This window comes from Solanum lycopersicum, chromosome 3 (genome assembly GCF_036512215.1).
Source record: "Solanum lycopersicum chromosome 3, SLM_r2.1".
In the NCBI taxonomy this organism is placed as follows: Eukaryota; Viridiplantae; Streptophyta; class Magnoliopsida; order Solanales; family Solanaceae; genus Solanum; species Solanum lycopersicum.
This window is the reverse complement of record NC_090802.1, coordinates 55965277-56017203: the sequence shown is the minus strand read 5'-3', so window position 1 is coordinate 56017203 and position 51927 is coordinate 55965277. Positions and strand designations below refer to the sequence as shown.

Here is a 51927-nt window from a genome sequence, read left to right as displayed (position 1 = left end):
GCACTTCTTTCTCAGAAAGTCACTCAACTTTGAATTTTAACTCAATAATCACTCAAATATTCACTCTTTCCTCAAAAAGTCACTCAATCTATTAAATTATTTTTTAATTAAAATTTATTGCTATTAATTATTTGTATAACAAACCAAAAATTTTAAAAAATAAAAATACCATTTAAACCATTTAATGATCCACACCTAACCCGACCCATTAAAAAATATGATATGACCAATTTTATTTTGAAAACTATAGATAAACTATGTGAACATGAATTTTGTGAAATTATTATTTGTTTGAATGGCGTGTAATTGCTCGCAATCGAAAAAATCATTTGAATTTTTAATCTCAATTTAAATAGTTTGATGATAATTTAAAGTTATTTTTAATTAAAATTTCAAATTAAAATTCAAAGAGAAAGACATAAATAAATTAAGGGAAAAAGGCTCACATGTGCCATTAAACTTTTAGAAAAGGATCATTCATGTCATCAGTTAAAAGTTTGGCTTATTTATATCATTAATGTTAAAGAAAAGACTCATTTATGCTATTATTTTTTAACAGCAATTTTACAAAATCATTTTTGATACGTAACCAATTATAATTCGGACATGTCATCAATTTTATCAATAAAAAAATCTAAAAAAAAAATAATTTAACTTTTATTCAAAATTTTGACTTTTTTTTATTTAAAAAATTGATGACGTGGCCAATATTTAGTTCGGCCACGTCATCAATTTATTTAATAAAAAATAAAAAAATCAATTCAATTTTTTTTCAAAATTATGATTTTTTAATTAAAAAATTAATAACGTGGCCAAATTATAATTGCCACGTGTCAAAAATGATTTTACAAAATCACTATTAAAAAGTAATAAAATGAATGAGCCTTTTTTAAAAGTTCGATATCATATTTGAGCCTTTTCACATAAATAAATTGTAAACTCACACAGAAAACTCATAAATCTAGTTAAAATGGATCAGCATTATTCTATCTTTACACCTATTAAAGAAAATACAGAAAGATCTTTACATGAGCAACTCAAGCATAGTACTGGTCTAAACAAAAATTAAATGGGGCCTAAAATTTAAATTGTTAATAACTTTTATGTAATTAATTTCTTCTAATTTTCAATTGATAATATAACTATTTTTATTTTAAATTATTTTTCATTAGATATAGTACCCCAAATATGTCAGTTTTCTTTTAATAATTCCTTCATTTTTTATGAAAATTTTACTTTTTCTACAAATATTATTCACTATATGTTAAAAAATAAAAACTTATTATTATTAAAAATGAGACCTCTTAAATTTGAGAGTCTAAGCCACTTGCCTTTTTTTTTAACACTATGGATCACTCCTGGATCCTTATTAACACATGGATTCCAACTTAATAGTAGTAATGGAGCAACATCTAACTCCCAAATCAATTTTTCTTTTCACCATTTGACTAATATATATATATATATATATATGCTTAACCTTCAACATAATTTAATTATATATATATATATATATATGCTTAACCTTCAACATAATTTAATTATGGAGTAGATTATGACGTGTATTCTAATGTTTTAAGTCTTAAACCAAAATTATAGACTCATTTATTTTCCAAGTGCTGGTAAAAATTAGATATCTCACCATATATGTTAGGTAATACTTTAATATCTAGAAGATATTTTTATTATTTTGTTAAGATTATGTATATCGATAATTTGTAGGCGTGACTCCATATCTAATCAGCAATATTCTGTTCGATCATTTAAGGAAGCAGATAAAATTAATACAGAAGAAGAATTAAATAATATTGTTAGAATTTAGAAAAAGACTAATGAGTCCCAATATTTTTGTGATAGGTTCAAAATGAACACTTAAATATATTTCTTTATAAATTTGTTATTTTAAATTTTCCAAAAGAGAGCATTATCATGCACATAAAAAAAATAGAAAAACTAAGAGTTCATTCTTAAAAACCTATGTTAAATTCTAGAAAATAAACAAATATAGCATGCAGTTTCAAATGTGAGTTTTCACAATTTATTTATGTTTTTGGAGGAGGGTTAGAAATATTCTTTAACTTTCATTTATTAGTTAATTTGATTTTTTGTCATACTAGCTATTTGTAGCCTTATAGTCTCATAACTTATCATTCATACCTCTTGTTAATTGAAAATCATTATCAAAATTGAATTATTTAAAAATTAAAAAAATTCATCACCTCTAATTTAACCTGCACTCGATCCAACTAACTATAAAACTATTAGTTTTTTTTCATCCAACTAGGGGTGTACAAATGATAGGTTTTATGATGATAGATCTATAATAAGTTAGATAATACACAGTGACGAAATTAATATTTTCATTCTGGGATTTTGAAAAATAAAAATATAAACGTGTAATTATTAATAAATTTTTTTCAAGGAATGGTTCCCTTAACTAATAAATGAAAGTTAAATGGATATTTTTTATTCTTTTTTTTATATGGTTTCCATCAAATATAACAGACAAAATACCTAGAATACCTATAGAAACCAAATGTCTTCATATTGGCAAACTTAGTTGATCAAACTACTCAATAACATACTTAAATGACTATTTTGTACTTACCATAAACTTAAGGGACTATTTTGATTTTCTGTAAAACTTGTTTGACAATTTTATCTTCGCCCACACACTAAAAAACCGCGTGTTAATTCTAGATAATGTTAACACTTGGCAATAAGAGTACTGGGACCATACAAGGGCAAGATAGTCATTTAACAATATACCATCTCCTTTATGCGACAATGATAACTTAACGTCGAAACGGAGGTAACGGTGTCCTTGTCGTACACCAAGATTACCAAAACGACTTCCCCTTACGTTTTGTTTTGAATCGTTGTTATTCGTTATTTCATATTATAACGTATTATACTCTATTTTATTATATTGTATTATAAATATAATGTATATTATGTCTGGTTAGATTGTATTGTTTATTATTATTTAATAATATTTTAATTGTTTGATTTGATTGTATTGTATTGTATTGCAATTTAAAAATTTACTGAAATATCTTTAATTATTTTACAGTAGGAGATTTGACTAAATTTAAATAATTAAAGTAAAGGGTAAAATAATATTTTGAAATATTATGTAAAAATATTATTGAAAAAAAATTAAGTAACAATGGAAACACACCGAATTGGTTGTTTCATAAAATAGATATTTTCATTGTTCCGTAACAATGTAATAATACAATACAATACAATATATTTTAAATAACAAACAAACATTGTAGAAATAATAACGATACAATATAATATAATAGATAACAATAATCTAAATATAGTATTAATTAATCACATAATTTAATCTCTCCGTTTACTTTTATTTATCCAGACTATACATGTACTTTGAGAAATAATATGTCCAAATTCATCAATGTTTATTATTAAGTCTTAAAAGAGATTTTGAAATATAAATTATTAATATTTATTAGCTTTGATATGTTAAAAGTAAAAAGATATTTTTAAAATAGTGAAAGATTGAAAGTAAACGGGGATAGTATAATTAAAGATAACCAGAATCATTTTTAAGATCCATAATTTCATTAAGTGACAGAATTAAAAAGGAATTAAGAATGGGATATTCTGTTAAACGTACTGATTGCCGTTAAATGAAACGGAAGTTGTACGCCGTTGTACTGGGGTAGGTGCGAAGAGAAATGCAGCTCAGTTTTTTCACTATAAAAAAAGGGGAAATAGGCAAAGAGTGTGATCATCATCACATAGGGGATTTGCTCTTTATCTCTGTGAATTTTCAGATACTCTTCAGAAACTCCATTTTTTTTTCTTCTTCTTCTTTAGTGTGTATTGTATGGCCGCCAATTTGCAGAGCCGTGGACTCGTGAGCTTGGGAAAGCGAGTTGTTAACCAGATCAGCTGCGCAAGTGCTCGAACTACTGCTAATTCACCTTCCCTCTCTGGAAGGTATGGTTCTAAATTTGATCTCTGTAAATGTTGTTTTTGTTCTTTTGCCGTTTTGCGCTAGCAGTTTTGGTGTACTTATTCAATGTACAGTGTTTGTTTTCTACTGCATTTATTCGTATAGATGAGCTTAATGTTCGAAAATTTGTTTACTACAAGTAGTATTTTGCGATTTTTGCTTAATTTCTGAGAAAATTATGCGTTCCTTTTGTGCTAAGTTCTGTAATGGATGAATTTGTTGGTCAAACAATGCTCGGAGTTTACGATGCTCCTTTCTCTCTCTGGTTTTGATCCTCAAATTTAGTTATTCCATTGAGCAAGAGTAAGCATGAAGGATCTTAAGTTTATGATTTCCAGTATTTGGTATTATCGATCAAATACGAGATCATTTCAACTAGATTTACAACTGCTAGAAGCTAAACTTTGCATTTCACCAGTTTTAGTTTGGTTTTTCCAGATCTAGCTACTATACTCGTCTTCCAGCTAGTTAGATGAGATTTTTGGTCCGATTTGACATGGCATATTCTTTTTTTCCCGGAAAGTTATAAGTGTATTTGTCTCTCTGCTCTGGCGATTTTCTATTCTGATTTATTTCCTGTTTAATGTATTTCCAGAAACACTGATGCTTAAATCAGGTTATTTTCACCAAAGCATTATTTTAGGCATACTTCTGTCAGTCACGTTTTTTTCTTCCTTGTTTATCAAACCATTAACAATAATGCGTGCTGAAGTGGAGTGCTTATCGGATAAGGACGTCTCACCCACCACTAATAAGAATAATTTTCTGGCAAAGATAATGTTCCCTGAGCCTAACACACTCATGTTACAATTGATCTGAACCGTTAATCTTTTCCAAAATCACGAAATTTATCACTCCAATTGCATGTATTTCATGGTTAGTTGACGATTTACATTTATTGTTACTAAAAAAATTAGAATAGATAAAAGAAAAAAGTTAAATGTAAAGCTGTAACCGTCTATAACCCGATCTCATAGAAGCTTGGAAAGTTAAGAAAAAGAAAAGCCGTAGGTGAGTAGGTGTAGGTCTATAGGTGAAACTTTAGGGACCCATATAAAACCAAAGATGAAGATAAAAAGATTAGATAGAAGCACTTGATTAGACATGTAGGGCTGGAGCTATTTTGCCTTTTTTGAAGCAACAATATTGCTGATGATTAATGGTTGACACTGTTCCTTCTTGGTGGGGGTTGGGGAATGGGACCTGTATCCACCACCATCATCAATAATTTTCCTGTGCCCCCCACAAACAGTAGTTAAGCTATTATTAAATTTGTAAATATATAATTAAACGGGAGCTAAGTGACTGGTTATAGATACCCATATCAGATTTCCAACTTTGCCGTACATATAATTAAAGTTAATTGGTTAGTTTTAAGTTTTTTATTAGGATGAAATCAGAGATAATCACGTGAGTAGACCCGACATTTGGGAACTAAATTAATCAAATTTTGGACTGAGATATTATATAATTCGAAGGCCTAATACATATCTTGTACCTATACATTGTTGATTGAATTAATTAAGTAGTTAGTTGTTGGTTGTACATAGGAGGGGTGTGCAGACGTCAGTGTACGACAAGAACCCGGAGGATCATGTGCGTGATTCGGTTGTGCCTGATGAAGTGATAGAGGCACAATCAGACAAATACTGGGCTCCTCACCCACAAACTGGGGTGTTTGGGCCAGCAGATACTGCTGGCGCGGAACGTGGCTTTCACTCTTCACAAGCCACTGCTGCTACTGCTGAATCCATTTTGGAGCAGAAGGCGTTCTTCCGCCCTCTTGAGGACTTGGAGAAGCCCATGCTTAATTAATTTCACGTACTCGAGTAAAATTGCTTTATGAACTATATATATATATATTGAGTACTAGTAAAGCTGTTTGCTTGTGTTTGTGTTTATGCGAGTCAATAGTGTAGATTTAAGGTGCAGTATAGACTAATAAGGTATTAAAGCTGCACTGCTTTTGAAGGTTCGTTCATATGGTAATGTAATATGGGTGTCTTTTACCTGAGGATGAACTTTTTGCTTTCAGAATATTACGTTACTTTCAAAGTCTTTATCATTTGGAATTGGGAAAGTGATTAGTTACGTATATAGCTGTGCCAATGGCATCAACTCAAGTAAAGATAAGATTAATCCAAGATAACGAAATGCACTTTAGCAATTGGGCCTCCAAAATATCAATTCATAACTTTTTTTTTATTTTTATTTTTTCCCAATAATAATAAATGATAGTCATATCCACATCACTCATCTATCCTGTAGAATCCCGTACCACTACGGCAAGCCCATCATCTGTCCCTACTCTTCAATAGTTTGTCCCTATTCTGCTTTTTCATGTATCTTATTGCACTTTTGTTCCCTCTGGAACCAAAGAAGATAATGAATCTAGGATAGGAAAGATAGAATCATGATTTTAAATTTATGTAAAATACATATATATAAAAGCCTAGACATATAAACTAATTAAATATGTCATATAGGCGCAGGATGTATTATTTGTCTATCTTATTTGTTCCTTGCACGAAATTCATACAACAGGGACGTGACAATTGATAACAACCAAATGGCATCTAATAGCACTGTTAAATACATTGTTATTAATACTATAAGATTGTACTTGTCAAATACTCCTAATATAACATAAGTTGCATACATAATAAAGCAAGATGTTACATTGGTCTAGTTATCAATGGCCCTTCTGGCCAGTTCCAGTTGAAATGGTTATATATTTAATAGTGTTATAACAAAACAATTATCATTTTAAATTTTGAAGATTATTTAGAGGTTCACTATTATTGGGGTATATATATTTTTATCCCTAAGGGATTATTCGCTTCTCAAATTTTTCGATTTGCGAGGGGCCTTAGACTCTATTTAGTTGGCATACTAATAATTATAAAGGCTAAAGCTTGAGAAACTAAGTAGATATTAAAAAAAAAAAAAATCACATAACTAATCAACCAAAAGTCGATAGTATTTTGACAATGGCAAACTACGAGCCATCCTATCAGGGGACAAAGTAGCAAAGCTACCTACATTATCATTTCATATATTTGATTTTCTACCGTCTATATTTTAAAGCTCGACTAATTTGATAATTCATATAAAAGTTCAATATTAACAGTGTGATAAATATTTTTCAGTTTATTATGTAAATGCTTGCTTTTTCATTTTTATTTTTAGAACCAAAATAATACAGTACCTAGGAATTTTTATTTTTGTTGTATGCAATTGAAACAGTGAGTATATCTAGAGAAAAAAGGTGGATTAAAAAGGAAAATAAGGAATGGAAAGATGATATCTTTAAAACACGATTCACTAGAGCAGATAAAAAAAATTAATACGAAACCACAAGACACATATAATCCACAGTTACCTAAGCTTTCTTGATATTAAAAAGGCGAATTTAGAATTTTATTTTATGAAAAATATTCAAATATGCTAATATATTATATCAAGTTTGCAATTGTCTCAAATTTATTTTTTTTCGTAAACAAAAATTCAGCATAAAATGGATGACTCCATACATCGACTTTGTTTTTTTTTTAAAAAAAGAAAGAAATTACCATTCAACTTTGACTATAATTTAAAGTTAATTTGGAGTTAAAAGGACAAATATTTGGCCTTGTTTTTTTTCCTTCTAATAGTGGGTATTGGGGTAATACTAAATCAAAATTTTAATAGAAAACTAAGTTGCTCAGTTTTGAATAGTATAAGAGCAAATTTGACTATTTTACGAGTTTTTATATATTTAAATAGGTCTCAAAATTATTTATTGTAAATATATATAAATATAATAATTATGCAATTTTATTATTAGTATTAATTGAAATTTTCTAAATAGTTTATTGTCAAACCTTTATCAATCATCACAAACATATTTTTAAGATTTTATTATTTTCTTAAAAACAATTGATATAATTATCATTAAAATTCGTAGCTAATTAAATTTGTAGTTACTTTTCACTTCTTAGTTTATCTAATTCATTTCAATTTTAATCAATCATCTTTTAACATTGGCGTTATAAGATTCTCTTTGATTCTTTTGAGTAGAGCCGTTAATATGGGCTAGGCCCGTTAGATCGACGTAGCCTAACCCGAGATTTAATAGGGTTGAACTAAGATTTTTAGAGCCCATTTAAGAAAATGGCTTTTTAGCCCGGCCTGAATAAGTCTGACGATTTGAGGGGCTTGAGAAATATTGGTAAGACCAGCCCGTGGGCCAATAAAATTTAAGTAAAAAAATAATATAATATTAAAATTCAAAATTAAAGAGAGTCCAAACTCAAAACAATTAGGTTAATACTTTTACTTCAAATAAAAACTTAATAAATTTCTTTTGTTTTTTGAAAATGGTAACTTAATAAATATTTTAGCCAAAACGGTCTGATGGATCCTTGTACTTGAACCAGTTTGTATTATGGAACCTTCTACTTACGTTTTTGTCATCTAGACTCTTACACTAAATAAAACACAGTATATCAAACCCCTCTAACCATTGACCATACTTATGTGACATTAAGATGGTTGAGTTGGCAAAAGAGTGAGGTTAAACGCCTATTAAGGCAAGTGAGCAAGAGAACACCATATTTTAATTTAAAAAATATTTAAATTATAAGACAATAAAATAATAAACTTAAAAAGAAAAAAAATCATTCTTTTTAAACCAAACCATATGCTTTTTCACCCATCCATCTTTGCCAAAATCTTTTTTTTTTCTTCCAACAATGATCTGCTACACCAGACTCCAGAGGCGGCGAGGAGCTCTGTACATCGGAGGCAATAAGTTTCTTGGCCTTCTGGTACGCCGGAGAGGAAGGAGAGCATAGGGGGTCTCTAGTGATTCGCATCGGTCCGCAATGGCGAGGAGCTGGTGCGGCCATTTTTCTAGAGGTGAAAGAAGGAGGAAAGAAAAATAGTGAGTATGTGTGATGAAGATGTAGACTGGTGAGAGTGATCGTATTTGTAGTTTCGCCGACAAGAGGAGCGACAACAACAACGATTTTCTTCGGCAGTTGGGTCAGTCCACTGTGAAAATGGATGATAATGTTAGGAAACCCAAACATTTAATTTAAAATAATAAATTAAAATTCAATTTGTCAAAATTGCATCAAATTTTATGATTTTTCTTTTGTCAACAAAGATATTATTATAAAAAGGATAAAAAGATGAAGTGGCAAATTTTATCTGATATGCAGTGTGACATCAGCGCAATTGAGAGTTACGATGTGTTGAAATGGTTCAACTGGTTGAGTTTAGATGGATTCAAGGGTCCAGATGACAAAGAAGTAAGTAGAAGGGTTCAAAATACAAATGCATACAAGTACAAGGGTCCATCAGACCATTTTGCCAAGATTTTATAAAGACAATTTTATTTGTGAATTTAATTAACAAGTAGTAACATTAACATCATGTAATATTGTTTTGTCGATATTTATGATAATACTTTTAAATTATAATTTATAATTTAAATTAATAATTAAAAATATATATTTTTAAAAAATAGACTGACCCGGCAAGCCTAAGCCCACGTACTTGTGGGTTGGACCGACCATTTTCTGGCCCACACAAAAAATGAACTAGCCCGGTCTGACCCTTAAAATGTCAAAGCCTGTATGGATTAGCCCGAATGGAATGGGCTAGCCCATATTGACAGCTCTACTTTTGAGGCGTCTTCTTAGACATTTCAAGCTCATACTAGTTACATTATCAAATAATTAAATTTAAAAAGACATTGTCTTGAACTTTAATCTTTATGCATAAAAATCACTACATTATTGTTGATTTAGAGTTATTTTTGTAATTAAAAGTATTACGTAATATTAGTCAATCAAAAATAATACTTTAATTGACATATTCAATTAAGTGGAGTCTTAATTCTACTTCTAAATACTTTTAGTACTTCTACAAAAATTTTGATAGTGTGTGTAACCATCGAAAAAGTTTTTAAAATTATAATCAATAAAAACTTAATATAAGATACAAACATTTTTTGTATTATGTAACATATAACAATTTATATATATATATATATATATATTCATTTATGTATTACGGATTATGACAAGAACCATTTTACTATCAATTGAAAAAATATTACAATAAAGATAACTTCTCTTTTGATATGATTATGCTACCTTATATGATTTTAATAAAATGTACGAAAGTCTTTTTTATATTTTCAATCTTATAAATTTAAATTAAATAGTTTGGTAAAAATATTTTTATTATTCATTATTCAGGATAGAAGAAGAGGTCATGGGTCATCAAATTTATCTTCAAATAAAAATATTTATTATTCATTATTCAAGAAAATACCTTATAAAGTTGAAAATATGTGGAAAGTATTTATGGAGAAAAAATAGAGACAGAGTACCAAAAAATAATAATGTGACTTTATTATAAATTTTTGGTAGATATAGTCAATCAAAAAAATAGTAAAAATAAGGTTGATATTGTAATGTAGAATTTAAGAAATTCCAGTTAAATTAACCTGAATAAATTATTTGACTAATTTTTATAAGTATATCTTAGTTAGACTTTTAAGTTGGTAATTTTTATTTAATATATTTTTTCGTTAAAGGGAGTGTTGCAATATTATCTTATGAATGTCATTTTACATGTTTTTAATTAATATATGACAATGTAAATTTTTTTATTATTATCTTGCTTGTTTTAGCATATTACTAATTTTAATTTGTACAGTGTATGACGTTCATTATTAAAAAAAAAACTACTCCATGTCATTAAATTTAATATATTTGTATAATTTAATAATTAAATTTTTTAAATAATTTTTAATTAAATTTACAGAAACCTAACTTAACATGAACTGTAAATAGCATTACTATAAGTTTAAATATCATTAGTGACAAAATATTTTATCTTCAAGAGCTCAATATTTAGTGACGAGTACATTATTTTTTTAAGACGATAACATTTTCGTCATTAAAGTATGTCATTTCGTGACGAAAATATTTTTTGTCTCAAAATTGCCTACTTATTTATGATATTTTATAGTGATAATTTTATTTTGTCGGTAAAAGAATTATTTTTACTGACGACGTGATTGTTTCAACTACAAAATTATTTAAGTATAAAGTTTGTCAGTAATTTTTACTTTTAGAGACAACGAAAAAATTGTATGTAAAAAGTAATGTTTAGTGACGACATGATTGTTTCAACTACAAAATTATTTAAATATAAAATTGTCACTAATTTTTACTTTTAGGGAAAACAAAAAAATTGTATGTAAAAGTATTTTTTTAGTGATAAACTACTTTTGCTTGACTACGAAATACACAAAATATTAGAGACAAATTACATCGTCACTAATTACACTAAATAGTTAGAGACACATCATTTTCGTCGGCTATAGTAACATATTTAGTGACGAAAATATATCTTTACCTACAAATTTTAATAATTTTTATGAGGATTTGTCACAAATACGAAGCATTTAGGGACAAAAAATATTTTTTTAGGTATTACATTTCTATTTAGTGACGAAATACTAAATTGTCTTTGCATATATTTAGTGACCCATGCTTTAGAGACAAATGACTGACGAATTTAATTTTGTGACGAAATGTGAGTTTCTAATGACAAATTAATTGTCGTTAATAATCAAATTTGTTATAGTGGTCCTAACTACTAACCCTATTTCCAGTCAACTTACTTACTAGGTTCTTGATCATAGCACAACCATTTTAACACATAGATGATTCTCAAATATAACTACAACACGTATACTAACCAAACTCTTTACCAATTAGACATACGGCGCCCTCCTGTCTAAGCTAAGGTCATGTTATTATTAAGTTAGAGTTGTTTCATGTCATGTCTAATCACATCTTCTCAATATTTCTTTGATCTATTAATACCTCTTATAAATTTATCCATAACCAATAAGATGCTCTTCATATATTCGAACTGTCTCATTTCACTTTTCGTAGCTTGTCCTCCATCGAAGTTACTCCAAAATTATCTTGATATCTTCATACCAAATTTCATCTCTCCTAATATGCCCGCAAACCTATTAGAACAAACTCATCTTGCAACTTTCAACTTTTGAAAATAAGAATTTTGATTAGTTGATAATTTGTCATGTACAACACAGTTAGTTTAACTATCGATCTATAAAATTTGTCTTTTAAATTTTGATTTCACCTTCCTATCACATATGACCTCCAATGCAACGCATTCGCCCTACACCATTGTCGTTAGTGATCTTTCTAGTCTATTTCTCTTTTTTTTTTTGTTTTAATAACAAATTCAAGATATTTGAAACTTTCTGAATAACTTTCAATAAAGCTTAGCTAAATCAAAAAAATTTAAATAAATAATTTTTTTTTCCTGATAATAACTATTAACCAAGTAATTGAATTTCAACTTCCCTTCTCTTTGCCTAATGACCAAATCCATATCATATATTATTATTAGATGGAACAAAAAAAGTTAAAAGTTGAATTACGATTTTACCCTTATTATAAATTAAAATATTATAAAAATATTTAACTATTTAATTTAAATATTAAGTTACATTATTTTAATGGAAATGTTAATGACTTTTGCACTTCTTTAGAATAATTCTTAATTAAAATATAAAATTTAATTTATTTTCTTGAAATATTTACCCTTTAAATAGATACATGTATATGATTTATCTTCTAAATTAATTTATGTTCTTAATTAATATTTGTCTTTAATTTTTGTAACACTTGACCTTTCAACTTTATAAGTGAATCTTCATATTCCAAAGCTATATTTTTTCCTATAAATACAATCTTTTAACATTATTTTTATAGAAAGATTTATATGTGAAGCTTTAATCAATTGAAGAAAATTTCAAGGCAAGAAAATTTATGTCAAGATTACAAGGCATAATGTGATTCTACTAAAGTATCGAAGCTTGATGTATTTTTTTGTTTTACTTATTTGTCAAGATCGGAACTATGGTAAGACCCCTCCATTTATGTAGTTAAATATCACTTTCATTAACTTGTCTTCCAAATATTTTAATTTTTTATGGTCAAAATTAATGTTGAATGTTTATTACTAAAACTTTGTTTCAATTTGCATTATCAAGAAAAAACAGGAAAAAGATTGTCTTAGAATTTTTCTATTTTTCATTGGTTGCGTTATGCTAAACTTGCTCCTATATATGATATTTTTTCTTTGTATTTGTAATTTTGTTTTAAGAATATATTTGATTGAAGGGTGTGTTTTTTGCTTTAGAAAATGAGACAAATACAATCATAAAAATAGTGTATAAGACATGCAAAACAATTGATGCCTACAAAATTTTCTAATTTCAAATTATTAATAATTACATTTATGCATTTTAAATTTTAAATATTTGTAAAGAATCATTCTTACATGTGCTTGTGGATAAAATCTATAGTTTTTCAACAATTTTCATTAAAATTATCATAAAATCCAAATCCCAAAGTCAAAAAAATGATACACCAAAATGCTTAAGAAGTTAGAAGATCTTTTATCCTTTGACCAAATATTGCTCCTATTAATTTTTTAACAAAAAAATGTAAAATATATTTTAACAAACTTTTAATTGTAAGAATACTAATATTGTCATTTTGACTCTCCATTAAATTAAAATTTGATGTGAATGACTGTCAACGAAGCCATTCAAATATATATATATATATATATATATATATACACATATATATATATATATATATTATCTTTATTCTTAAAATATTTATGCCTTCTTTTCTGTTTGTCTTATTTATTATTATTATTATATGATGATAGTTTTTTATACATATGATATGTTTCGTCTAGAGTAAGTCATGTTTTGTCTAAAGTAAGTCTACTTTTAACAAAATGTAATTCAATTAGTATGAAAATATTTTTGTCTATATATTTTAATGTGATGTCTTTTATTATGGATGTCATGTCTTTATTTACTTCCTTTTTTTTCGTTTGAAACTGTAATTTTTTTCTATAAATTTGATGGTATACCACCCAAACATTTTGTAATATTTTCCTTTATACGTATCTTTTTTTATAGACAATTTTTTTTTGATTATTAAAACTTATGTGTTTAGTTATTAAAATATACTGTGATAAAATAAAATATTTATTTTTCATGAAGTATTTAATATATCAAACCTCCAACATCTAACACAATATTTTCATGTTATATTTTGTACAGAGTTATATTCTTATGTTAAACTTACATGTGAAAGGACTTAGATTTTAACTTAGCTATATAAATTAAAGTTTTATAAAATCAATTAGGGGACAAACGTGCGATACACGTTTCGAGAACTAGTATTATTATAAGTGGGAAGCTCCTAACCTCAAAGTTGAATTACCATTTTACCCTTCACTTAAATTTTTTCTATTTTTAAAAATGTAAAAGTATTTTTAATAAATAATTAGATAATAAACTTTAAAGTAATAAAGATATAATGAAAGATAAATAGTCATTCAAACAAATGAAGTTCAAACATTCAAAATATCCCTTATTTAATTTTAAGTTAAAGAATTTGAAGAGTTCCATTGATAAAATTATATACATGATTTTTTCAACAAAATACATTATTTTGATGTCTTCTCATGACAATAGCATGTGAATTGATTTATCTCACAAAATTCTTCTTCAAATTTTTCATGTTTATTTTGATCAATAAATTTTAGGCGTATATGTATATAGATAGAACTAATATTACATGTTTTGTTTTATTCTTTTCATCGAGAATTTATGTTTTTGACGCAACAGGTGATAAATAATTCTAGAGAGTTTTTCATTTGGACAAAAAGTTTGCTCAACATTCATGAAGTAAAACAAACCTACTTGTGTGAGAAAAAATATGTATGTTGTTTTGTTAATTTATTGACGGTAAATCTTGGAGAATATAGTATCTGAATTAGAATTTAATCATTTCAGTGCATTCGATGCATTCTTCAAGAAGGTTAAAGGCGTCTTGGACATTTATTTGTTGTTTGGTAAGTATTATTTTTCATTTCAATGTTGCATATTTTTACTTAGTTCATTATTTGTTACATTTAATTTTTCGGTTGAAGGAAGGTAAATTGACTACTTTTTCTTGAATAATGGCAATGAAAAAGAAAATAAAATTTTTCATTTACATGTCTGATGTACAAATCTTCTTTTAAAGATTATGTTTGTTATAACAAGTTGATTATCATGTAGTGAACACTCTAGGTTATTGAATAAGAGAATTGAATAATTGATGTAATTAGTTTTTTCTCATAATTAAATCTACAAAAAATTAGCATGCATTATATTTAATGTGTTTTTTTAGAATTTATAAATGATTTACTACTTGTATGAAAATAAAATCATGGTGTAATTTAATGTTTGTAAATAAATACCCTTAATAACGAAAGACGAGGTAGCGTTGAAGAAGAAAAACAGTATTGCTAAATATTTTTATATTCTACAACTTTATGTTTTTATTGATTAAATTTAGAACTTATTATTTTATTTATTCTATCTAGAAAAAAAAGTATTTGAATAAAAAATCTCATAGATTCTTTTTACTCATTTAAGGAGTATATACTCCTTTTAATTAAGGAGTATATACTCCTTTTAATTTTTAAACATAAAACAATATTATTAATAATATTTATACTTTTTTTTAAAAAAAATGTATTGACTAATATAGGTAAACAAGCAGAGGGCGAGTCCAGAAATTATTTTTATTTTTATTATAAGTAAGAAGATCTTAACTTTAAAATAGGATTATGATTCTACCCTTTTACTAATTTAAATATTATTAAAGAAATAATTAATAAAATATTACTTAAATAATACTTATATGGTATTAATCCATTATGTTTCTAGGTAGGAATAATTAAAGAAATGTTTAATTTGTCTTTTATTTTAAAATAGAGTTCGGTAGATGAAGTATTTCTTAACAACAAAAGACAGTAAATTATATTCAAAATATCCTTTAACATTAAAGAACACAAATGTCCTTTGAATTACCATACATCTTAATATGACACACATTTAGATTTTAGTAAGAAACTTTACATATGCTTAACTTTAAACAATCTAATTTTCATAAACGTAATGTATATCATTAATTTTTAAATGACTTTTACAATTCCAAACTTGTAACTATAAATACCAAAAAATTATCTTCAAAATCACTTTATATTAATGCATACACTTAGTTATTCCGATGTATAATTGTTTATGAATAATTATTGGTGGATGTAATTACACTTGACACATTGTTCAACACAATTACTTTTTGTTAATGCATATGCTTTGTTATTCTAATGTATAATTATTGATGGATAATTGTTGATGAATGTAATTGTTCATCACATATACAATAAAAAAGATATAGATCTGTTTATGTTTTTTGTTAGTTATTGAGGAAGTTCCACTATTTTTATAAACTAGAACTATTTCTTTCTTTAATTTTTTTATTTAAAAGTTTTAGAATTCATTAGCTATTTTATTATTTTTAGTCTACTCTATTTCATTTTATTTTTGAATTCATTAGCTAATTTGGTGTTACACTCTTTCTCTTTTGATTACTTAACTTTATGAATAATTATTAATACATATTATAACTGTATTTAAATAATTTACGAATATTTATACTTAGTAGCGTGCAATACAAATATATTTTCTATTCTGAAATTCAATTTTTTAAGTATGCATATATTTTGTAGTATAAACACGTTTTCAAAATCTATTATTAAGTATAAGTGTGAGATATCTGATAAACAACCCGCCAAAAAACAAGAAGAAATATCTTGTCAATTTCTATAACAGCAAATACAAACAATAGAAGCTCTCTACTCGCTTCAATTCTTCCCCAAGGCAATTTCTTAGGGGCATGGCGGCATCCACGGCGCTGCTGAGTATTGCTCCGCCGCAGTTCAGCTCAACAGCAAAATCAAAGGTAACCCGAAAACCCCCTTTTTGTTCTTGCTCTCTAGATTCCTCAAATTCTGCTACTACTAGTTCTACTGTTAGTGAAGAGCGAGATATTACTCCCAAGAAATTTACATATACCAGAGCTTCTCCATCTACTAGATGGCCCCACCTGAAATTCACGGAAACCCATCAAAATTCACAGCCCTCCCCGTTATCTGTTGCCGCCCCATCTGTAAAAGATAAAGAATTTGATTCGGGAAGTGATGGGAATGTGGGTTCTTATGAGGGGAGAAGAATGGAGAAGAATGGTGAAGAGTCTTTGGACCCAAATGGGTTTCAATCTAATGATGAAACCCAAGAGGTTTTGGGTAGACCTAGTAGGACTAGGGCGAAGAAAATGACGAAACTTGCGCTCAAGAGGGCGAAAGATTGGCGTCAGAGGGTACAATTTTTAACTGATAAGATTTTGGGGCTGAAATCTGAGGAGTTTGTTGCTGATGTGCTGGATGAAAAGATGGTGCAAATGACCCCTACTGATTTTTGCTTTGTGGTGAAATGGGTAGGTCAATCTAGTTGGCAAAGGGCATTGGAGGTTTATGAATGGTTGAATCTTCGAAATTGGTATTCTCCGAATGCCAGAATGCTTGCAACAATACTTGCTGTGCTGGGCAAGGCTAACCAGGAAGCATTGGCTGTGGAGATTTTTATGCGAGCAGAGCAAAGTATTGGAAACACGGTTCAAGTATATAATTCAATGATGGGTGTTTATGCTAGAAATGGGAGGTTTTCCCAGGTTCAGCAGTTACTTGAATTAATGCATGAGCGTGGGCTTGAGCCAGATCTTGTGAGTTTTAATACTTTGATTAATGCGCGTCTCAAATCAGGCCCTATGACACCAAACCTGGCAATTGAACTTCTTGATGAAGTAAGGAGTTCGGGAATTCAGCCTGACATAATAACTTATAACACTCTGATTAGTGCTTGTTCACGCGAATCAAATGTTGAGGAAGCTGTAAAAGTTTTTAATGATATGGAAAGTCATAGATGCCAACCTGATTTGTGGACGTATAATGCTATGATTTCAGTTTTTGGGAGATGTGGAATGGATGGTGAGGCTGCAAGGCTGTTCAATGAACTGGAGGCAAATGGATTTTATCCAGATGCAGTGACATATAATTCACTGCTCCATGCATTTGCTAGGCAGGGGAATATTGAGAAGGTTAAAGAAATCTGCGAAGAGATGGTGAACATGGGTTTTGGGAAGGACGAAATGACTTATAATACCATTATTGACATGTATGGGAAACAGGGTCGGCATGACCTTGCATTACAAGTCTACAATGACATGACGTCTTCTGGTCGAAGCCCTGATGTAATTACATATACTATTCTTATTGACTCACTAGGGAAAGACAATAAAATGGCAGAGGCTTCAAAAGTGATGTCTGAGATGCTGAATGCAGGGATAAAACCAACAGTGAGAACTTACAGTGCCTTGATTTGTGGTTATGCAAAGGTAGGGAAGAGGGTTGACGCAGAAGATATGTTCGACTGCATGGTACGTTCTGGAATTCAACCTGATCACTTGGCTTACACAGTGATGCTGGACATGAATCTGAGGTTTGGTGAGACCAAGAAAGCAATGATGTTGTATCATGACATGGTGCACAATGGATTCACGCCTGATCTTGCTCTATATGAATTTATGCTCCGATCTCTTGGAAGAGCAAATGAAGAAGAAAATATCCAGATTGTGATCAAGGACTTGAAAGAACTGGGTAATTTGGGTCCGCAATCCATTTCATCTCTACTTATAAAGGGTGAATGCTATGACTTTGCAGCCAAAATGTTGAGATTAGTCATTGAGGAGGGTTCTGAATTTAATCATGATGACCTGTTGTCTATTTTGGGTTCATACAGTTCATCTGGGAAGATCTCAGAAGCTATAAAGTTGCTGAACTTTGTGAAAGAGCATGATTCCAGGTCCAAGAAACTTATAATTGATGCCTCAATAATTATTAACTGCAAAGCTCAAAATTTGAATGCTGCATTGGATGAATACCGCGAGACAGGTGATTCATATACATTCAGTATTTCTGTGTTTGAGTCCCTCATCAAGTGTTGCGAGGAGGCTGAACTGTTTGCTGAAGCTTCTCAGATATTTTCTGATATGAGGGCCAAGGGTGTAGAACCTTCTCAGGATATTTGCGGAACAATTGCTGTCATTTACTGCAAGATGGGTTTCCCAGAAACAGCACATTATTTGATTGACCAGGTTGAAGCAAATGGTGTGCTCCTTGGTGACATCTCATTTCATGTAAGTCTTATTGAAGCATACGGTAAGCTCAAAGTAGTTGAAAAGGCAGAGAGTGTTGTGGCAACTATAGAACATCGGTATGGTGTTGTGGGAAGGACGGCTTATAATGCATTAATACAAGCTTATGCTTTAAGTGGTTTCTATGAGAAAGCTAGAGCTGTTTTCAATACCATGATGAGAAATGGTCCATCCCCTACAGTGGATACCATAAACAATCTCATGCAAGCATTAATTGTTGATGGTAGATTAAACGAGCTGTATGTTCTGATCCAGGAACTACAAGATATGGGTTTTAAGATTAGTAAGAGTTCCATTCTTTTGATGCTTGAGGCATTTGCTCAAGCTGGTAATATATTTGAAGTGAGGAAAATTTACCATGGAATGAGAGCTGCTGGATATTTACCTACCATGCATCTTTATAGAGTTATAATTGGGTTACTGTCCAGAACTAAACAAGTGAGGGATGCTGAAGCCATGCTTTCTGAAATGGAGGAAGCTGGATTCAAGCCAGATCTTTCAATATGGAATTCAATGCTCAAGTTATATACTAGAATTGAAGATTTCAAGAAGACAGTGCACATATACCAGAGAATTCAAGAAGCTGGACTCAAACCAGATTTGGATACTTACAATACTTTGATAATAATGTACTGTAGAGATCGTAGACCTCATGAATCTCTTTTGTTAGTGCATGAGATGAAAAGGCTGGATCTGTTTCCTGAGAGAGACACTTATAAAAGCCTGATTGCTGCATTTTGTAAGGAGCTGATGCTGGAACAAGCTGAAGAACTCTTCGAAAGCCTGAGGTCAGAAGGACATAACCTCGATCGTTCTTTTTATCACTTAATGATGAAAATGTATAGAAGCTCTGGAAATCATTCTAAGGCTGAAAAACTAATAGAGAAGATGAAGGAATCAGGGATTGAACCATCTGATGCTACAATGCATTTGCTGATGACTTCATATGGTACTTCAGGCCAGCCAATGGAAGCTGAGAAAGTGCTGAATAGTCTAAAGTCAAATGGTGTAAATCTCAGTACTCTACAATATGGCTCTGTTATTGATGCGTATCTCAAGAGCAGAGAATACGAGACTGGCCTTTTAAAGCTCAGGGAGATGATTGGGGATGGTCTAGAACCAGATCACAGGATATGGACTTGCTTTATCCGGGCTGCTAGTTTATGCGAATACATTACTGAAGCCAAAACTCTTTTAAATGCTGTCGCTGATGCTGGTTTTAATCTTCCTATCAGGCACAATTTGAATTTAATTTTCTTTTCTCTCTTCAAAAACTTCTATTTTCTGGGTGTGTGGCTGTCTTTGTGGGATGGGTTTGCTATATTCTTCCATTACCTCACTTCCACTAACTGTTTGTCTCATAAATGCAGGTTTCTAACAGAGAATTCAGAGTCTCTGGTGTTGGACTTAGACCTGTACCTGGAGCAAATTGAAACTGCAGAGGATAAAGCAGCATTGAATTTTGTAAATGCTTTGGAAGACCTGTTATGGGCTTTTGAACTCCGTGCCACAGCCTCATGGGTTTTCCAGCTGGCTATTAAAAGGAGAATTTACCATAATGATATTTTCAGGTACATTGACTTGGCTTGCAACGTAATAGGGAAATCTATACTTGTAATCGTGGTGTATTTGATGTATAGCTTAGGTATCCCACTTTTAAAAACTACATGGCACCTGGAAACCTCTTGATTTAATCTTTGTGTTACTTCTTTTGTATTTTTTTTTATGGAATGCACAGGGATCTTCCAGATGAAATTTGATTTGATTTGCACCTCTTACTCGAAGCATCTGATATCATTTGGTGAATATGTTGTTCATAATTGTCTCTTTGAAAGATTAAAATGCCAGTTTTTGTGTCTTCCTTTCTCCTCAAATCCTTTAGGAGTTCTCTTGAAATCAGACTCAAATTCCTGCTGGAATTGCGGCTGTAGATTTACTATTGGATAAAGGTTTCATAGGTAACCATAACACTACCGAAATGGTGCATTATAGACCGCTGGAACTCTATTTTCCCCCCTCCCTCTGTTTGAGGGTCAAGAAACTTGGTTCAAAGTGAATTACCCTGGAATCACACACTGAGGTAGGATAGTAAGGTTTCATTAGCCTAGGATTGCAGCTTTTCTTTTGGGTTATCGCATACTTGTGAATGCAGCATCAAAACTAAGTTTCAAATAAAAGATTGTCATGAAATGCATGTCACAATCTTGATGTCCATGTAAAGAATTAAGCAGACCCTCCTTAATCTTATTTTTTGTCTCTCCATTGAAGACCCTGTTTAAAATTGCTACTTATGAATGCTGCATCAAAACTAAGATCAAGGAGGGTCTGCTTAAATCTTCACATGAACGTCAAGATTGTGACATGCATTTCATGACAATCTCTTTTTGAAGCTTTACTATTTTTGCATTTTTATCTAATTGATGTTCATCTTATTCTGCAGAGTGGCTGACAAGGATTGGGGGGCGGACTTCAGGAAGCTGTCTGCGGGTGCTGCTCTTGTTGGTCTCACATTATGGCTTGACCATATGCAGGCAATGTTTTCCTTTAAAAGCTTATATTCCATGACCGTATCCCAAACGAAGAAAACATGTTCAAGCTCTTTAAAGCTTCATATTTTCTATATAAGGATTCTTTTTCAATTAGGAGGGTTTGTGAACTAGCTCCTCTCTGCCGATTCCTATTGATGAGTTCAAAACAAAGTTGCTTAATTGCAGCATCATAAAACTTGAGTTGTGATTAAATGTGCCGATCTTATCAGCCAATCCCCCCAGCTATATCTAACAAACTTGACATTGACAAAATTCCGTTTTTGTTCTTTAAGGGGATAAATCAAAGTTCTGTTGCATTATGGTTGTTGCTTTATAAGATCCTTTTGATGACTTTACTGTTCTTGTCAAAGTTTCATGAAGGTAGCCCAAAGTGAACAGAGCTTGACATAATCTTACTGTTTCTGCAGGATGCATCCTTGGAGGGCTTTCCTGAATCTCCCAAATCCGTCGTACTGATTACTGGTAAATCTGACTACAACAGAGTTTCTTTAAATAGTACAGTGAGGGCATACGTTTGGGAGATGGGTTCTCCGTTTCTACCTTGTAAAACTCGAACTGGAATACTTGTTGCAAAAGCTCATTCCTTAAGAATGTGGTTGAAAGATTCCCCATTTTGCTTAGATCTTGAGTTGAAAAATAGGCCTAGCCTTCCAGAGATGAACTCAATGCAGCTTATTGAAGGATGTTTTATTAGACGTGGCCTTGTTCCTGCTTTCAAGGAAATTAATGAAAGGCTTGGGCCAGTAAACCCGAGGAAGTTTGCGAGGCTTGCTTTGCTGTCAAATGAAAAGAGGGAAAAAGTTATTCAAGCTGACATCGAGGGGAGAAGGGAAAAGTTAGCCAAGTTGAGGAGTACTGCTGTCACAAAGAGGAGGAATACAAAAAACTTCAGGATGAACAAATTTGTCAGGGTGTCTGGTCCTGCAAAATGATGGCGTTGCCTGAGAAATTAATTCTTGTCCTCTGTGGGGTCAGAAGTTCCATAAATCCCGAGTGCTATTGCATGTCAAGTTCCAGAATATAGTCTGAGAAACATTTCTTTTCTTAGGATGAACGGTGTAAATAGCTGACTGAGGAAGGAGCATGTGGAGGTGTTAGTGTCACGGCAAATGCAAGTTTAATCAAGAGGAGATCACAAAACTTCAAATGATTCCAGAGTTGCAAGGGAAGTTCAATCAGCTAATCTAACAGAATCATATAACTGTTTTCCCTTCAGACGTTCTCTGTTGCTGTCTGATTCATTAAACAATGTCTGGAACTCCTCTCAGTAAGTTTCCCCACTGGTTCAGCACCCTCCCCTGCCCTGGCCCCCCACCCTACAAATATCCCCAAATTTTCTTCAACAAAGACTCACATTTCATCATTGATACATGCTTTCCAACTTTGCTTCCAAGTATTCTGCAACAATTTTGATCCACTCAACAACTGTTCTTGTACATTAAGGAATTGATTGATTTGCTTTTTCTGGCAGTCACTCTTATCTAAGTTATCTGTGTAATTCTCGTTAACGAGGTTCAAGACACATATGTGGCCCGCAACTAGAGGTTGTCAACCTGATATATCGATCCCATGAGAGTCTTGCCCGTGTTTAAGGTTGAATTAGAGGAGCTTTAGAAAACCTCAAGGGCATGAGCTCAAGGAATCTCTGTTTGCTTGTGACTTATTTCCTCTCTACAGCACTGGTGTTGCCGTGCAGAAACCTGATCATGCTCTACATGGACTACATGCAACGGTGAAGTGTGAAATCGCCGTGTTAGTGTAGCTGCAGCCTGCAGGTTATTCTTGGAGATAGAGAGTAGAATGAAATGTTTGGGGAAGAACGCTCTAAATGTGCCGTTTTAACTACTTTTGGGCCATGTTTTATATATAGCTCATATGAAAAACAGTCCCCTTTTGTGTGGTCAAAGAGAAGCAAACCTTGAAAGGACATGCCCATTGATCTTTTTTTTTTCTTTTTTCATATTGTTCTTGTTTGCTGTTTTTCGATTTGGTTTAGTTTCGGTTTGAGTTCTTTTTTTTCAAGTTAAAACCAAACCAAATCAATATAGGTTTTTTCTTCAGGCTTTCCCAAGTACGGATTCTTTCAATTCCATCAAAATAGGGTCAAAGTGTTGCTCAGACTTCACATCAATCATTAAGGAGGACTCAGAGCTATGATAAATCAAGAAACATCCTTTGAAGAATCTACTAGTTGGACTCCTAACTGGACCGACCTATGCACATCACGGACCAACTCTTTTTTTGCATCATGGATCACACTACCTATATGGACATTCGACTTAAGGCATCCGCAATTAAATTGGCTTTGCCCGGTGATAAAAGACACTCATATTATAGTCTTTAAAAAACTCTAATCACCTTCTTTATCGGAGATTCCAATCTTTTTGAAAGAATACATATTAGAGACATATCAAACCAAAAAATACATATTAGAGACATATCAAACCAAACCAAATGGTTAGTGCGGCTTGTGTTGTTTTTGGTTAGTTATATCTATTGCAATTTGAAGGACACTGAAGATGCCCATGATTTTCTCTTCCATCAAGTGCTTTTGTTGGGTGTAGGTGTGCAATGTTGAACATTAATTTGACGTCACCATTTTTATGCATAAAGAGTTTCTTTTAGAAAAAATTACAAAATCAACTAACAAAAAAGTATTAGGTTTTTTCAAATCAATAATAAATATGATAAAATGATATAAGCGTAATATAATTAATGATAAATTATCTATATACACATCTTTATTTTTCATAATTTCTTATTCTGTACCATTTAAAAATATTTCTAAAATTCCTCTTTTTCCTTTCAAACTCATTGTTCCAGATACATAAATTTATACACATTTTTCTTTCTATATTTACTCCTTATTTCACTACCTCAACTTCTTTCTATTTTCACTCACTTGATCTCTTCCTATTTTCACTCCCTCAATCTTTACTTCCTTCATTTTTTAATTTTCAGATTTATTCTCTCTATTTTGAGTAATATCGTTCCACAATTTTTTTTAAAAAAAAAAACAAGAAAGTTTTCGCTTCACAATTTTTTCCAAAGAATTACCAGATCCTCCTCCATTTTCACCTTCGCAATATGCATAAGGGAAAGGTAAAAGAGATGATGTATCCATATTGCTTCTTGCAAAAAAATCGTTTCTTGGAGATACTCTTTTGCTAATGAAACTACATTATGAAATGAGAAGAGTAGTTTCTACCAACTGTATCATTTTATCATGTGTCAAGTGTTGCTATGTATCTTTAACGGTTATTCAAAATTTAGAAGAATATGTAAACGTACACAATACCAAACTTTATTCGTGATATATTTTGTAAGCGGAGAAATCGAGGAAGGACACATGCTTGAGCTTTAAATCTATTGTTTTAAAAATTTTCAAAATGCCTCATTTTCGCGCATTAAATTAATGTATCAGAGTATTAGAATAATGTATCTCACGCATCAAATTAGTGTATCATGTATAAAATATAATGTATCTTACTTAACGATTAATGTATCAACGTTTATTTTAGTTATGATCCAAATTCAATTTTATAATAAATGTATCTAATACATAACAATTACCAAATAATAATGCATCGATCTTGTTGAATGCCTTGAATCGGACCCGTTACAACAGAAAGAACGGGGGTCAGTTTGGGCCCTTAATTATCTGTCAATTCTGTATTTTGGGCCCAAGCCTGTTAGGACGTAGTTTAGCACTATATATAGACGTTACGGCAAACCCTATTCTGTAATTCTGTTTTTGCCTCTCCATAATAAAACTGCTCCCCCTCTTTCCGTGGACGTAGCCAATTTATTGGTGAACCACGTAAATTTGTTGTCTTATTTTTCGCATTTATATTTTCTCGTATTATCTCAAATTTCGCACAACAAATTGGTATCAGAGCCTCTCGGTTAATCGGTGTTCTTGGAGAATTCGAGATGTCTGCTTTGAACGTGAAAATCGACAAATTCACAAGGAGGAACAGTTTCAGTTTATGGCAGATCAAGATGCGGGCTTTGTTGAAACAACAAGGCTTCTGGGCGCCGTTGTCGAAAGACAAGAACACCGTCGTTACTCCTGAGATGGCGATTCTGGAGGAAAAGGCACACTCGACGATCATGCTGTGTCTCGCGGATGACGTTATCACGGAGGTCTTGGATGAAGAGACTGCTGCTGGTCTGTGGTTGAAGCTGGAGAGTTTGTACATGACAAAATCTCTAACCAACAAGCTGCTTCTGAAACAACGTCTATTCGGTTTACGAATGGCTGAAGGTACACAACTCAGGGAACATTTAGAGCAATTGAATACTTTGTTATTAGAATTGCGTAATATAGATGTGAAGATCGAGGATGAAGCCTTGATTCTGTTAGTATCTCTCCTAATGTCGTTTGAGAATTTTGTTCAATCGTTCATTGTTGGGAAAGATATTGTGTCGCTGGAAGAAGTCAGATCGGCCCTTCATAGCAGGAAATTACGGCATAAGGCTAACGGCACAAGTACGGACATACAGCCTTCCGGTCTGTTCACTAGTAGCGGAAAGGGAAGGAAAAATAGCGGAAAGAAGAATAAGCCGATATCGAAGGGTGCAAAGTCGGATGATGTTTGTAATTACTGCAAGGAGAAGGGACATTGGAAATTTGATTGTCCGAAGAAGAAGAAGCAATCGGAAAAACAATCAGTTTCTGCTGCTGTTGCTGAAGAAGACACCAATTCTGAAGAAGACATTGCCCTAGTTGCGGATGAGCACACTCATCATTCAGATGTGTGGGTTCTCGATTCTGGGGCATCCTATCACATTTGTCCTAGGAGAGAGTGGTTCACGACTTATGACCAGGTAGACGGAGGCAGCATCTCGATGGCCAACAGTTCTGTCTGCAAGGTGGTTGAGACAGGCTCGATCAAGATAAGGACACATGATGGTAGCTTCTGCACATTGAACGAGGTCAGGCACGTTCCATTGATGACGAAAAATCTGATATCTCTCAGTCTTTTGGACAGCAAGGGATTCAGCTGGTCGAGAAAAGATGGAGTCTTGCGGGTCTGGAAGGGTTCAAATCTGATTCTGAAAGGTGTCATGCGTGGTACTTTATATTTTCTACAAGGTTCCACGGTTACAGGTTCAGCCCATGTTGCATCGTCAGAAGTTCACCAGAAGGATATGACTAAGTTATGGCACATGAGACTTGGTCATATGGGTGAAAGAGGGATGCAAATTCTGTCAAAGGAGGATCTTCTTGCTGGTCATAATGTTAAGAGCCTAGAGTTTTGTGAACATTGTGTCTTTGGAAAACTACATCGCAAAAAGTTTCCAAAGGCCATTCACAGAACAAAAGGCACACTTGATTATATCCATTCTGATTGCTGGGGTCCATGCCGTGTTGAGTCTTTGGGAGGCTGCAGATTTTTTGTGTCCATTATTGATGACTACTCAAGGATGACTTGGGTGTACATGATGAAGCATAAAAGTGAAGCTTTTCAGAAGTTCAAGGAGTGGAAAATTTTGATGGAAAATCAAACAGGGAAGAAGATCAAGAGGTTGCGAACTGATAATGGGCTGAAATTCTGCTGATCTGAATTTGATCAATTCTGTAAGGGTGAAGGGATTGCTCGACATCGTATAGTCAGAAATACACCACAACAGAACGGTGTAGCTGAGCGGATGAATCAAACACTTCTAGAGAGAGCAAGGTGCATGCTCTCTAATGCTGGGATAGATAGAAGATTCTGGGCAGAAGCGGTTAGTACAGCTTGCTACTTGGTTAACCGCGGACCACATGCAGGCATACAATGCAAGACACCTATGGAGATGTGGTCAGGAAAAGCTGCTGATTACTCAAATCTGAAAGCTTTTGGTTGTACGGTTTACTATCACGTCAGTGAAGGTAAGTTAGTACCAAGAGCCAAAAAGGGAGTATTTATGGGCTATGGAGATGGAGTGAAAGGTTTCAGAATCTGGTCTCCAGTAGAAAAGAGGGTTATTATGAGCAGGAACGTTGTCTTTGATGAAAGTTCTCTGCTTAGAACCATTGTGAAGCCAACAACTACGTCAGAAACTGGGAGTCTTGATAAACAGGTGGAGTTTCAAGTCATTCAGAACGAGAGCGATTTGAAAGAACCTGAAGAGGAGGATCAAGAGCCACAGACAGAAACTGATATTCCAGAATCTATGCCATCAGATATCCATTAGAGTATAGCTCAAGATCGGCCAAGGAGGGTTGGAGTTCGTCCACCTACGAGGTATGGTTTTGAGGACATGGTGGGTTATGCACTGCAGGTTGCTGAAGAGGTAGATACATCTGAGCCGTCTACTTACAAAGAAGCCATTTTGAGTCCTGATTCTGAAAAATGGTTTGCTGCTATGGGAGATGAGATGGAGTCCCTACACAAGAATCAGACATGAGATCTGGTCATACAGCCTTCGGGGAGAAAGATTATTACTTGCAAATGGGTTTTCAAGAAGAAGGAAGGGATATCACCAGCAGAAGGAGTCAAGTATAAAGCCAGGGTTGTTGCCAGAGGTTTCAACCAAAGAGAGGGAGTGGACTACAATGAGATCTTCTCACCAGTGGTCAGACATACTTCCATCCGAGTGTTACTAGCGATAGTTACACATCAGAATCTGGAGCTTGAACAACTTGATATGAAGACAGCGTTTCTACATGGAGAGTTGGAGGAAGAGATACATGACTCAGCCGGATGGTTTCCAAGTTCCAGGGAAGGAAAATCACGTCTGCAAGTTGAAGAAGTCCTTATATGGACTTAAGTAGTCTCCAAGGCAGTGGTACAAAAGGTTTGACAGCTATATGGTGAAGTTGGGCTATACTCGGAGCTCATATGATTGTTGTGTTTACTACAATAGGCTCAAGGATGATTCATTCATCAATCTGGTGCTTTATGTAGATGATATGCTGATAGCTGCAAAGAAGAAGTATGACATTCAGAAGCTGAAGGGTTTACTTAGTGCTGAGTTTGAGATGAAGGATCTGGGAACCGCTCGGAAGATTCTAGGGATGGAGATCATTAGAGACAGAGAGAGAAAGAGACTTTTCTTGTCACAGAGAAGCTACATTCAGAAGGTCTTGGCGAGGTTTGGCATGTCTTCATCTAAGCCTATTGATACCCCCAGTGCTGCCAATATCCATCTCACTGCCATGTTCGCTCCATAGTCAGAAGAAGAAAAGGAGTATATGTCACGAGTCTCTTATGCTAGTGTCGTAGGAAGTTTGATGTATGCTATGGTCTGTACAAGGCCAGATTTAGCACATGCAATCAGTGTAGTGAGCAGATTCATGGGACAACCAGGGAGAGAACATTGGCAGGCTGTGAAGAGAATTTTCCGGTACCTTAGAGGTACATCTGACGTTGGTCTCATTTATGTAGGTGATACTCAGTGCTTGGTTACTGGCTATTCTGATTCTGACTATGCTGGAGATGTTGACACAAGAAGATCGATGACTGGCTATGTGTTTACCCTTCGAGGATCTGTCGTCAGTTGGAAGGCAACTTTGCAACCTACAGTGACTTTGTCTACTACGGAAGTGGAGTACATGGCCTTGACAGAGGCTGCAAAAGAAGGGATTTGGCTGAAAGGGCTGGTTAGTGATCTTGGTCTGCATCATGATCAGGCTACGATGTATTGTGACAGTTTGAGCGCAATTTGTCTAGCCAAGGATCAAGTCCATCATGAGAGAACCAAACATATTGACGCGAGGTATCATTTTCTGAGAAGTGAGAAGAGAATCAAGGTGAAGAAAGTAGGAACTGCTGATAATCATGTTGATATGTTCACAAAGCCGGTTCCACAGAGCAAGTTTCAACACTGTTTGGACTTGCTCAACATCAGAAGCTGTTAATTGCCCTGCGGGGCAATTCTGAGGAAGAGGGAAGGCCTGGCACTATCATAGTGCGTCTGAAGAATCTGTTTGGAGAATTCAAGTCAAGGTGGAGATTTGTTGAATGCCTTGAATCGGACCCGTTACAACAGAAAGAACGGGGGTCAGTTTGGGCCCTTAATTATCTGTCAATTCTGTATTTTAGGCCCAAGCCTGTTAGGATGTAGTTTAGCACTATATATAGACGTTATGGCAAACCCTATTCTGTAATTCTGTTTTTGCCTCTCCATAATAAAACTGCTCCCCCTCTTTCCGTGGACGTAGCCAATTTATTGGTGAACCACGTAAATCTGTTGTCTTGTTTTTCGCATTTATATTTTCTCGTATTATCTCGAATTCCGCACAACAGATCTCAAATAATTACTATAATATATTTTTTAAAAAAGTTTTAAAGTGTAGTATTTCTCAAATAAAATAACGGACATAAATAATAATGTATCATACACTATTTTTTTTAGTTATGATACGTAAATTCATATTTATGCTAGATGTATTTGATGCATAAGAATTACCAAACAAATAATGTATTGATCTCAAACTTAAAAGCTTATGGGCAACACTTACTTATTTAATCTATCTAGTAAAAATACAATATTTATCAATTCAAATCGAAAAGATCTTCATGATCTCAAACAAAAGAACATACATAAATAATAATATATATATATCATACACTAATTTTTTAGTTATGATACGTAAATTTAAATTTATACTAAATGTATCTGTTACATAACTATTACCAAATAATAATGTATTGATCACAAACCTAAAATCTTATGGGCAATACTTTCTTATTTAGTGTAGCTAGTAGAAATACAACACTTATCAATTTTAATTGAAATGATCTTCATGATGTATCTTCTCAAAAAATTGATAATTTTTAATCAAAATTGAAAGAATCTTCAATGAACTAGGAGAATAATTTTGAAATTCAAAATTTTCAACAATTTTAAATCAAAACGAAAAGGATCTTCAATGAACTGGAGAAGAATTTAGATTCTCAAATTTTTCAACAATCTTGAATCAAAATCGAAAAGATATTCGATGAACTTGAAGATTTACAAAAGAAATCGTTTGTCCAACAACAGTTTCATACATTCCTTCATAACTCATCCCGATTTTCAAAATTTCGACAATTTTTTTTATGAAACAGAGAGAACGATGAACAAGAAGAAGAGATTTATTTTTTTGGTTTGTTACACTCTAGGATTTTGAATTCTTGATAATAATTTTGAATGGAATAACGTAATTTATGGGATCATAATATAATTTTCAATTTTTCCTCCTTAATTAGTGCAACAAATGGATACTATGAAATTTTAAATTGATTTTATAGCTTTTTTTCCCTTAATAAGTGCAACAGATTGATGTGTATCAATAATAATGTATCCGGATCCTTAATTATATATCTGAAATGTCTAAAGAAAATATGAGATCTATGTAATTATAAAAATATTAGGAATAGAAAGTAATTAAAATTTTACACTATGATATTTATGTAAGTTATACTAATAAAAGTTAGAGAGTGCAATGATATTATTGCACTTCTGGATTCTCAATAAAATTTCATTTTTATCCCTAAATAAATGTCAAATAATTTTTGTGGTCAATTCCGATGGCCAGAAGGCTCATAATTGAAATAAATCATCAAGATTCAATTATGAGATGCACAACATTTATGAAGTTACTGCTATCAACTTATTAGTCGCTATCTCATTAATAAATAGGGAAATATTGGCCTTTAGACAATTACGAAGGTAGGATTTTTATTTTATAAAAATTTAAATATAGAATAAGTATGAAAAAAGATTTTTATTTTAAAAAAATCAAAATATAGAATAAGTACGAAAAGATCGTAGGATGCTAAATTGAGTAAGGCAGCTAAGGAAAAAGACTAATTTTGTTTCGCCTTATCATTTTTTTTTCATTTTTTTTTAAACTTTTATCTTGCTCCATGAACTTTGAAATAAGAGTAATTTAGAAAATGGAACAAAAAGAATTGTCCTTCTAAGTCATCTCTGGGGCGGAGCTATTCTTATTTTTTTTATCGAAAAATTACATTGTATAAGTACGAAAAGATTATAGGATAATAAATATATATATATAAATATTGGCATCTCTAAAAATAAGTCGAAGATTTAGTCTAGTAATTAATGTTTTTTGTGAAAATTTCTTCAGATCACAAATAATCATCTCACCTATTGGAACAAATTTGTGTTTCTTTCATCTAATGAATTAAAAATGCTCTTTTAACTTATTAAAAATTATTCAAATTTACTCCTCCTTTCACTTATTAGATAAAATAAAACACCCTTGTTATATTATAAACGACTCAAAAATATTTTATAATACTAATTATATATGTCAATAACTATTTCACAGTACTTTGACAATTATTTAGTTTTGTTTTGATTTGTACTTTTTTTTAAAAAAAAGTTCTAAATTATTTGTTTCGTAATCTATTCGGTTTAAAAATATACGTATCAGTGATACAAAAAAGAAGAGAGCACGAGAAAGAAGGGAGAAATATTAAGAAATGATGTATCTGATTTGAAATCTATACAAAATTATTAATTAGTGAGATAATATATAATTATTTCGCAATAAGAAATAATGTATCTGATTTGAAATCTATATAAAATTATTAATTAGTGAGATAATATATAATTATTTCGCAATATAAAGTGGCTTAGTATAAATAAGTAAATAAGTAACGTGCCTTACTTCAATTGATGGAAAATAAATACTATGAAAAATGCTGCTTCAATATTTGAAAGCTATGGGTAACTACAAAACCAGACCAAGAAAAAAAAAACTAAAAAAAATCTAAAATTGGTGACACAACCTTCGGGGAATTTTGATCTCGTCGATCACTAAATCATGTTTTTAAAATTCATAAAAGTCAAATTGACCTTATGCATAACAAAAATAAAAATTATTACAATTCTTTAGCTTTATTCCTGTTTCAAGAGATATATCAACTAGTAAAAATAAATGATCCATATTTCTATTATTAATTCATATTGTAAAATATAGAAAATTATGGTTGAAACGGTTTTGTAAAATTACAGAAAATTATGGTTAAAAATGCTTTTCAAAGTTTATTTTAGGATATTAAGAGTCTGTTTGACTCAGCTTAAAAGTTGGTCAAACTGACTTAAAAATTGGTTTTTGACTTATTTAGCTGTTTGGCAATATGCAAAATAATTTATTTTAAGTTTAAAAAAAATTATTTTGGCAATACTCAGAATAACTTATTTTAAGTTAAAAATAATTATTTTAAGCCAAAAGTTAAAAGCTGGGGGTAGGGGTGTTTTTTTTTTTTTTTTAGCTTTATAAGCTGTTTTAAGTTGACCACATTTTTTTTCTTTTTGCCCTTAATATTTTTATACAATCTCCAAATTACCCACATAACCCTAATATCTCTTTCTTTCATTTTTCCCTTTTCACGTTTGGCATAGCAACTTCAACACTTTTATCCAAACGCATAACTACTTATTTTAAAAATAAATTTCAACACTTTCAAAAGTATTTTTTAAAGCTACTTTTATTAACCCCATTCAAACGGACCCTAAAACTACTCATAGTAATTTATTTTATTTTATTCAAACCAAAATGCTACGTACAACTTTGTATAAGTAACCGGCCTACTTATTGACTTCAAATTTTTAATGATTTAATGGAATTAAAAGAGCTGACTAACTATATGATATTATTATCCTCAAATAATAAAATGATATCATTATCATCATTAAATGAAGATTAATTATTAATTATCCATATTGGCGGTTGCTCATTGACTTCAGAACCTTATTATTGTTATTAATTGTTCATTTTGTTAAAGTACTAGTTATAATTACAGATATATATATTTTTTATATTTACGTAATTTGATATGTTTATTAGTGGAGATAATATTATTTTTTTTTCAAATAAGGCATGCTACTATATGGCGTGACAATTGACAAATATTCTTTACAAAGAAAAAGAGAAGTAAATTGAAAGGAAAACAAATAATAAAGTTTAAGCAACTAGAAAAGATAATTAAATATACTTTTTATGTAATTGATCGAGAAATTAGTTACAAATTATAACTTGTTTGGGTGGTTATCATATGTGTTTCATCTTATATCATATTTGATAAATAAAAAATTCCACACCAGAGTTGAATGAGGTGACTTGGATTTCAATATAATTTTAGATATTTTTTATTTAAAGCTAATTGTTGGATTTTTGTTAAATGCAAAGCTAATTAAATATTAAAGTTGAATCTGAACAGATAGAATACACATTCAACAGGAGGTGATAATGTCCAATCAATCGTGCATACACTAATATCACACGATATTTTTAGATATGCGAGATAATGGATGAAGAATTTCACATTGAAGATGAATGAAGTATTTTTATATAAGTTGAATAATTATTTCTCTTAAATTAGCTTTTGACATTTAATTAAATCAAAATTCTTTTTTGCAATATTATTCAGATAAATATAATATTTGATTAAATTATATCATTTTTCTATCATTACATAATATTATATATTAATTTTTTAAAAAAATTAACTTACAATATTATGAAAAGACATTAGAATGCAAAATAAAACTGATATAAAAGGAATTTAACAATTAAATTAAATAATGAGAAAGGGAAAAGAAACAACCACCCCCACCAAAATTATCGTGAAACAAAATAAAACTTTTTAGTTTTTACAATTTAAACAATGCAATAAAATAATCACTTCATTTATTTATAATAAAATAAGTAGGGAAAAAAATTTAAAAAATATTTTAATTTTGATCAAAATTACTGTTACGATGTCAAATTTTATAGACGACTTTTTACCCTCTTATACTATTATTTCATACTATATTTTAAAAGATATATATGAATCCACTCGACACATTAAATAGTGAAGCAATATTTATGATATAGACGTAGCCACACACATGCGCACGTACACATATATATATCTTTAAAATACACTATTAAAAGATCATTTTCAAAGTTAGATATTGTTTTATCAATTCTAATCAATATTTAAATATATTACAGACGTTTTTCTCAAACAAATATAACAATACATGTAAAGTTTATATAAATAACTTAAATCATTAATTAAATTTTAATAGTGAAAATACATGAAATTTTTTTGAACTTGGCAGCAAAATTCACTTTAATACTTTAATTATGGGAGCGTTAAATAACTTTTGACATTTTTGAACTTTATTAAATACTTATATAGTTAAAGTACTAAATTTTGTTAAGGAATTTGACGTATTTTCCAATTTTAATATAAATACGATTGGGACAAATTGTTGAAAAATGAAAAATTGATTTATGTGAAAAAACAGAGACCAAATACATCCAATCTTGAGATCCATTTGACGACAGAAAACAATAAAGAATCTCAATAATTTAGTCAAATTCAGATCAGATTATACACTCTATAAGAATCATGCAACTTCTTCATCAATTTTGATCCAAAAAAATGGCAGCAGCAGGGAATGCATATCTGGGTTCATTGAAGCAGAGCTTCCATGAAACAAGCAAAGAAAGATTGTTACTACTCAGAAAAGGCTACTCAGACTTGAGTGTAGGTGGTGGTGGTGGTTTTACTGGAAACGAGAACTTTCTAGAACGTATTCGTTATCGAGTTTCTGAGTACTGTAACAATGTCAAACAAGCTGCAAGTAAAGCAGTTAAAATGGGTCGCAGTGATCCGAGAAAGATTATCTTTTCTGCTAAAGTGGGTTTTGCTCTTGCCCTTGTTTCCATTCTCATTTTCTTCAAAGAACCCATACCCTATATTGGTAGCCACTCCATTTGGGCGATTCTTACCGTTGTCGTCGTTTTTGAATTCAGCATAGGTATGTGAAAAATCTCGTCTTCTTCTTCTTTTTTGAATTGGGGTAGGGAAGGGGAAATACCGGAAGGGATTTGAATCCAATCTGTTCATTTTTTTGAAAAAAAAAGAAGAAGAAAAACGAAAATTGGGATAAGAGAAGGAAAATTAGGGAGTGGATTGATAAAATCGAAACCTGACCAATAAGATAGAAAGTTTAGATAGTTCAGATAGCCAACCAACTGAGCTAACGAGGGGATCTCCTGAAATTTCGTTTTTATGTATCAATTTTGCAGTTTCTTTTATGTTTATTGCTAATTTGAGATTATTGTAACTTAAATATGTAGGGGCGACGCTTAACAAAGGATTTAACAGGGCTTTGGGGACATTTTCTGCTGGAGGATTAGCTTTGGGCATTGCTGAACTGTCTCTTATGGCTGGAGGATTTCGAGAGATTTTGATTGTGATCAGTGTATTTATTGCAGGTTCGGATTCAATTTTTAGAGTTTTATAGTTGTGTTTATTTATGAATCATGATGAAAAAGGTTATGTATTCATTTTGTCTTGTTTTCTCTTCATTAGCTTAGAGATTGTAAAAGTGAAGTGGGAATCAATTAGATCTAGCTAGAAACTGTCAAACTTTAAATGCATTGACTATATAAGTTAATAAATGTAAAAACAAAAGCCAAATTGGACAGAAAATGAAAGTTGAACCATATATCAAGTTTCAAAATTTGATGCAACTTGAGCACTTAATTTGTGTCCTTCTGTGAATTAGGCTTCAATCTTTCAACTGTTCAATACAATGTGAACTGTTAGTTAATTCGTGTTCTGAATAAGTTTCATGACTTCAGAATATTGAAGGGGGCAAAAGGCCAAAGATTCATAATCGTGGTTTGAGGACAGCAACTTATGCAGAAAGGCGTGAACTTGCTTCTTCATATAATTTTCAAATTAGGATTCGAGTGTTTTCGATTTCTTCTTGGACTATATTGTATATTTTTGGAATATTGGATTAGAAGGATTTCAGACTAGAGGGAATTAGTAGCACAAATGGAGTAAGAGATATAGAAGAGGGTCTTCTTCCAGCCTGGCAACTGGGTGACATGAACAGTAAACTGGAGAAGGAAAAGATGAAAGAATCTGAACTATTATCTCCTCAAAATAAGCACCTATATTAGATGCAACTAAAGCATCAATGATAACTATGTAGACAAAGGCGTACTTCTCCAATTGAATTTAGCGAACCTCTCGACACATATATGCCCCTCGGGTTTCAACTTCATAAAAGAAGAATAAATCAGTATAGCACCCTTAATAAAATGCTTAGGTTCAATAGCATACTGAAGAATGTTGCATTAATTCAGATTTCAAGAAATTCACATTTCTATAGCAGTTGTTCAAAGGAAAGGAAAGTTTTTTTCAGCTTATCTTACCTCCCATGTACCTTATGCATCAATATCACAGTCCGAATCACCATATTTCTTCTTGTATCATGTCTAAGCATTAAATGGGACATTGAGAGGAGTTCGCTTGTTTACTACATGGTATAAAAGCTAATAAAGGCATTTATATGATTATATGTTCCATGGCTAATACATACTATGATATCCTAATCTGCACTTTTCCTATAATATATAACATACTCTCTCTCTCTCTTTTGCTTTCACTTTCTATTTTCTTATACCTTTTGGTAAAAGTATGTGTGTGTGTGTGTTTATATATATATATATATAAATATATATATCCGAGGTATTAACTTCTATCCTCTCTTATCTCTACCTTTCTCTCTTTCACTCAGGATTTTGTGCGACTTATATGAAATTGTATCCTCCACTGAAGGAGTATGAATATGGATTCCGGGTCTTCTTATTGACATATTGTATAGTGCTAGTATCCGGGACTTCGGATTTTGTAAAGACAGCTGTTTCTCGATTGTTACTTATTGGGGTTGGAGCTGCTGTTTGTTTGGTTATTAATATATGCATCTTCCCCATTTGGGCTGGTGAAGATTTGCACAAATTGGTGGTGAAAAACTTTAAGGGTGTCGCTACTTCTTTGGAAGGTGAAGATTCTTTCTTCTCTTATCTTTAGGTTGTCTTGGGACAACATAAACATGATATGCTTGACTGATATCTGCATACTTCTTTTTTAGGTTGTGTCAATGACTATTTGCAATGTCTTGAATACGATAGGATACCATCAAAAATTCTTCTTTACCAGGCATCTGATGATCCTATCTACAGTGGTTACAGGGCTGCTGTAGAGTCTACCAGCCAAGAAGCTTCTCTGGTAATTCTATGTTGCTATTGATGCTTAACTGTGAATATGTTGTATTTCCTCCATTCCAAGTTAATGTCCCATCTGGCATTATATTATCCTAAGTCTGAAAGTGTTCAACTTTAAATGGGTATCATGTGGAGGTTAGTAAGTTTTGTGTACTAACTAAATCGAGGAATAAAGGTAGAGAACATATAACTAATAGTTTGAGGCTGATAAGTGTATCAAAGAAATCGAAGAATAAATGCTGAGCACGTGTAACTTATAGTGTAGCTTTACAATATTTTGTATGGAAAGAGAAAAAAAGAAGAATTTCGACATTCATTAGGGATGGTGGAACAATATCTGTTTTCTTGGGTTGCTAATTTTGGTATCTTGGTTCAGTTAGCTTTTGCTGTGTGGGAACCCCCTCATGGACGTTACAGAATGCTCAATTATCCTTGGGCTGAATATACTAGAGTTAGTGGTGCACTACGGCATTGTGCTTTCATGATAATGGCAATGCATGGATGTATTCTTTCGGAAATACAGGTATAGCTTTTTCTAAAAAACTCAAACTTAGCATAAAGCAATATGTTGCACAGATTTTTTTGTTATTTTATATTCCATACATTTGAAGCCTAACTCATACCTGCCAGTTACTTTCTTTCTTTTTTCGTTTTTAGTCTGTTATAGATTAGGCAGCTTGAATAATCATTAATCAATAGGAATATTTTAGATGTATAGTAGATAAGTACTTCAATTAATTAGCATATGTATAGGAGAGAAGTACTTGAATTAATCAGCATACTCGACCTGTGCAGTTCTTCGTAACCTTTTTATTTTTTTGATAATGGTGGTGTCGGTGTTTTGCTTGCTTGCACCTCTACTATTCCACCGAGTACCTGCTACTTGGTAACATTGCCACCAAGGTTTAGGAAGATGGAAGGAGATCGCCTAACTTCTTTAGTCTCTGCTGGGTTTTATTTAACCCTAGTCTCCAAGGTTTTCACCCACTTTATTAACCGCTAGATCACACCCTTCAGTGCAGTTCCACATAACCATGATTAGGAAATGGTAGACTCATAGGGACTATAAAGTTAGTACCTGCCATGGGTTTGCACTCCCTCTATGGTAAAACACGAAAGGTGTGCGCAGAGCTATTAATTGAATTTAATCAGATGAAAACTCAATTGACAGGTCTCATTTGTTTGACTTACCTTGGGGATAAAAACTCAACTGTGGAACTGCATTTTGGCTGTGCTATACATATTTCATAAAATATTCAGAGCTTTCTCCGTTATTTTTTTGTAATTTTACATAGTAGTCAAATATCGACCTTCGTGCCATCCGCAAAGATTAACACCATGCCACTGGATTGTTTGATAAAGATAACATACCCAGTGAAACCCCACAAGTGGGGTCTAGGGAAGGAGGTGTATGCAACCTAAACCCTACCTTATAAGTGTAGAGAGGTTGTTTCCGATAGACCCCACCTTAGGAGTGCTTACCTTGAAGCTGGTTGAATCTTAGGTTGGTCGTTTGGCCCTTAATACAACACCTTAGGCCCTTAATACATCCATGGACACTGTCTTTAAAAGCGAAGCACTAGCTGGACAGTAGAAACAGTCTTCTCCTTCTTGAGGATGACAGGAAAAGGAAACATATGGGAGGGTTAGAATCACCATTAGCACGGCCAATTACACCAACTCCGTAATTTAAGGATATTTTATGGAATTAAATAAACAGTGTAATAAATTAGCTACTTTCTTTGGGATCTTGGGCGGATAGCGGGAATCTAACCAGCATAGCAAAGTGATATAAATTACGAACAAAATATGTGAATGGATGTGTTAATGATCAGTAACAATAAATGAGAAATTTAGCATAAGAAAACCAGTCACTCAAAATTTTGAACTCCATCTTGATATCTTAATTAGAAATTTGAACTGGTAGAATTTTTTTCTTAAATTACTTTTGCAACTTCTCTTTTTTCTTCATTAGCACCTTTTCTGCACTAAATCCCATGCTTTAATTGCACTAAATGCCCCAACTGGTCTTGGTGCTTTTAACCTTTGATAACTCTACTCAGATCTTATCAATTGTGTATCATTTCAAACTGCCAGCTTAGCTGAACGCCCTTTCATTTTGGCTATAACTTGATCTTCTTTTCCGCAAATAAGTATCCTTAAAATGTTGAGATGACTTTTGTCCTAGTGTCGTCCTTTTATTACTCTTAACAGTTGGAAGGAAGCTTCTCAAGAAGTATTTATACAGAAAACCCTTTATTGTCAGCTTCAACTTAAGTAACATGACAAAATTTTATCTAACGTGATGGCAGTTCACCAAGCTTTTTATATATATATTGTCTGTTTGCACTTGTTATGCTCTCTTAAGTAACATGACAAAAATTCATTCTCTCTTTGTGCATTTTTTTCTTTCTTGTAGGCAGCATCTGAATTAAGGCGGACTTTTATGAAGGAGATTCGGAGAGTTGGGACTGAAGGAGCTAAAGTGATACGACTGCTTGGGGAGAAAGTTGAAAAGATGGAGAAACTAAGCCCCGGAGATCCTCTCAAAGATGTTCATGAAGCTGCTGAGGATCTCCAATTGTTGATTGACCAAAAATCTTATCTTTTGGTTAATGCAGAGAATTGGGAAAGTTCAAAAAGACCTAAGAAGTTTGAAGATCCTGAACGCCTACAAGAGCTTAAGGACAATGAACCTAAACCAATGGTAATTAACTCCCTTAGTGAAGCAACTCTCCATCTAAGGTCTGCTCACACATTGAAACACATGGATACTCTTAATCCAAATGTAAGTGTCAACTTTTCTACTTCACAATGGGGTTCCTCAGCAGATGTATTCGCGCAGCAGACAATGTGGCCTTCACGGCTTTCACTTATTGGAGATGTGATTTTAAATGAACGTGAAGTACGGACTTTTGAAAGTGCTAGTACATTATCACTGGCAACATTTACGTCCCTGTTGATTGAGTTTGTTGCAAGACTTCAGAATCTTCTACATGCATTTCAAGAGCTCAGTGAAAAGGCAAAATTTAAGGAACCTGTAGATACAAAAGAGGCAACTACTCTCTGAGGCAGGTTATGTAACCGATCCTGCTTTTATTATCGAGGGAACCTTTCTTTCTGCTATTGACAATCACAAAGTTGTTATCAATCAAAAACTTTCATGTCAGGTTTTGGCTCTTGAGATGATTATGTATACTATAACTAAGAACTGTAGAAATGTCAAGAAAAGGTTTTTGTTCTGCAGCATGTCTTCAGAGCTGTGAATCCAATAGAAAAAAAATCTTCTTGACCCAAAAAGTGTATTAGTGCATGAAGAAGAGTAAATTATAATATTTGTACTTGTTTCTGATGAATCTGTAAATTATTCAAGATCTTTAAAGGACATTAGCTGGATATATGGTCTTGTCATGATATGCAGATTGCATCTCTAAAAGATGCTCACAGAAGGACCTGTATGAATTATAGTAATTTATTGGAAGTCATTTATTTAGCATTCTAAGTTTTTCTTGCTTCCGTACCGTCAGTGACGGAGACAATATTTTCACTAAAAGATTCAACATTTACTATATATTTCAGCATAGGATGTTCGTGTTCGTAAGAACGTCCTAGCTTAATAACTTCACCAAAGAAATTTCTGAGGCTCAATACACTACTTGTTCAGCTTGAATCAATGAGATCATCAAGCATATGTTTAAACACCCTCTTGAGAAAAGAGGCCAAACTTTTTATTCACTACTGAGAATTACTGAGAGTGTCTAATAAGTACAGAGAGTGTCTAATAAGTACAAGCGTTAGTTGAGGTGAGCATGTACTCAAGAATTAATGTAATTCCTTTTTTTGAGTACAAGCTCAAATGCATATTTGTTAATTTTCACCGACACTTAATATATGGAAAATAGAATTATTTTCAATATTGTGAGATATACTCAATAGGTAAAGCATATTCTTTGACTTTTATAAATTTAATACTAACATAATATAGTACTCCTATTTTGCAGAATGAAAAATTTCATAAATATTGTTCATTAGCTAGCACTTAGCCCAAGGACAAATATTAATTACAATTACGAATTTTAAAGGGTTGATTTATTCGTTATAGTTAGTCAACAATGGGTGGTGTTGGTTCACGTAGGAATTCAAGGCTATGTTTGTTTGAATTTTCTATTAAAAAAAATGAAAATATGTGTGTAATTTTTACATGAGTTTCACATTTTGCTATTTAAATCTATTAATAATTCGTCTTGTTTTTCGTAATAGCATTAAATTAAATTTGAATTCATACAAAAAAGTCTAATAAATTCAAATTCTTCACTATATTAATAAGAATTGTTTCAGAATCGTAATTACAACACTCAAAGTATTGAAATTAAATTACAAGTAATTAAAGGACACTTATAAACTAAATATTTAGGCTCTAAGAAAGGAGACAAGAGGAATAAGATTCTTTTTCTTAACAATAGGTATAATTCTTGAATCACATGCCAGTTACTATTAACTCTTTTTATTAAACCGTTTCCGTGTCCCACTATTCAACCTAAATCTCAAATTAATCTTACTCTTTTGCTTGTTCGTGCCTCAATAGTTCTTGTCAGCCCGTAACTATTTGTGTGCCCTTGATCTCCACATTGAATTGGACTTCATTCATAATAGAATTTCGGCCAAATACATACGCAGGTCCCTAAAGTTGTTCGCGTTTTTTCCCCAGGTACCTCAACTAACCAAGATTTCTATTAAATTCTTTAACCCCCTATAATTTGATCCTTTTAAATATTCTTGGCTGATGTGGAGCCAAACTGTAACGACCTGTTTAGTCGTTTGAGCAGCAGATTTTATTTCTGGAAAAACTGGCTGAGACAACGGAACCCACGACGGACCGTCATGGGCACGACGGACCATCGAGGGTGTCTCGTTCCAAAATACTTAGAATTTTGAAAATTGGGTACTAAAATCGACTCTCTGAACTTCGTGACGAAAGTGCAGGGCGGACTGTCACAGGCATGACGGGCCGTCACAGGGTTTTAAATAAAAAGAGAGTCTCTAAACTCTGTGACGGAGCAGCAGGACGGACCGTCGCAGGCACGACTGCCCGTCACAAGCTGCGTAATCCCAGGCGAGGTCGGATTTCTTTAAATGTTTTAAGGGACGTTTTGGACTATTCCTGCTATAATTATAAATTTAGTGGGTTAATGTTAATAATTTAACTACTTGAGGGTTAAAAGAGATAACCTTGAATTAGTTAATGGGTTAATTCACCATCTTTTATACTTAATTATATGCTAATTAGGGTAAAAGAGAGAGGGTTTGAATAAGAAAAAGAAAAGAACAGAAAGAGAGGGAGAAACGAACGAGAAAGAGGAGAAACGAGAAGAAGAACAAAGCTTTGGGAACTTGCTTGCTTGATTTCTAATCTTCAGTGGAGGTAGGTTATGGTTTTTACACTATTCGTAGTAAACTCTTAATAGCGAATGATATGTATTGGGTAGTGTTGTAAACCCTTCTATATGCTTAATTGTGTGTTTGCATGTTGTGATTATATAATGGTGATAAAATAAGCATGATTAAGCTATTGAATCCTAAATCTTGAAAAAGAAACCCTAATCTACTTTGTTAATGATGATGCCTTGGTATAAAAGAAGGCTTGATGAACGAAAGTAGTGAGATTAGGGGATCGGGTGCCACGTTCCGGTACCAGGATAGTATATGAGAATCGGAGTGTCACGTTCTGACACCAGGATAGTATATGAGGATCAGAGTGTCACATTCCGACACCAGGATAGAATATGGATCGGGTGCCACGTTCCGGTATCAGGATAGTATATGAGGATCAGAGTGTCACGTTCCGACACCAGGATAGAATATGGATCAGGTGCCACGTTTCGACACCAGGATAGAATATGGATCGGGTGCCACGTTTCGGTACCAGGATAGTATATGGATCGGGTGCCACGTTCCGGTACCAGGATAGTATATGAGAATCGGAGTGTCACGTTCCGACACCAGGATAGTATATGGATCGGGTGCCACGTTCCGGTACCAGGATAGTATATGAGGATCGGAGTGTCACGTTCCGACACCAGGATAGTATATGAGGAGCGGAGTGTCACGTACCGACACGAGAGGAATAAAGATAATGAATCTTGAAAGATGTTAATATACTCAATCTAATGAACCTAATTCCCAAATGAGTATGATGAGGAGACGTGAGTCCTCATTGATGAGCTTGGTGTTATGACCAAGGGTTATGGTAATTGTAAATGCCGCATGTTGAGTATTGTAGTTGATTTTATGATATTATCTTATATATACTGTTTTCTATTTTGAGTTGGCCGATGATATCTACTCAGTACCTGTATTTTGTACTGACCCCTACTTGTATGTTTTCTTTTTGATTATTTGTGGAGTGCAGCAAACGTGCCGTCATCTTCAACTCAATCGCAACTCTAGCCAGTCTTCATTACTCCGGATATCAGGGTGAGCTAATGCTTCTAACTTGGACTTGATCTTCCTCTTCATGTCTTGATGCCTTGAACTTCCGGCATGGACTAGCTTTTACGTATTTTAGCTTCTTAGATACTCTTAGATTAAGTAATTTGAAGTAGATGTTCTTGTGATGATGACTTCCAGATTTTGGGGATAATAATAGTTGTTGAGTTTTTAGAAGTTATTGAATTGGTTTTTATTAATGAGTTTAAGTCTTCCGCATTACTTTCTGTTGATATTATATTGAAATGTTAAGGTTTAGATTGGTTGGTTCGCTCACATAGGGGGATAAATGTGGGTGCCAGTCGCGGCCCGATTTGGGTCGTGACAAACTTGGTATTAGAGCATTAGGTTCGTTGGTCTCATCATACAAGAACGAATCTAGTAGAGTCTTAAGGAACGGTAGGGGGACGCCTTTACTTTTCTTTGAGAGGCTATAAGACTTTAGGAAAATTCCATTCTTTCTTTCTTTCGTGCTATTACTTGGATCCAATTGGTATCTAGGTGATATAAATTGGTATCTGACCATCTTCACTCTATTTCGCGGATGGTTAGAACTAGAGCAACGACTGCGCCAACACCAACATCGGCAAGACAAGAAGCATCTGAGCCAGCCACTGGGGCTATAGCTCGAGGAAGAGTAGAGGCAAGTCGTGGGAGGACGTCCTCTAGAGGAAGAGGACGAGCACCTAGCCCTTCTGATACTAGGGCGGTGAATCCTCCACCGACTGAAGAAGTAGTAAGAGAGGGTGAGGAAGGGGAAACTGAGCAAGTGCAGAATGAGGAACTACCACCCCAACCTACCCCAGAGATGATAAATCAGGTTCTTGCTTATCTTAGTGGGTTATCTGATCAAGGTCAAACACCTCCAGTGTTTTCTGCACCAGCACCTCAGGGTCCGGAAGTACAACAGGCAACTGCTGCGGCTCCCTACATGAATGTTCCATTGGAAATAGGCACGTTTCCTCGTCTGACTACAGGGCCTATAATGACAAATGATCAACATGAACTTTTCAGTAAGTTCTTGAAGTTGAAACCTCCAGTCTTCAAGGGTGCTGAATCTGAGGATGCCTGTGATTTTCCGGTTGACTGTCATGAGCTACTACACAAGATGGGTATAGTAGAACAGTTTGGTGTTGAGTTTGTGACTTATCAGTTTCAAGGAAACGCCAAAATGTGGTAGCGGTCACATGTTGAGTGTCAACCAACAGAGGCACCACCTATGACTTGGGCATCATTCTCTAGCTTGTTTATGGAGAAGTATATCCCCCGGACCTTGAGGGATAGGAAAAGAGATGAGTTCTTGAGCCTAGAGCAAGGTAGGATGTCGGTCACTGCATATGAGGCTAAGTTTCGTGCATTATCCAGGTATGCTACCCAACTTTGTTTCAGTCCACAAGAGCGGAATTCGCCGTTTTGTGAAGGGGTTGAGGTCAGAATTGTGGATTTCGGCCTTAGAGGTAGTGGCTACGGCAAAATCCTTTCAAGAAATGGTTGACTTCGATGTAATTCTGGGTCTGACTTGGCTTTCTCCAAATTTTGCAATCTTGGATTGTAATGCTAAAACTGTGACGTTAGCCAAGCCTGGGACAGATCCGTAGTGTGGGAGGGTGACTACACTTCTAATCCAGTTCGTATCATCTCCTTTCTTCGTGCTAAGAAAAATGGTTAGTAAGGTTGTTTAGCGTTCTTGGCACATCTCAGGGATGATACTACCCAGGTACCTCCAATTGAGTCGGTCTCGATAGGTCGTGAGTTTTTAGATGTGTTTCCCGCAGACCTTCCTGGCATGCCACCGGATAGAGATATTGACTTCTGCATCGATCTTGAACCGGGTACTCGCCCCATTTCTATACCCCCTTATAGAATGGCTCCCGCGGAGTTAAGAGAGTTAAAGGCACAACTTCAAGAGTTGCTAAGCAAAGGTTTTATTAGACCAAGTGCATCTCCTTGGGGTGCTCTGGTATTATTTGTGAAGAAAAAGAATGGGAGCTTTCGAATGTGCATAGACTACAGACAACTAAATAAGGTAACGGTTAAGAACAAGTATCCTCTTCCTCGCATTGATGATTTGTTAGATCAGTTACAAGGTACTTGTGTCTTCTCTAAGATTGACTTGAGATCCGGTTATCATCAATTGAAGATACGGGCAATGGATGTGCCAAAGACTGCTTTTCGAACTAGGTATGGGCATTACGAATTTGTAGTAATGTCTTTTGGTCTTACGAATGCCCCTACTGCTTTCATGAGCTTGATGAATGGGATTTTTAAGCCATATCTGGATCTCTTTGTGATCGTATTCATTGATGATATATTGGTATACTCAAAGAGCAAGAAGGAACATGAAAAGCATTTGAGAATGGTATTGGAAATGTTGAGGGAGAAAAAGCTTTATGCCAAATTCTCCAAGTGTGAGTTTTGGCTAGATGCAGTGTCCTTCTTGGGGCATGTGGTTTCGAAGGATGGGGTGATGGTAGATCCTTCTAAGATTGAGACAGTGAAGAATTGGGTAAGACCTACTAATGTGTCAGAAATAAGGAGCTTTGTTGGTTTAGCTAGCTATTACCGCTGATTTGTCAAGGGATTCTCTTCCATTGCTTCCCAATTGACGAACTTGGCTAAACAGAATGTTCCATTTGTATGGTCGGACGAGTGTGAAGAAAGCTTTCAGAAGCTCAAGACTTTGTTGACTACCGCACCAATCCTTACCTTGCCAGTGGAAGGTAAGAATTTCATTGTCTATTGTGATGCATCCTATTCGGGGTTGGGTGCAGTGCTAATGCAAGAGAAGAACATAATTGCTTATGCTTCAAGGCAATTAAAGGTGCACGAACGTAATTATCTAACCCATGATTTGGAATTGGCTGCGGTAGTGTTTGCCTTAAAGCAATGGAGACACTATTTATATGGGGTTAAGTGTGAAGTATACACGGATCATCGTAGCCTACAGTATGTCTTTACTCAAAAAGAATTGAATTTGAGACAGAGGAGATGGATGGAACTACTGAAGGACTACGATATCACTATCTTGTATCATCCGGGAAAGGCTAATGTTGTGGCAGACGCCTTAAGTAGAAAGGCAGGGAGCATGGGAAGTCTAGCTCACTTGCAAGTTTCTAGACGTCCATTGGCTAGAGAGGTTCAGACTCTGGCTAACGACCTTATGAGGTTAGAAGTAAATGAGAAGGGAGGATTGTTGGCTTGTGTGGAGGCAAGATCTTCTTTTCTTGACAAGATTAAGGGAAAGCAGTTTAATGATGAGAAATTGATCCGAGATAAAGTGTTGCGAGGAGAGGCTAAAGAAGCAATAATGGATGAGGAAGGTATTTTGAGAATTAAGGGAAGGGTATGTGTGCCCCGTGTTGATGATTTGATCCACACCATTCTTACAGAGGCTCATAGTTCCGGATATTCTATACATCCTGGTGCAACCAAGATGTACCGTGACCTAAAGCAACACTTTTGGTGGAGTAGAATGAAGCGCGACATTGTTGATTTTGTTGCCAAATGTCCAAATTGTCAGCAAGTAAAGTATGAACACCAGAGGCCCGGAGGAACACTTCAGAGAATGCCCATTCCTGAATGGAAGTGGGAAAGAATTGCAATGGACTTCGTGGTTGGTCTTCTAAAGACATTGGGGAAGTTTGACTCTATTTGGGTAATCGTTGATAGGTTAAAGAAGTCTGCCCACTTCGTTCCGGTCAAGGTGACTTATAATGCAGAGAAGTTGGCCAAAATCTATATCTCAGAAATTGTTCGATTGCATGGAGTTCCACTTTCCATCATATCAGATAGAGGTACGCAGTTTACTTCTAAGTTTTGGAAAACATTGCATGCAGAATTGGGTACTAGGTTGGACCTTAGTACTGCGTTCCATCCTCAGACCGATGGTCAATCTGAGCGAACAATTCAAGTGTTGGAGGATATGCTTCGTGCATGTGTGATAGAATTTGGAGGACATTGGGATAGCTTCTTACCCTTAGCAGAGTTCTCCTACAACAATAGCTATCACTCAAGCATTGATATGGCCCCATTTGAGGTACTATATGGGAGAAGATGTAGGTCTCCCATTGGGTGGTTTGATGCATTTGAAGTTAGACCTTGGGGTACTGACCTTCTGAGGGAATCGTTAGATAAAGTGAAATCTATTCAAGAAAAGCTTCTAGCGGCACAAAGTAGACCGAAGGAGTATGCAGATCGGAAGGTTAAAGACTTGGAGTTTATGGAGGGTGAACAAGTCTTACTGAAAGTTTCGCCCATGAAAGGGGTGATGCAGTTTGGAAAAAGGGGTAAACTAAGCCCAAGGTATATTGGTCCCTTCGAGGTTCTGAAGCGCATAGGGGAGGTGGCTTACGAGTTAGCCTTGCCTCCAAATCTATCCGGAGTGCATCCGGTATTCCATGTGTCTATGTTGAAAAGATACCATGGGGATGGAAACTATATTATTCGTTGGGATACAGTCTTGCTTGATGAAAATTTGACTTATGAGGAGGAGCCTGTTGCTATTCTAGATAGAGAAATTCGCAAGTTGAGATCAAGGGAGATTGCATCCATCAAAGTTCAATGGAAGAATCGACCCGTTGAAGAAGCACTTGGGAGAAGGAGGCAGATATGCAAGAAAGATACCCACACCTGTTTACAGATTCAGGTACTCCTTTTCGCCCTTGTTTTTCTTCTTACGATCGTTCGGGGATGAACGATGGGTAAATTAGTATCTATTGTAATGACCTGTTTAGTCGTTTGACCAGCAGATTTTATTTCTAGAAAAACTGGCTGAGACAACGGAACCCACGACGGACCGTCATGGGCACGACGGACCGTCGGGGGTGTCTCGTTCCAAAATACTTAGAATTCTGAAAATTGGGTACTGAAATCGACTCTCTGAACTTCGTGATGAAAGTGCAGGGCGGACCGTTACAGGCATGACGGGCCGTCACAGGGTTTTAAATAAAAAGTGAGTCTCTGAACTCAATGACGGAGCAGCAGGACGGACCGTCACAGGCACGACGGCCCGTCACAGGCTGCGTAATCCCAGGCGAGGTCGGATTTCTTTAAATGTTTTAAGGGACGTTTTGGACTATTCCTGCTATAATTATAAATTTAGTGGGTTAATGTTAATAATTTAACTACTTGAGGGTTAAAAGAGATAACCTTGAATTAGTTAATAGGTTAATTCACCATCTTTTATACTTCATTATATGCTAATTAGGTTAAAAGAGAGAGGGTTTGAATAAGAAAAAGAAAAGAACAGAAAGAGAGGGAGAAACGAACGAGAAAGAGGAGAAACGAGAAGAAGAACAAAGCTTTGGGAACTTGCTTGCTTGATTTCTAATCTTCGTTGGAGGTAGGTTATGGTTTTTACACTATTCGTAGTAAACTCTTAATAGCGAACGATATGTATTGGGTAGTGTTGTAAACCCTTTTATATGCTTAATTGTGTGTTTGCATGTTGTGATTATATAATGGTGATAAAATAAGCATGATGAAGCTATTGAATCCTAAATCTTGAAAAAGAAACCCTAATCTACTTTGTTAATGATGATGTCTTGGTATAAAAGAAGGCTTGATGAACGAAAGTAGTGAGATTAGGGGATCGGGTGCCACGTTCCGGTACCAGGATAGTATATGAGGATTGGAGTGTCACGTTTCGACACCAGGATAGTATATGAGGATCAGAGTGTCACGTTCCGACACCAGGATAGAATATGGATCGGGTGCCACGTTCCGGTACCAGGATAGTATATGAGGATCGGAGTGTCACGTTCCGACACCAGGATAGAATATGGATCGGGTGCCACGTTCCGACACCAGGATAGAATATGGATCGGGTGTCACGTTCCGGTACCAGGATAGTATATGGATCGGGTGTCACGTTCCGGTACCAGGATAGTATATGAGGATCGGAGTGTCACGTTCCGACACCAGAATAGTATATGGATCGGGTGCCACGTTCCGGTACCAGGATAGTATATGAGGATCGGAGTGTCACGTTCCGACACCAGGATAGTATATGAGGAGCGGAGTGTCACGTACCGACACGAGAGGAATAAAGATAATGAATCTTGAAAGATGTTAATATACTCAATCTAATGAACCTAATTCCCAAATGAGTATGATGAGGAGGCGTGAGTCCTCATTGATGAGCTTGGTGTTATGACCAAGGGTTATGGTAATTGTAAATGCCGCATGTTGAGTATTGTAGTTGATTTTATGATATTATCTGATACATACTGTTTTCTATTTTGAGTTGGCCGATGATATCTACTCAGTACCTGTGTTTTGTACTGACCCCTACTTGTATGTTTTCTTTTTGATTATTTGTGGAGTGCAGCAAACGTGCCGTCATCTTCAACTCAACCGCAACTCTAGCCAGTCTTCATTACTCCGGATATCAGGGTGAGCTAATGCTTCTAGCTTGGACTTGATCTTCCTCTTCATGTCTTGATGCCTTGAACTTCCGGCATGGACTAGCTTTTACGTATTTTAGCTTCTTAGATACTCTTAGATTTAGTAATTTGAAGTAGATGTTCTTGTGATGATGACTTCCAGATTTTGGGGATAATAATAGTTGTTGAGTTTTTAGAAGTTATTGAATTGGTTTTTATTAATGAGTTTAAGTCTTCCGCATTACTTTTTGTTGATATTATATTGAAATGTTAAGGTTTAGATTGGTTGGTTCGCTCACATAGGGGGATAAATGTGGGTGCCAGTCGCGGCCCGATTTGGGTCGTGACACAAACGTGATCTCACGTCCTTTAAGCGCGTGCAGACTCTTTAAAAGCGCTGACCAACGATCTTCTTCCCCCTTTTATCCCTAATTTCTCCCATTCTTCCATTATTTCTCCTCTTTTGTTTCTCTTCATCATTATTTCTCCTCTTTACCTCATTATATTATATCTCTTTTTTATTGATTTCTTCTTAATCATCAAGTTCCAATGTCGAAATTATCTTCTTCATCGATTTCTTCTTCTTCAACTGCGAAAATCGTCTGCAATTCCTTCAACAAAACACTCAAAATCACTTTAAAATCTAAGAATTTCAGCTGTAAAAGTCATTGAAAGGGAGAGATTCTTAGGTTTTCTCGTTTAGAAACGGATTAGAAGTGATTTGGGGGGAAATTGATTTTTAGGTTTGATGACTTAATATGTGGCACTGACGTGTAATTAGGTTGGAGTGTATTGGTCAAAATTTCCACGTGGGGAAGGTTCATCTCACGCGCCTAATTACCAAAAATAATTTATTGAAATTTGGCTCCACATCATGCAAGAATATTTAAAAGGATCAAATTATAGGGAGTTAAAGGATTTAATAGGAATCTTGGTTAGTTGAGGTACCTGGGAGAAAAGCGCGAACAACTTTAGGGACCTACGTATGTATTTGGCCTAGAATTTCAATACTGATGATATCATATCCGAAATCATACAAACACAAAGACAAAATTAATTTGTTTTTAAAATTTATTTCTTTTTCAAAATGTAAATAAATTTGTAAAATTATCAAAAAAGAATTCCTAAGATTCTTGCTACGAGTAAACATGGAGCAATTCGGCATAGCTTGATACTAACCCCTCAGAATTTGATAATCTCACCACCATTAACAATTACTTATGAGTCGTTTTTCGATTCACACCTATTTTATCTCTAATTTTTT

The 51927-nt window shown here is 33.6% G+C and overlaps 3 protein-coding genes across 5 annotated transcripts; all 3 read left to right on the top strand.

Moving 5' to 3' along the window:
* The first annotated feature begins 3603 nt into the window (after window positions 1-3603).
* LOC101245530 (late embryogenesis abundant protein At5g17165) lies at window positions 3604-6043 on the top strand. 2 transcript variants are annotated; one of them, XM_004235311.5, is made up of 2 exons: window positions 3604-3972; window positions 5539-6043. In XM_004235311.5, the coding sequence occupies exons 1-2, from the start codon at window positions 3860-3862 to the stop codon at window positions 5801-5803; spliced, it is 378 nt and encodes a 125-aa protein (XP_004235359.1). In that variant the 5' UTR covers window positions 3604-3859; the 3' UTR covers window positions 5804-6043. The 2 variants fall into 2 exon arrangements, with proteins under 2 accessions (XP_004235359.1, XP_010318269.1); XM_010319967.3 differs by having other exon boundaries at window positions 3717-3972; window positions 5542-6043.
* Window positions 6044-16721: 10678 nt separating this feature from the next.
* LOC101261209 (pentatricopeptide repeat-containing protein At3g18110, chloroplastic) lies at window positions 16722-23730 on the top strand. 2 transcript variants are annotated; one of them, XR_740581.4, is made up of 5 exons: window positions 16722-20456; window positions 20592-20792; window positions 21662-21752; window positions 22178-23037; window positions 23242-23730. XR_740581.4 is itself a non-coding variant. In XM_010319965.4 (4 exons), exons 1-4 carry the CDS (start codon window positions 16846-16848, stop codon window positions 22700-22702), a joined length of 4428 nt encoding a protein of 1475 aa, XP_010318267.2. In that variant the 5' UTR covers window positions 16722-16845; the 3' UTR covers window positions 22703-23730. The 2 variants fall into 2 exon arrangements, 1 of the variants encoding a protein (XP_010318267.2); XM_010319965.4 differs by having other exon boundaries at window positions 22178-23730.
* An 11259-nt stretch (window positions 23731-34989) lies between these two features.
* Window positions 34990-41293, top strand: ALMT4 (aluminum-activated malate transporter protein ALMT4). The gene is made up of 6 exons (NM_001353772.1): window positions 34990-35531; window positions 35854-35991; window positions 37308-37571; window positions 37662-37798; window positions 38171-38317; window positions 40214-41293. Exons 1-6 carry the CDS (start codon window positions 35153-35155, stop codon window positions 40862-40864), a joined length of 1716 nt encoding a protein of 571 aa, NP_001340701.1. The 5' UTR covers window positions 34990-35152; the 3' UTR covers window positions 40865-41293.
* The last annotated feature ends 10634 nt before the right edge of the window (window positions 41294-51927 follow it).

Coding starts and splice junctions, on each gene's coding strand:
- LOC101245530 (XM_004235311.5), top strand. CDS start 3,860: ATGGCCGCCAATTTGCAGAGCCGTGGACTCGTGAGCTTGGGAAAGCGA. Junction 3,973..5,538: donor TCACCTTCCCTCTCTGGAAG/GTATGGTTCTAA, acceptor GGTTGTACATAG/GAGGGGTGTGCAGACGTCAG.
- LOC101261209 (XM_010319965.4), top strand. CDS start 16,846: ATGGCGGCATCCACGGCGCTGCTGAGTATTGCTCCGCCGCAGTTCAGC. Junction 20,457..20,591: donor GGTTTTAATCTTCCTATCAG/GCACAATTTGAA, acceptor TCATAAATGCAG/GTTTCTAACAGAGAATTCAG. Junction 21,753..22,177: donor TATGGCTTGACCATATGCAG/GCAATGTTTTCC, acceptor CTGTTTCTGCAG/GATGCATCCTTGGAGGGCTT.
- ALMT4 (NM_001353772.1), top strand. CDS start 35,153: ATGGCAGCAGCAGGGAATGCATATCTGGGTTCATTGAAGCAGAGCTTC. Junction 35,992..37,307: donor GATCAGTGTATTTATTGCAG/GTTCGGATTCAA, acceptor TCTTTCACTCAG/GATTTTGTGCGACTTATATG. Junction 38,318..40,213: donor GTATTCTTTCGGAAATACAG/GTATAGCTTTTT, acceptor TCTTTCTTGTAG/GCAGCATCTGAATTAAGGCG.